Source organism: Siphateles boraxobius, unplaced genomic scaffold (genome assembly GCF_051911475.1).
Source record: "Siphateles boraxobius isolate OS27281-9 unplaced genomic scaffold, OSU_SipBor_1 30, whole genome shotgun sequence".
Lineage (NCBI taxonomy): Eukaryota > Metazoa > Chordata > Actinopteri > Cypriniformes > Leuciscidae > Siphateles > Siphateles boraxobius.
Genome location: NW_027508920.1, coordinates 8,389,214 through 8,461,302, shown reverse-complemented (window position 1 = coordinate 8,461,302; position 72,089 = coordinate 8,389,214). Strand labels below are relative to the sequence as shown.

General features: G+C 41.5%; 2 long non-coding RNA genes across 3 annotated transcripts; one reads left to right on the top strand and one right to left on the bottom strand.

Moving 5' to 3' along the window:
• Positions 1 to 46,966: 46,966 nt before the first annotated feature.
• On the top strand, positions 46,967 to 53,207 carry LOC143757229 (uncharacterized). Of its 2 annotated transcripts, XR_013210448.1 has the most exons (4): positions 46,967 to 47,035; positions 47,799 to 47,857; positions 47,940 to 47,995; positions 53,047 to 53,207. It is a non-coding gene; the product is annotated as an uncharacterized LOC143757229 (long non-coding RNA). The 2 variants fall into 2 exon arrangements; XR_013210447.1 differs by lacking the exon at positions 53,047 to 53,207 and having other exon boundaries at positions 47,940 to 48,022.
• Positions 53,208 to 53,531: 324 nt separating this feature from the next.
• Positions 53,532 to 61,152, bottom strand: LOC143757227 (uncharacterized). Its single transcript, XR_013210445.1, has 8 exons — positions 61,103 to 61,152; positions 59,219 to 60,753; positions 59,023 to 59,129; positions 57,648 to 57,860; positions 55,684 to 56,900; positions 55,431 to 55,532; positions 54,396 to 54,519; positions 53,532 to 54,075 (listed from the first exon to the last, which is right to left on the bottom strand). It is a non-coding gene; the product is annotated as an uncharacterized LOC143757227 (long non-coding RNA).
• Positions 61,153 to 72,089: the final 10,937 nt, after the last annotated feature.

Below are 72,089 nucleotides of genomic sequence, written 5' to 3'. Positions count from 1 at the left end.
AATTGCATATGTGCCATTCACAGTGCTACTATTTTAAGGGGCACCATCACTTCCATTATTATAAATGTTTAAATGGGCATCTAATATGTAACATGAAAAGTTAATTAGACTGGTTATTGCATAATAAACCCCAATATGTGTTGTTACTGAGAATCAACAGACTGTTAGAAGGTGCGACTGGCCATTCATATTTGAGCTTGACACAGAGCTGTGTAATAAGTCATAACAACCAGTAAATAAATAAAGTTCTCACCTAAGAACATTCTCGACTATCAAAAGATAGTCCTTTCGAAAAATGTCCTCATGTTTTGTCCAGTTGATGACACCAGAAAATCCCCTAAAATTGCACAGATGACATGATAAATCATGTGGTTACAATTATTCTTCAATAATAGGATTCAATATATAACTATGACACTACATGGCTTCTTCAAGAGCCATGCAAGGCTAGACACTGTAGCATGAACATCTACAAATATATAAAGAGAATCTGGCTGTGAAATTCAAATTCATTTAATGATCCCTTTATCTTTGTTAACATATCAGTAACTCCTACCTGGTTTTTAATTTAGTGTAAAAATGCACTGGGTAGATCAAAGATTTCCGCCTTATATGACGTCCTAATTCTTCATGAACAGACCTAGAAAGATTTAGTTGAAAATTATTGCTAAGAATATTATGATTTGCAGTCTTATGATGCTTCAAAAGAATTACCTCAATGCAATGTCTATGACAATGTCATTCAGCCACATTCCATCATCTAGTGTCGCAAGTGACTCTTTCGTCAATAAGGGCACACGGTAGGACCTCAAAGGAAAAAAAGGAAGAAAAAAAACAACAAATTTTTGTACAAAAGTTGCAATAAGGCAAATTTCTGGTTTATATACAGACAGACAATATTTTAATAATATTTACCCTTTATCTTTCTCCATAGATGATCTGTACAAAGAAAAAAAATTGTTAATTAAGAAATTTGAAATTGGTTTCATATTGTGATCATCTTCAAATGAGATACAACTTATTGAATGAGCTATGAGGTATGATGCGCCTGGGTCAACAAAATATATTGTATTATTATGATTATTTAAATACAGTGATTGATTACCGTCTGTCTTATATTAGATGAGTAATAAAGAATGATGTCCCTGAGTCAACATAAAAATATGATGTTCCTGGGTCAACAAAATATATTTAATTATTAGTATTATATTACTATTATTAATATTAGTGAAATATTACAGTTTGTCTAATATTAGATATTAGATTATTATTATGATTGTTTAAATACAGTGATTGATTACTGTCTGTTTTATATTAGATGAGTAATAAGGAATGATGTCCCTGAGTCAACATAAAAATATGATGTTCCTGGGTCAACAAAATATATTTAATTATTAGTATTATTACTATTATTAATATTATATAGTGAAATATTACAGTTTGTCTTATACTAGATATTAGATTATTATTATGATTATTTAAATACAGTGATTGAATACTGTCTGTCTTATATTAGATGAGTAATAAAAAATGATGTCCCTGAGTCAACAAAAAAATATTATGTTCATGGGTTAACAAAAGATATTTAATAATAATAATAATTTTTATTATTATTATATAGTGAAATATTACAGTTTTTCTAATATTAGATATTATTATTATGATTATTTAAATACAGTGATTGATTACTGTCTGTCTTATATTAGATGAGTAATAAGGAATGATGTCTCTGGGTCAACATAAAAATATGATGTTCCTGGGTCAACAAAATATATTTAATTATTAGTATTATTACTATTATTAATATTATATAGTAAAATATTACAGTTTGTCTAATATTAGATATTATTATTATTATGATTATTTAAATAAGGAATGATGTCCCTGGGTCAACACAAGGCATTTAATTATTATTATTATTACGATTATTAGTGAAAATTACAGTTTGTCTAATATTATATATTATATTATTATTATTATTATTATTATTATTATTTAAATACAGTGATTGATTACCGTCTGTCTTATATTAGATGAGTAATAAAGAATGATGTCCCTGGGTCAACACAAGATATTTAATTATTAGTATTATTACTATTATTACTATTATATAGTGAAATATTACAGTTTGTCTAATATTATATATTATATTATTATTATTATTATGATTATGTAAATACAGTGATTGATTACCGTCTGTCTTATATTAGATGAGTAATAAGGAATGATGTCCCTGGGTCAACACAAGATATTTAATTATTAGTATTACATAGATTACAGTTTGTCTTATACTAGATATTAGATTATTATTGTTATGATTATTTAAATACAGTGATTGATTACTGTCTGTCTTATATTAGATGAGTAATAAGGAATGATGTCTCTGGGTCAACAAAAAAATATGATGTTCCTGGGTCAACAAAATATATTTAATTATTATTATTATTTCTATTATTAATATTAGCCTATAGAGAGAAATATTACAGTTTATTTAGTATTAGATATTATATTATTATTATGATTATTTAAATACAGTGATTGATTACTGTCTGTCTTATATTAGATGAGTAATAAAGAATGATGTCCCTGAGTCAACATAAAAATATGATGTTCCTGGGTCAACAAAATATATTTCATTATTATTACATTTTATATAAGGCTACAGTTTGCCTTATGGGCCTACTAGATATTGCATTATTATTATTATTATGATTATTTAAATACAGTGATAGATTACAGTTTGTCTTATATTAGATATTGTATTGATATTATTTTGATTGAATAACCCGTATTATTGGTAGCCTATTTGGTCCCATCCGCTAAAGTGTTTTGGTTTTCTTTTGCAAAAGGATTTTGAGGGTCTGCTAAACGAATGCAGGGGAAAAGTGATATACATCAACGGGAGAAAAGATCCGACGATACGATCACGGGGAAAACACCATACTGGGTCGGATGACGAAACGATCTCGGTCCGATAGGAGATTTGCACCTTATATGAGCAGTTTAGTTAGTGTTAGAGTTAGTAATGAATTCATCGTGAAATTAAAAAGAATACATTACACTGAGTAGATACAGACACGCATTTGAAATTATACATTTTATAGAAATTGCACTTACCTCTGTGAAATGAAGTAGAGACGTTGATGGCTGGCAAATTCAAAAAGTAGCGCTCAATCTGGATGATGTCACGTGATGCATCTGATTGGTTGATCAATTTTACATAAGCACCTCCCTCGTTGACCCAGGAACGCGTCTAACTCGGCAGAATCAGGATGTGCTTCATCGAGGGCTCTGAAATTAACCATTTGTAAGCCTGTTCAAATTGTTTATCTCATTCCAAGTGAGCCTTTTTGAGCTCTACCTTTTCGTTTTGGAGCAGGACTATTGATGGCTGTAAGCATACCTGACTTGCCCTTGTCAGCTGCTTATGTGTTGTGAACCTCAGTAAGCTCGGTTATTTGCTGTTCTTGGTTAAAAGAGTTATTTTTTTATGTCTATTTCGATTATTTCTCTCAATGCCAGGGATCTAAGAGACATTACTAAACGGAAGGCTTTGTTTCTGTATGCCAAATCGTTCAAGACTGATTTTTTTTTTTTTCAAGTGTCCCACTCTGTTGCCAGCGATACTGCTTTTTGGAAAAATCACTTGAACAATGATGTTTGGATGGCTCACGGTTCGGAGCGTTCAGCTGGAGTTCTGACTTTGAAAAATCTTTTTGCTGGGGACGTTTTTGTACTACTTTAGTGACCCGAATGGACATTTTCTGCTTATGATAATTTGTTTACACAATACTGTGGTAATACTAATTAAAATCTATGGTTATAATAGTTCTCGAGAGAATGATCTACTGATTGATGCAATAGAAGGGAAAATTCTGCTGTGGCTTAATGCATACCCAAGTGCTTTAGTTTTCATTGGTGGGGACTTTAATATTGTACCTGATAATAATCTTGATAGACTGCCAGCTAAACAGTCTGCCTCTGCTAATCCTAAATTACAGATATTAATGGATAAATTTGATATTATTGATATTTGGAGAGAAACATTTCCGAATACTAAATCCTATACTTGGAGTAACTAAATCCTATACTTGGAGTAAATTGTTCTAGACAGTCCCGAATAGACTGCTGGCTTGTTTCACAATCTGTTAGGGATTTTAATGTTTCTGTAAGCATTCTCCCTTTACCCATGACTGATCATAAAGCAACTCTTATCCAATCCCCTCTATCTTCATTTATCTCTTCTTCAAGAACTAGAGCCTCTTATTGGAAGCTTAACTCTTCTTTAATTAAACATGATCAACTAAGGAAAAACATTTTATTATTGATTGAATTTTACTGGATCAAAGCACAAAAGGAAAATAAATATATGATATGAAAAATATGATATGAAAAAGATGGCGCCGATGTGTGTGGCAGGCCGTCTATTGCTCCGTCTGTTGTTTGTTTGCTTATATGTTTTAACTTGTGCTACCGTGCAGAAATGCTGCGCATCAATATTATTATATAATCGAGAAACTCTATTAACTTTAAATGTGAAAATCTCATCAAATGTGCAGCCATACCAATTACAGGATGGTTCTCAAGGTCCTCAATCAATACCACCACCGGATTTATCATCTATACCTGAATACCTGCGCCGCTGGCCTGGCTCTTTTTCGGTTTCGAGGCGGAGGCGGCGCCGGGGAAAACGAGCAGGCATCGCGGTTAAGTTGAGGCTGGAGTTGCTGAGGCGTGGAGAACTTCCATTCACCTGGCGTCGAGCTGTTCGGAGACGCTCTTTGTGTCCGCTTCGACAATGGATAGTTCCCTTGGTTCCGATTGAGCTGGCATCGACTTTGGGCGTTCACACTCTTGATTTTTCTCCTCGTTTCCATCGTGGAGGAGTGTGTTTGAATCATCTTCGCTCGCTACCACATGCAGTGCATGAAAAGGAATCTACATCAAATCCCACGAACGTAAGGATGGCCTTGATAAACTCCAGATCGATCGTAAATAAAACTTTTATTTTAAATGACCTGTTCTCTGTGCAGAGACTGGACTTCCTATTTCTTACTGAGACCTGGCTTTGTCCAGGAGATCTGAGCCCTTTTTCCGAACTTCTGCCAAACAAATGTCGCTATTTTAACTCCCCACGGACAACTGGCCGGGGTGGGGGACTAGTGTCTATATATAAAGAACATTTTACCTGTCGCACGGTGACGAGTAACAGTTACAGCAGTTTTGAACTTCAGACGTTTTGCTTTGAACTTGCTGATCCACTTCTGGTTGCTGTTATCTACCGACCACCAAAATATAACACAAACTTTATAACAGATTTTGCGGAATTCCTTGGTGATCTGACCCCAAAATATGATAAGTTTCTTATCGTGGGTGATTTTAATGTGCATGTATGCTGCATGAATGATTGCTTGGCTAAGGAATTCACGCATCTACTAAATGCTTTTGATTTTATTATGGGGATCGATGTTTCCACACACAAAGGTGGCCATACCCTTGACTTAGTGGTCCAGCATGGAGTTTCTATCATTGATTTGGAAATCTGTGAAAACGGGTTCTCTGATCATAAGACTGTTATGTTCACTGTACCCTGCCATGCGAAGATATCTACAACCCTATCTTGTGAGGCTCCATATCGTTACATTAATAATCATACAAAATCATCTTTCCTAACCATCTTTGACGAAGTGATGCCATCGCTCGATGAATTTGCTTGCGAGATCAGCGCGGAAGTACTTCTTTCCAGATTTAATTCCACCTGCTCTGATGTCTTGAATGCCGTGGCACCTTTAAGATCACCGCGACAAAAAATCCATTATGAACCTTGGATTGATGATTCCATTCGTTGCCTCAGACGCTGTTGCAGAAGAGCGGAACGAAATTGGAAAAAGGACAGGCTTCAGGTGTCATTTGAGATTTTAAAGGATGCTCTGCGCAGCTACCAGAAGGAAGTAAAGAAAGCCAAATGTCGATATCTATCAAACATTATTAACAAGAACTGCTCCAGACCAAAGACACTTTTTAATATTATAAATGTTGCTTTAAATCCATCGACTGTACTCACTCCGGGGGTTGCATCCCCGTCATGTGATGAGTTTTTATTTTTCTTTGAAAACAAAATAAGAGATCTTAGACAGAGTATAACTTGCACGTCCTCTACAATCTTTCTTAATTCTAATAACCATCTCTTAAATGAAACTGATGCTGTGTCATTTAGTGAGTTTAACTCAGTTACTGAGGCGGAATTGTTAGAAATAGCTAAGCAGGTCAAGCCTTCTGGCTCACCACTGGATAGTCTTCCTCCTTTTTTATTCAAACAACTCATTGCAGATATGGCTCCATATTTACTGCTTATAATAAATCACAGTCTAGAATCCGGGATTATGCCTGACTGCTTAAAGCATGCAGTGATCCGTCCAATGATTAAAAAATCTAACCTGGATTCATCTGTTCTGACAAATTTTAGGCCAATTTCTAATTTGCCATTTGTTTCAAAATTTCTTGAAAAAATTATTCTATTACAGTTACAGAGTTATTTAGCTGAGAACTCATTATTTGAAATATTTCAGTCTGGCTTTCGAAAATGTCACTCCACAGAGACTGCATTGGTCAGAGTTCTTAATGATATTTTAATTACTTGCGACTCTGGTGATTTTACAGTACTTGTTCTTCTCGATTTAACAGCAGCGTTTAATACTATTGATCATACCATCCTAATTGACCGTTTAAGGCATTATGTTGGTATAGGAGGTACAGCTTTGAAATGGTTAATATCATTTTTAACAAATAGGAGTTTTTCAGTTAAGATGGGCGAACGTTATTCGAGAACAGCACACCTACACTATGGAGTTCCGCAGGGCTCTATTTTAGCTCCATTATTATTTTCTTTATATATGCTTCCTCTTGGGTCCATTTTTAAAAAACACGGGCTGTCATTTCACTGCTACGCAGACGACACACAGGTTTATTTGCCCGTGAAACGAGATTTTTTATGCCTAACGTCTCTTACAGCATGCCTAGAGGAGGTAAAGGCATGGCTTTCTTTAAATTTTTTAATTTTTAACGAAAAGAAAACCGAAATCATTATGTTCAGCCCATCTGAGCAATCAAAACCTGTTAACTTAAATCTGGGTGAGATGTCCGTGTATTTAAAACCCTGGGTGAAAGATTTGGGTTTTGTTTTAGACGACAATCTAAAATTTGATCGTCAAATAAACTCTGTGGTTAAATCGTGTTTCTATCAGCTACGTCTGCTCGTTAAGGCAAAACCGTTTCTCTCATTCAAAGACCTTGAAAAATTAATTCATGTATTTATTTCGACGAGATTGGACTATTGTAATTCATTATATTTGGGAATTTGTCAGCAAACACTATCTCGTTTACAATTTGTCCAAAATGCTACGGCCCGTTTTCTGTGCAACAAAAAAAAGAGAGAGCATATTACACCAATTCTAAGATCATTGCACTGGTTACCGGTGTGTTACAGAGTAGAATTTAAAGTATTACTTTTAGTTTATAAATCTTTGAATGGATTAGCACCAACGTATCTAGTGGAATTATTAATAGAACAAAAGCCTGCAAGGTCTCTGCGCTCTTCAAATCTGGCCTTACTTTCTACCCCAAAATCGCGGCTAAACCGCAGAGGAGATCGAGCGTTTTGCATCGCTGCACCTAAACTTTGGAATGCTCTCCCAATTAGCTTAAGACAGGCTCCATCTCTTACTATTTTTAAATCCAAACTTAAAACATATTTATTTTCAAAAGCTTTTGATTAAAAACTGTGTATTTATATGTGCCTACATGTTTCTTAGACATAAAGTTCCGTATTGATTTGTGATTCTATGTGGAAAGCACATTGGTCAACAGCTGTTGTTTTTAATAGTGCTATACAAATAAATTGTCATTGTCATTGTCATTGTCATAAATACACCCCCATTGGGAACGTCTCAGGTTACGTATGTAACGTATGGTTCCCTGATAGGGAACGAGACGCTGCGTTTGAGACGCGGTGGGAACGCTCTGCGTGATTACGTCATGAAGCACGTGTGAAATCAGTCCAATGGAAGCCCACTACACATAGGTGACGTCATAGACCAGGAAACTATAAAGCAGCACTGAAATCAGACCGCGACAGCTTCTGAAAAACCTGAAGCAAGTCGATCAGGGCATGCAGGAAGTATAGCAGGCAAACGCAGCGTCTCGTTCCCTATCAGGGAACCAGGGTTACATACGTAACCTGAGACGTTCCCTTTCAAGAGAACTCGAGCTGCGTTTGAGACGCGGTGGGAACCCCATACCCACTATGCCATAGTGACAAATGCCCGTTCTGTGTGAAGTCCTGCGCACACTAAGAAGCAAGCAACCTCGCCCCAGGAGTGGAGAGGTAAAGGTCATAAAACCTGACAAATGTAAGCGGAGAGGACCATCCTGCCGCATTACACACGTCAAGAAGGGAAACTCCCGAAATTAAGGCCATAGAGGCCGCCAAACTCGGTGTAGAATGGGCCCGCACAGCCATAGGTGAAGGCCGTCCGGCCGCTTCATAAGCCAATGAAATAGCCTTGACTATCCATTTACTCATCACCTGTTTAGATGCAGGGCATCCTCTCTTGAGTGACCCAAAACAAACAAATAATTGCTCAGATTTACGCCACAGAGCAGCTCTGTGAACGTAGGCATCTAAAGCCCGGACTGGACATAACAGGTTAAGCTGTTCCTGATCTGGGGTATTAAAGGGAGGAGGATAAAAGGCCTGCCGCACTATTGGGCCCCCAACATTTAGTGGGACCTAAGGAATATAACCCGGTCTAGGGTAGAGGAATGCATTAACCATATCAGGTGCAAATTCCAGACATGAAGGAGCAACCGACAGAGCATGTAAATCACCCATTCTCTTGATAGACGAAAGAGCAAGGAGAAATATAGTCTTTAGAGTGAGGAATTTTTCTGAAACCTCCTCGATGGGCTCGAAGGGAGCCAAGGCCAGACCCTCAAGTACAATGGCCAAATCCCAAGCCGGTGCTCTAGACTGCAGTGCAGGCCTGAGCCTCAATGTACCACGGAGAAAACAAATAATAAGAGGATCTCTCCCAAAAGAAGCCCCGAGAGGGGTGATAAGCAGATATAGCCGCTACGAACACCTTTAAGGTGGAGGGAGATAATCCAGCAGAGAAACGGTCTTGAGGAAATCGAGAACTGTACCAACCGGGCAGTTAACAAGATTTAAAAAATGTTCTCCACGCCATGTAGAGAACAGTTTCCATTTCAATGTACATAGTTTTCTCGTGGAAGGAGCTCTGGATTGAAGGACGGTCTCAACGACCTCAGTCGAGAGACCGGATTCTATGAGCTAGGCCCGCTCAGAGGCCAAGCCCACCGTTTCCACAACTCCGTTAAACCCTTTTCTATTATGTGCAGGAGCCATAGAGAAATATTTGGCAGAAGTTTCCACGCTGCCAGAAATTCCGATAAGGGAACCAGTCTCTCGAGACTGGATTCAGGATTTGATTGAACAATCATTTCGGCACCCTGAAGCGGCGAACCGGCAGGGAACAACCGAACTGACCGTTCTACAACCCTCCTCAGAGGATTGCACGGGGACGCTGACACCTCGGCGCCCTGAAGCGGTGAACCGGCAGGGAACAACCGAACTGGCAGCGCTGCGACCCTCCTCAGAGAGTCCATCCCAGTGGGTGCCGAGGAGAAACGATTTCTCAAAACCGTCCCTCCCTTCTCTCGGCAGGACTTCTTGTCTAAGCTTTATTAGAGATGACGACAGTCCTCTTTTTATTTAGATCTTGCCTACCTCTAACTAGCTTAGTTCCTACGACCCTCCTCGGAGGATCGTAGGAAAAAGCAGGCACCTCGGCACCCTGAAACGGCGAACCGGCAGGGAGACCGAACTGACTGCTCTACGACCCTCCTCGGAGGATCGTATGGGGACGCTGACACCTCGGTGCCCTGAACGGCGAGCCGGCAGGGAACAACCGAACTGGCAGCGCTGCGACCCTCCTCAGAGAGTCGCACCCCAGAGGGCGCCGAGGAGAAACGATTTCTCAAAACCGTCCCTACCCCGGAGGGGACTACTCTTAGAAGCCTGATAGCCTCGGCATCAGGTCTTCTTTTTTTTTTTTTTTTTGCACTCTATGCCAGTTTCAGGAACATAGATTGGTGAGGAAGAAACCTCTGGAATGCCGCTGAAAGGTTTAGTTTTCTTGAAAGCGGAGCGTCCAGAAGAACAGACATTTTTACCTTTTTTAATTTTTATATCAGAAAAACGTATACATATAAACATATATATATATATATATATATATATATTTTTGAATATATTCTCGAATAGAGTCAATGCTGACATCCTCACATTCATCTATGTCCTTAAATACTTTACCCACCAGTACTGCCTCATAAAATTTATTTATTATTAAAGATGGCTGGTGGGTAACGTCAGGGTTAAAAAATGAATACGCCGACTAGGGAGAGAGAAAGCTCGCAAGCGTCTCTATAATCCAAGGCACTGTCATACCATGATACTTAATACCCATAACATTACTCTAGTTAGACGTTTGGGTATTAAACACATAAAATAGAAACCGGTTTATTCCACGATCTCGACACCTCAGTGTGGAGATAGGGAAAAACCAGTAGTCCCCGACGAGGAGGTTGAGATACAGAGTTTTCCTGTCTTTATAGATAGATTTCATCTAATGAACTCTTTTTATTGTCACTCTCATAATGTTCAGCTGTCCAGTAAATATTTAACTAGCAACAGCATTAGAAAAACCTCCTTTAAAATAGCTCCTCTTTATTCAACAGAGTTATGAGCTGCCGATTTATTGAAAAATCAAACATCTGCCTTTTTCTTAATATTTTTATTTGTTTTGTTCGCTTTTTCTTAACAAAACACTAACGATACCAATTCCTCGGAACTGGAAATCGCAGCATACTGGATCTGCAGGTAAAAGCTGAGATAGGGCGGGGCCCGTCCCGACCCACGCTGTCAGATCCGTTTGCGAACCCCAAAATGCGAGTCGCCGGCGTGTCTAGGCAACAGCGGGACCCGCGCGGGGAGCGCGAACCAAACCATTCTCCTCAAAGAACGATAGGCGAGAGCGGAGCGTCTTCATAGATAGACTCATACAATGCTCACAATCAGCCCCCTCGAGGACTGACTGGGCATGCTCCACTCCCAACCCACATAGCAGACAGACTTGGCCCAAATGTGGCCTCATCATGGCACTGTTGGTGTGTTGCCGGCACTGGCATGCATCATGTCAGCCAACTGTGGGCCATGTGTTGCAATGATGGGACTGCATGCATGACGGCAGACAACATTTGGGCCAATTGTGCATAGGAGGTGTGTGGCCCAGATCAGTGTAGCGATTATGGGGCACACTTTGTGTACTGGACAAATTTTAAGTATTTAGGCCACTACTATATATTCAAGGATTGTCCCCTCACCACCACAATTTTTCACGGGAGAAATAAAACAGTTTAAAGTGTTGTCCATGGATGGTGCAGTTATCAAAACTACGACAGAGATGTAATGATTTTAATAATTAATAACAAAAATAATATGAATTGACTTATGAGTCAGTGAAAAAAGCTATGTCCAGAAAAAATGATAAATAATTAATAAATATAGCATTTAGTTTTCAGCAGTGTTCACAAAATTACATAATCGTTTAAAAAAATCCAAAATCCATTTGACCTGAACAAAATATAAATGTTCCTAACATGACAATTGAGTTAATTTAAACTCTTTAGTTTAAGCACCACTAAATCATGTTAAAACTTACTGTATATAATATATATATATATATATATATATATATATATATATATATATATATACACTAAATAACAGTTTAAAAATATGTACAGTTAACTGTGCAGTGAACTATTGTTTATTTTGGCGCGATCGCCACGGTACAGCAGCTTTCTGGTTGGTGGATGAGGTTCACGTGATGCGTCGTTTGAAATTTCTCCCGCTGAAGGGTGTAGAAGACGTCTGTCAGACAACCCAACCGCTGCTCAGGTAAGTGAAGCTATTTTGTGCATGACCCTATTCTTTTTTACAGTCTATATTGTGTACGACCTAACATTAGATGTAATACATTATACAGAAGATATGCAACCACATGGGTTCTCTTTTGCACTCATGCAGAAACAGATCAAGCCTGCGATGTGTTTACAGCTCTCTTATTTTTTTAGTATTTTTATTTAACCTTAACCTCGATTAAAAATCGACCGTGGCGGTTACGACAGTTATTTTGCCAGGTTATGTAATGGCAATCTTTAAAAAAAATAGAACAACATCTCTTTTTTGGAGCTTTTTTAAATACCTGAATTCAAACTCGGATGTCACCTTGTTCTTTATTGAAGTGAACTTTTGCCTATATGGTAACGTTAGCTGATTCACTGCCCTGAACTTGAGAACGCGAGTACAGACTGAAGACCCGACCGTCCTGCGGGTCATTCAATAGTGCCACATTATAAGCAATAATTTCCTGTATAAAAATTAACCGAAGCAACCTTATTTTATTTTGTTACCTAAATTTATTTACAGTAGGTGGATGAATATTTGTGTATGTATTTGTTAATTTTGTCTTTTAGCTGCTGTGAGGAAAAATCGTCTGAAACATGCCACTGATCAGGAGATAGAAGTAATAATACAAATATGGCTTCAGCTTGCTCCTGATAGAGATGGAGAAAGGAGATAGAGCGCTTGAGGAGAAAAGAGGGGCTGCAGAGCTGTACTTCACTACCTGAGGAAAGTCCTAAATAGCATCACTTTCTCCCTCACACATACAAACATTCTTATGTGCAAATTTGTTCTACGTATTTTTTTTTTTAAAATTTGCTCTGTGTTTGTTGAGAGTAAAATTACATTATAATATGTTTAAATGTCAGAGCTAGATTCATTGATATATTCATTTAGTTAGAATTGAAAAATGTTGTACATAGTTGGCTGTTAGTGTTCACAAATTCTAGATTTTTTTTTTGTTTGGCTCGTGTATTACTACAATAAGTAAACTACTGTTTAAGACAGACCAGAACATTTTGAAATTAAATGCACTTTGAGGTGGTAATAAGATGTTAAGCTTTGAATGTACTAAAACAATAGAAAATAATAATAATTTATTATTATTGTCTTGTGCCTATTGTTAAATAAACTATTTTTGAGAATTGAATTTTCTTGTGCCTTATTTGTTCACATAGTCCGGGTAAGATTAGGCTGGGTTATGGCTCAGTTTTGGGGTTTCTGGTTAAAGGGTGGTGTCGATATGGTTAACTTATGGCTGAGAATTGGTACCAATAATAAAACCTGTTTTGGCCCAGTTCAGGGCCAGTTAAAGGTGACTAACTGGCTGAGATTCGGGCCAGTTATGGCCCATGTGTGACCCTTGTCTTTAATCCAGTTCTGGGCCACTTCAGGGCCATCATTCTTTGCGGTACTTGGGCCGAGGGAAAAGTGATTGTGTGGCCCGGAGCTGGGCCAGAAAAAATTTGCTATGTGGGAAACAAGCAACACAAAGCTGATGTGTGTCCCCACCCGTAATATAACGAGGGCAGGGAACAACACACCGTCTATAATCTTGCTTGCTCGCCATAATAATGATAGATATATTGGGCTTGACAGGCAACAATAAATAGACAAGGACAGATATACAGAGAGCGCTTGCTGAAGGTACAGAAGCTGTCCCGGTCTGATTTCAGGGCTGCTTTATAGTTTCCTGGTCTATGACGTCACCTATGTCGTAGTGGGCTTCCATTGGACTGATTTTACACGTGCTTCATGACGTAATCACGCAGAGCGTTCCCACCGCGTCTCAAACGCAGCTCGAGTTCCCTTGAAAGGGAACTTCTTAAACATGAAATTAGCAAGTGTGCTAGGAATTTTGGCAGCCTTCTAGCTAAACATAAAAGACTTGAAGAAGAGACTGTCATTTCCAAAATAATGACTCTCTCTGGGAAAATGCAGGATGGTTTGTCATAAACTGACCTGGCAGAATTTATTGATCTGCAAACTCAATTAGACTCCATGTATAGGAATAACGCAGAGGGTGCTTTTATTCGCTCTAGAAGAAGGTGGTTAGAGCAAGGAGAACAAAGTACATCATATTTCTTTAGAATGGAAAAGAATAATTTTATAAATTTAACTATTAACTCTTTAAATTTAAACGGTACGGTTATTACTGATCCTAAGGAAATCGGCACATTCTGTGCAAACTTCTACTCAAATCTTTACAACTCTAAATATTGCAAAGACTCAGCATTGTCTTTTTTCCAGTCTTTGAAAGATGTTAGGACATTATCTAATGTACCAAGAGCACCTGCGATCGTGATTTATCCATTGATTAAATAATTGAGCACAGATGGACTGACAGCCGAATTGTACAAAAGTTTTGCTTTAGAGTTAGCACCTTTCCTGCGTGAAACTTTTTTGGAGAGTATTGCTTCTGAAACACTTCCGCCTACTTTATCACAGGGATTACTTACTTAAATACCTAAACCTAAGAGAGACATTCTTTTGATTGATAACTGGCGTCCAATCTGTTTGTTAAACTGTGATTATAAGTTATTAGCTTTGTTACTGGCCAAAAGACTTAAACGGGTTCTGAGTACAATAATAGACGAAACTCAGTCAGGCTTCATCCCAAAGTAAAAAAAATATTGCTAACAATATACGCCTTGTTTTAGATTTATTGGACTATGATGAACTGATTAAAGATGAAAGTTTATAAAGATTTTTATAAAGCCTTTGATTCCCTTGAACATGAATTTATTCTGCAATCCCTGTATAAATTTGGTTTTGGCGAGTTCTATTGCAAAACAGTCCGAACGTTATACAAAAATGGAAATTGCTCAATTAATCTGAAATCTGGCACTTCTCCAAGGTTTAATGTGTTTAGAGTGGTTTGCCAGGGTTGCCCGGTATCACCTTATTTGTTCTTGATGGCCACTCAACTCCTTACTACCTCCCTGTTGAATAGTCAATTACAAGGGATTAATATAGCAGATAAACACATTATTATAACTCATTTAGCTGATGATACCACACTCTTTTTAAAAAACGACTTGCAGATTCCTATTGCTCTTGATCTTATTAATGTGTTTTCAAAAGCTTCTGGTCTTTCTTTGAATTTAGATAAATGTAAACTACTTCCCTTAAAGCCTTGTTCTGCTCCTTTCCTGCACAATATTCCTGTAAAGTCTCAAGTGAATTATTTGGGTATTACAATTTGTAAAGATGTCAATGCGAGAAGGAAATTAAACTTTGATCCAGTAATTACTAAAGCTAAGAAAAAGTTAAATTCCTGGCTCCAAAGAGACTTGTCTTTACGAGGAAGGGCTCTCCTCGCCAAAGCGGAGGTTATTTCTAGATTGACCTACCCTGCTCTTTCTTTGCATGTAGACAAGACAATTTGTGTAGAGGTCTATCAAGCGATAGAATGCTTTTTGATTTTTTATGGAAACACAAGAGACATTACATAAAAAAAATCTGTTGTCATAAATATCTTTGATATGGCGGTTTTAACTTTCTTGATTTTGCTTCTTTAAACAATGTTTTTAAAATCAATTGGTTGAGGCAGTTCTTGAATGATTCTGACTCCATATGGAATGCTATTCCCAATTATATTTTTTCTAAAGTTGGTGGTCTCCCCTTTCTGTTAGTATGTAATTATATCTCTAAATTGCCCATCAAATTATCTAATTTCCATAAGCAGATGCTTTTGGCCTGGCACTTAAATTACAAACACAATTTTAGTCCCCACAGGTATTTTATTTGGAATAACCATGATATCCGATATAAAAATAAAACGCTTTTCTTTTCAGATTGGTTTAATAATAATATTCTTTTGGTTTCTCAACTTGTAAATTCAAATGGTCATCTGTTTTCTTATTTTGAATTCTTAACTAAATATTGTATTCCGGTCACCCGGATGCCATCCTAAGTGGAGCTGTTGCACTTTTAAAAAACTCAGCGGATTCTTTACTCTCTTTTACCTCTTTGATACATCCTTGCGAGACAGCAATATGGAAGATCTGTTTTTAATCTAATCCCTCTCTAAGGAATAGAAAGATTAGACAACTTTTTCAGAATAATATTATCTCTGTCCCTTCTGTAATATCATATTGGAGTAATTGTTTTAATGATATTTCCTGGAAGAAAGTGTGGTCTCTATCCAACAAATATTGAATCACTAATAAGGTTACAGAGATATCTTTCAAGTTGTTACATCGATTTTACCCAGTCAATCTTTAAATAAAAAAATGTTTCCTGAGTTGGATCCCCTATGCTCTTTCTGTGGAGTGGAAGACGAGTCTGTACCTCACCTTTTTTGGGATTGTGTTTATGTAGCTACTTTTTTTGGGATTGTGTTTATGTAGCTACTTTTTTTATTTTATTTTTATTCTTTTTATTAACAGTTTTGAAGTTATATGAACCAACACAAAAAACATAAAACAGTCAGGACAACAAAGACAAAAAAAAACAACAAAAAAAAAACACATCTAGACTGCCTCAGTCCACAAATATATACAAAATAATTATTGAAAAGAAAAATAAATAAATAGATACACATAAATTACAATATTCACATTTGTTTTATAATACAGCAAATTCACCACAGGAGAGGAAGATAGATGTTAAACTACCAAAAGTCCCAAGAGAGGACGCCATGTGGCTTCAAATCTTTTTTGTGAGCAGAACTCCCCAAAATGTAACTGTTCCATTTGGATATTAAAAAGCATCTCACTTAACCATCTTCGGAAACAAGGCGCTTGTGAACTTTTCAAGCCTACTGTTAGAGCATGCTGAAAGTATGGTGAATAGTATCCATTACATCAGGATAACCAAAAATAGCCAGATGGTGGTCAGGTTGAATGTTAATTCTGTATGCGCTTGAAAACAATTAAAAAATCTTAGACCAGAAATCATATAAATTAGGGCAAAACCAAAATAAATCTGCCAATGTCCCCTCCGCCATCCCGCACCTATCACATTGATAAGATATGGAGGGAAATATTTTGCTTAATCTAGTTTTGGAGTAGAGAATTCGGTGTATAACTTTAAACTGGATTAATTTGTATCTCGAATTTACAGAACAGCTCTTTATTCTCGATAGGCCTTCTTCCCATATCTCATCAGACACTTCATCGTTCAGTTCAGTAGACCAGACGGCTTTAAGGTGGTTGGTGCAAATAGATGTTGCAAAAGCCCGAACAAAACAAGATACTAATTGTCTGGTTTCAGGATTAGAAGATAAAAGATTGTGAATAATATGTTTTTCAGGTTTATCTATAAACTGTGGAATATTTTCCTTTACATAATTTCTAATTTGCAAGTAGCGGAAAAAATGAGACAAACTTACTTTTAAGTTGTGAAAAAGAAGCACATTTTCCATCTATATAAAGGTCTCCTATATAGCATAAACATTTTCTCCTCCATCCAACAAAAGCACCATCAATCTGAGAGGGCTCAAATGAAGGATTGCATGATATTGGAGTATTAAGTGAGACATTCGGTAATTTATAGAATTTATTTATCTGCTTCAAAATCCTCAAAGAATTCCTCAATACAAAATTATAGCTTCCTATTTTGCCGATAGATTTACACTCTGTAAAAAGTAAAGTTGGGAGAACAAACCCACAATGGGCAAGTCTCAGGTAGCATGTTGTCCAGGAAGCCCCTTTGCCAAAAAGTGAGAGCTCTGGCATTTTCTGCCCAATAGTAATGCTTAAAAATGGGAAGGCCAATGCCGCCACAATCAGTAGGTTTTTGCAAGTGGGCTTTTGCTATGCGAGGGGTTTTATAGTTCCATACAAATGCCTGAAATAGCTGAAGCAAATTGCTTTAAAAAAGCTGCTGGCAAATAAATAGGGAGATGTTGAAAGAGATATAGAAACTTAGGCAGAGTAACCATCTTTATCACATTCACACGACCAATAAGCGATAAAGGAAGCCGTTTCCAACTTTCGAAGCTTAATTTGAGTTTGTTAAACATGTCTAAAAAAATTATTTGAATAAATGTTTAGGGTTCTTTGGAATTTTCAGGCCAAGATATGTAAAGTGATCCTCCACTATTTTAAATGGTATACTCTTCAAAAAGGTATCACTTAAAGGGGTCATATAATGCCATTTTTGTACAAGCTAATATGATTCTTTAGGGTCTAAATTAAAAGTTTGTAATATACTTTATTTAAAAAAGCTTATTTTACCTGGTCAAAAACAGCTCTGTTGTCAGCACGCCGTTTCAGTGCATATGCCTTTAAATGATAATGAGCTTTGCTCACTCCGCCCCTCTGTTCTGTGCGTACACCGTTTATAACACAATAACCATTATAAACGATATAACCAATATATAACACAATGTTCATTATAAACGTGGGATTATGAATTATATTGAGAACGTCGTACATAGAAAACATGCCGTAATGTTCCCTGAGTGTAAACCCTAGCCGCATTCATCGTGAAGCTAGCCATTTGCAAGGATTAATATAATATAATATAAAGGTTAAGAAAACGCTACACTCACTTCAGTTCTTCTGGGGGTGCAGCAGGGACAGGAATAGTTGGTATCGATTCATTTTTTCAGAAGCAGCTTCTTAGCAAAACCAGCTTTATACTCCTCGTTTATAAAGCAGTGTGGTGTGTTAAATGATTCGCGCAAACATTAAAGCATTGACGTTGATAGTGGGGAATTTTCCCTTCGAAAACAAACTCCGCCACTGCGTCTTCAGCGGATTGGATTTAGGAATGTCTGGCTAGCTTCCTGCTGTGTTTTGTTTGCTTCGAGGCTGTAAGCTCCGTCTAAGCCTCGTATTAGCTTTGTATTTCTTTCTGTTTTGAACCATCATTTACTACCATTTCTAGTTGTTTATACTACTAAATACAGCTTAGACAACATCCCAGATTAACCTGACATCGCTAGCTTCCGTTATTGTTAGAGCAACACTCTAGTAACTCGCTAGCCTGTTAACGCGCCACCCGTGCGCTCAGTTATTTATTTATTTATTTTTTCTCTCGCGCGCCCGCGCGTCTGAGTTCATAAAAAGCCAAGGTGAGTAAGAATCAGTCAACAAACACGGTGAGTAATGTCTTGTCCTCTTATTGTCACCTGCACTTCATGTTACATGTTTAGCATAGCCTTCCCCGTCGGCAATATAGGGTTTATATGTGATAAATGCAAGGAGACCGTCAGGCTGACGGAGAAGATTTCAGAATTAGAAACACGCATCCAAACTTTAATTGAGGATAGTAAGTGTGCTAGAGCTTTAGATTCTACTTTGGATGCGCCTAGCATAGTGAACTCTTTACATGATTCGGTTCCGGCTGAATTATTGCCTGTGCAGCCAGGCAGATGGGTGACAGTGAGGGATCGCTCTAGTCACGGATCAAAAAACCACTCTTCCGTTCCGATTACCACAACAAATCGATTTGCCCCACTCAGTGAAACACCCACTGAGAATTCTGTTGATTGTGCCCTGGTAATTGGCGATTCTATTACACGGAACGTGAAAATAGGGACACCAGCGAACATAGTCACATGTTTGCCGGGAGCCAGAGCGCCTGACATCAAAGCAAATTTAAAAGTGCTGGCTAATGCTAATCGTAAAATCTCTAAGATTGTTATTCACGTCGGCACTAATGATGTTCGACTCCGCCAGTCGGAGATCACCAAAATTAACATTAAAGAGGTGTTTGAACTCGCAAGTACGATGTCAGGCACTGTAATTTGCTCTGGCCCCCTTCCTGTTCGAAGGAGTAATGAGATAGTTAGCAGATTGTCATCACTCAATGGCTGGCTGTTTAAGTGGTGTCCGCAAAATAATATAGAATTCATAGACAATTGGAAAAGTTTTTGGGGCAAACCTGACCTGTTGAAAAGAGATGGTATTCATCCCTCCTGGGATGGTGCTGCTCTTCTCTCTAGTAATTTGGCTCATAGTCTTAGAGACAAAACATGACAATCTGAGGATCAGGTCAGGAAGCAGACAAACTGGCTAAACCGACCGTCTGCTTGCGGCCTCGCGTCACCAAGGTCAGATAAATCCCATCACATAGAGGCTCTTTCACCTAGATATCATCATATAGAGACTGTGTCTGTTCCCCGAATTTGGAAATCAAAAAAACGTCCAAACCGATCTAAGGTTAAAAATGTAATTGATATTCAACAAATAAAAAATAGATATAATACAGATGAGCAAATGATAAAGCTTGGGTTGCTGAATATTCGATCCCTTACTTCAAAAGCACTCATAGTTAATGATATGATTTCAGATTATAACCTAGATGTGCTGTGTATGACAGAAACCTGGCTAAAACCAGACGATTACATTACTTTAAATGAGTCCACCCCGCATGATTACTGTTATAAACATGAACCTCGCCTGAAAGGCAAAGGGGGAGGTGTCGCTGTAATTTATAGTAATATTTTCAAAACCACTAAAAAATCTAGTTTAAAATATATTTCTTTTGAAGTGTTGGTGCTTAATGTAAAAATATATAATGTAAACGATAAATCAAGTTTGAGAATTCTGCTGGCAACTGTCTACAGGCCACCAGGGCACCATAAAGATTTTATCAAAGAATTTGCTGACTTTCTATCAGAATTAGTATTGACTGCAGATAAAGTCCTAATTGTTGGTGATTTTAATATACATGTAGATAATGGAAAAGATGCAATGGGATTGGCATTTAGAGACATTCTTAACTCTATTGGAGTTAGACAACACATGTCAGGACCTACTCATTGTCGTAATCATACTCTAGATTTAATATTATCACATGGAATCAATGTTGATGCTGTTGAAATTCTGCAGCAGAGCGACGACATCTCAGATCATTATCTAGTCTCATGTAAATTACATTTAGCCAAGGCTGCAAAGCCAACTCCGTGTTACAAGTATGTTTGACCTATCACTTCTGCCACTAAAGATTGCTTTATCAATAATCTTCCTAATCAGTTTCATCGTCTCAGCATCCCAGATAGCTTAGAAGAACTTGATATTGCAACAGAAACTTTTAACTCTCTCCTTTCCAGCACTTTAGATACAGTTGCTCCGTTGCGCTTAAAGAAGATTAAAGAAAATAGTCCAACACCGTGGTACAACGAGCACACCCGGGCCCTTAAGAGAGCATCCAGAAAAATGGAGCGCAACTGGAAGAAAACAAAACTAGAGGTATTTCGGATTTCATGGAAGGAGAGCTCGATTGCTTACAGAGAGGCTTTAAAAGCTGCTAGATCTGCTTATTTTTCAACCCTATTAGAAGAAAATAAACATAATCCAAGGTATTTATTTGAAAAAGTGGCTACACTAACGAAAAAGAAAGCTTCAAGCCCAGAAGTTTCCAAGAAACACAGCAGTAATGACTTTATGAACTTCTTCACTTATAAGATTGATAATATTAGGGACAAAATTATAACTATGCAACCGTCTAGTACAGCATCACATCAGGGAGTGCATTATAGTCTCCCCGAGGTAAAATTTGATTCATTTGTTGCCATAGGAGAGGAAGAATTTTGCAAACTCGTTAATTCATCTAAATCGACAACATGTATGTTAGACCCTATACCGACTAAACTACTGAAAGAGATGCTTCCAGAAGTCATAGATCCTCTTCTTAACATCATTAATTCATCTTTGTCTCTAGGATACGTACCAAAAACCTTTAAGCTGGCTATGATTAAACCGCTTGTTAAAAAAACGCAACTCGATCCTACAGAATTAGTCAATTACAGGCCGATCTCAAATCTACCTTTTCTGTCAAAGATACTAGAAAAGGCAGTATCCTCACAACTGTGTTCTTTTCTTAAAAGAAATGGTATCTGCGAGGATTTCCAGTCAGGATTTAGACCGCACCATAGCACTGAGACAGCTCTCATTAAAGTCACAAATGATTTACCCTTATCATCCGATCGTGGTTTTATCTCTCTATTAGTGTTACTTGATCTTAGTGCTGCATTTGACACCATTGACCACAACATTCTCTTAAATAGACTAGAAAACTATGTTGGCATAAGTGGAATTGCACTAGCATGGTTTAAATCATATTCATCTGACCTCTATCAGTTTGTAGCAGTAAATGAAGAGATGTCTTATCGATCACAAGTTCAGTATGGCGTACCACAAGGCTCAGTACTAGGACCGTTGCTGTTCACTCTCTACATGCTACCTTTAGGAGATATCATTAGGAAACATGGAATTAGCTTTTACTGTTTTGCTGATGATACTCAGCTCTATATTTCTTCCAAACCTAACGAAACTCACCAATTCACAAAATTATCGGAATGCATAGTTGATATTAAAAATTGGATGACTAGTAATTTCCTACTACTAAATTCTGAAAAAACAGAGATTCTAATTATTGGACAAAAAACTTCCACACGTAATAACCTAGAATACCGTCTAACACTTGATGGCTGCTCTGTTAAGTCTTCGCCGTCAGTTAGGAACCTGGGTGTGCTCTTTGATACCAATCTTTCATTTGAAAGTCATGTGTCTAGTGTCTGTAAAACCGCATTTTTCCATCTTAAAAATATATCTAAATTACGTCATATGCTCTCATTGACAAATGCGGAACAACTAGTTCATGCGTTCATGACATCAAGGCTAGATTATTGTAATGCTCTACTGGGTGGTTGCCCTGCACGCTTAATAAACAAACTACAGCTAGTCCAAAACGCAGCCGCTAGAGTTCTTACCAGAACCAGGAAGTACGACCATATTAGCCCGGTTCTGTCAACACTGCATTGGCTCCCTATTAAACATCGTATAAATTTTAAAATATTGCTGATTACTTACAAAGCACTAAATGGTTTAGCTCCCCAGTACTTGAGCGAGCTCTTAACGCATTATAGTCCGTCACGTCTATTGCGATCTCAAAACTCCGGCCAGTTGATAATACCTAGAATATATAAATTGACTGCTGGCGGTAGATCCTTTTCCTATTTAGCACCAAAACTTTGGAACAATCTTCCTAACATTGTCCGGGAAGCAGACACAGTCTGTCAGTTCAAAGCTAGACTAAAAACACATCTCATTGACCTAGCATTCACATAACACTCTATAGACTTCTATAATTTAATATTAGGCTGCTTAGATTAGGTCAGCCGGAACTGGGAACACTTCCCTCAAATCCTGATGTACTCGTTACATCATAAGAAGAATGGCATCTACGCTAATTTTAGTGTCTTTGTTTATCCCGAGGTTTTCCCGCATCCTGCCGGATCCAGGCCGTTTCCAGATCTGACGAAGGACTTTCGCCTGGACCCGATGACAATGCAGTGCTGAAGTGCCAACTAGCCTCTCCCTATGGAGGATCCCTATACCACTCTACAGATAAAGCGTTGTGGAATTTTTCGGTTCGCGTACCTACCCAAAGTGATAAGATAAAATAAAAATTCTGCATCAATTTATAGACAAGTAGTTTGTTTAGGCATGGTTTGTAAGGAATTATAAACCTGCGCACATATATTCAAACGCACATGACTATAGAATCAATTCTTAATGCGCATGTGAACGCCATCAGCGTCTATCACAGGTTCACGTTTAAAGTCTGTTTAGAGAGAACGGAGTCGTCTTAGCGGCCCCTAATTTAATAACAAACTATCATTTAGACGGAAGTGAATCAATCAAAACTTTAGCTGGAAAAAAACATTTTTCAAGAGCCACTATAAAACCAAACCAATCTCTGTTACCTTAAATTATATCTTTATCTCTGTAAAGCTGCTTTGAAAAAATCATTGTTAAAAGCGCTATATAAATGAGGATGACTTGACTTGACTTGACTAGGAACATTAAAATGATTGCTGTGTTCCTTATTGCACCCAAGAACAGAACACCACTTCGCTTAGACTCCATTCTGCTCAGTGACAGTGCTCCAGCGTACTTTTAGGCACAACACCGGTCCGCGCGCACTATGATTGACAGCTCGATCGAGGGCGGGTCTGTGTTGAAACGCTGCTGTCAATCAACAATCGTGGGAGGGGCGTGCGAGCATGTGACGTCACAAAAACGAACGGCTCAATTTGAGGCAGGGGAAAACATATAAGGAGATTAAAACAAAATCACTGGATGGATTTTTATCATTATATGATGGATGTGTACAGGCACTGCCAACACACATTTCAGTACAATCAATTTGTAAAAGTGCATGTACCATTATATGACCCCTTTAAGTTATTTGTTAGGGGTATAAATTCACTTTTACTCCAATTTATTGAATATCCTGAAAGTTTACTAAAAGTTTCAATGTAATCTAAAATTTTAGGGACAGCGACCACAGGATCAGTAACACACAGTAAAAGATCATCAGCATACAAATTTACCAGACTTTCAGCATTCCCCAATGAAATACCATGAATATGCGGATGAGTTCATAATCCTACAGCTAATGGCTCAAGTGCAATTTTGAAAAGAAGAGGTGATAAAGGATCACCCTGTCGCACATCCCGGTGCAGTTTAAAAGAGCTGGATCTAATACCATTAGTCAAAATAGTTGAGGATGGACTGAAATAAACCATTTTGATCCAGTCGATAAATCGGTCACCAAATCCAAACTGTTTTAGTGCCTCAAACATATATGGCCATTCAATCTGATCGAAAGCCTTTTGAGCATCTAGTGAAATAATAGCTAACCTGTAAGGCAATATTTTAGTCAATACTTTTTGATCAAAATTTAAGAGTGCAATGGGTCTGTAATTAGCTGGATCAGTCTCAGGTTTTCCTTTTTTCAAAATGACACAAATATTTGCATCACATAGGGAATCAGGAAGTTTCTTCCTTTGGATTGAATCTTGTAGCATTCTCAGCATATAAGGATCACGTCTCTTACTAAAAACTTTAAAAAATTCACGGCCAAACCCATCAGGGCCTGCAGCTTTCCCAGATGGAAAAGCATGAATTGCCCCTAATAAATCTTCAATTAAGAGTTCAGATTCTAGATCAGATCTAGATCAGATCACTAAGTTTAGGAAGACTCAATTTGGAAAAAAAAACTGTTGTAATTAGGGTCCATATCTTTAACTTTAGAAGTATATAATTCAGAATAGAAGTCCCTAAAACATTCATTTATCTCTTTTGGATTAGTTATTAAACTGCCCGCTTTTGATTTTACCATATGAATCGCCGCCTTAGCTTGTTCTCCCCTCAATTGCCTTGCAAGCACCCTGCCGGGTTTATCCCCTAATTCAAAATTCGTCTGCTTGAGTTTGAGGAGAAGGTTACTTATTTGCGCATTCAGGATTGAATTATACTCGTACTTTAATTTAAATTTTTTATTATAGTCCGACTTTGAGAGTGACACTCTATACGCTTGTTCGAGCACTGGTAACGTTTCTTCTATTTTCCGAAGGCGTTTTTTCGAAGCCTGTTTTTTGGATGACTCAAATGATATAATATGGCCTCGCATAACAACTTTAAATGTTTCCCACAAAGTCGAATCTGAAACCTCTCCATTGTCGTTAGTTGCAAAAAACGTCTCGGTTACGTATGTAACCCTCGTTCCCTGAGTAGGGAACGGAGACGTTATGTCGGATGACGACGAATGGGGTTTCGCTTAGAAAGCCTATCAACTTCGAGTATTACAAAACGAGCCAATGGCAAAGAAATGCCATGGGTCTGCGGAATTTGCATGACGTAACTCCGCCCCACCTCGTGGGTATAAAAGGAGGACGCCAGCAACAGGCAGATATGTTTCTTCGCTGAGGAGCCAAGACTGAGCTCAGGCGATCCCCGCGGTACAGCGGAAAGTGGCAGGCAGACGTAACGTCTCCGTTCCCTACTCAGGGAACGAGGGTTACATACGTAACCGAGACGTTCCCTTTCGTTGTCACTCCGAGTTACGTCGGATGACGACGAATGGGGTTACCAGTCTAATCACGCCACCTTCTCAGCTGTCTTCCAGTGCCCTGCGTAAATCTGAGATCCCTTTCGTGAGACTGGCACGGACGAAGGACTCCTATTTAGCACAGGAATACCAAGGTACACTGGGGAGCATATCCCAAAGTTTAGGGGAAATATGCAATTACTGCCAACCCAGAGGGGGGGGACTTAGAGAATACACATATGACCCGAAGGAGACATATGGAGAACACTGGGGTGTCCAGCCGCAGGTGGAATATTTCAACCCCAGGGGTGGCAAGGTGGCTTGCCAAGGGAAAGACACACGCTCAGAGAGGCTTACAGTGGAAATACACATGTGGGGGTCGCTCAGAGGAGGGACCATGCACACGGGAGGCACCTAGCCGACGCACAGGCAATAGACACTGGCGCCAACGTCAGGAGTGCTGGAGGAACTCAGGGCTTTTTGGGGAAGCTCACCTGAGGAGAATATCGCACGTATCCAGTCCGTGGAGTGGAATGGCGAGCAAGCGAAGACACCTGAGCGGGTCCAGTACTAGCTGGTTGAAGCGAGTACATGAGAGGACACTGGCTCCACTCGGAGATTGTAGAATCTGGCGAATGTGTTAGGTGTCGCCCAGCCTGCAGCTCTGCAAATGTCTGTTAGCGAGGCGCCATGCGCTAGAGCCCAAGAGGATGCCACACTCCGGGTGGAGTGGGCGGTCACACCAAGGGGGCACGGTCGACCTTGCTGCTGGTATGCCAAGGCAATGGCGTCCACTATCCAGTGAGACAACCTTTGCTTGGAGAGAGCCTTTCCCTTCAGCTTCCCACCATAACAGACAAAGAGCTGGACTGAGGTCCTGAAACACTGCGTCCTGTCTACATAGGCGCGGAGGGCGCGTACTGGACAGAGCAGTGACAAGGCTGGGTCTGCCTCCTCCGGGGGCAGCGCTTGCAGGTTCACCACCTGGTCCCGGAAGGGAGTGGTAGGAACCTTGGGCACATATCCAGGCCGGGGTCTCAGGATCACGTGAGAGTAAGCCGGCCCAAATTCCAGGCACGCTTCGTCAACGGAGAATGCATGCAAGTCCCCCACCCTCTTGATGGAGGCCAATGCAACCAGGAGCGCTGTCTTCATAGACAGGAACTTAAGCTCCACTGATTGCAAAGGCTCAAAGGGAGCACTCCGCAGGGCAGTTAGAACCACTGAGAGGTCCCAAGAGGGAACGAGAGGAGGACGAGGAGGATTCAGTCTCCTCGGTCCTCTCAGGAACCTGATGATCAGGTCGTGCCTTCCAACAGACTTACCTTCGACTGGGTCATGGTGTGCGGCAATGGCGGCAACATAGACTTTCAGGGTGGAGGGAGACAGCCTTCGCTCCAGCCTATCTTGAAGGAAGGAAAGCACGACACTAATCGAACATCTCCGGGGGTCTTCTTGAAGAGAAGAGCACCAGTTGACGAAGAGGTTCCACTTCAACGCGTAGACGTGTCTCGTGGACGACGCTCTAGCGGAAGTGATGGTAGCCGCCACCGTAGGTGGAAGGGTACTCAAACCTGCTTCGTCCCGTCCAGGAGCCACACGTGGAGGTTCCAAAGATCGGGACGAGGGTGCCATAGGGTGCCCCGTCCCTGAGAAAGGAGGTCCTTCCTCAGGGGAATCGGCCAGGGAGGTGCTGTCGCGAGGAGTACTAGTTCGGAGAACCAGGTCCGGGCGGGCCAGTATGGCGCGACCAGAATGACCTGCTCCTCGTCCTCCCTGACCTTGCGCAGGGTCTGCGCAAGAAGGCTCACTGGGGGAAACGCATATTTGCGGCCCCGCGGCCAGCTGTGCGCCAGTGCATCCGTGCCGAGCGTGCCCTCGGTCAGGGAATAGTACAGGGCGCAATGGGTCGAGTCGTGAGAGGCAAACAGATCTATCTGTGCGTCCCCGAACTGGTCCCAAATCAGCTGAACCGACTGGGGATGGAGTCGCCAATCTCCCGGGAGGGGCTGAAGCCGTGAGAGCTCGTCGGCTGCACAGTTCAGGGCTCCGGGGATGTAAATGGCATGAAGCGACCTCAGATGCTTCTGACTCCATATGAGGAGGTGGCGGGCGAGTTGCGACATACGGCGGGAGCGTAGACCACCTTGATGGTTGATGTACGCTACAGTGGCGGTATTGTCTGAGCGGACTAGTACGTGTTGGTTCTTGAGCACGGCCCGGAAGCGGCGCAGAGCAAGACGTACGGCCAGCAACTCGAGGCAATTGATGTGCCAGAGGCGGCGGGGTCCTGTCCAGGAGCCCGCGGCAGCACGTCCATTGCACATGGCACCCCAGCCCGTGGAGGAGGCATCTGTCGTTACAACAACATGCCGCGAAGCTCGTTCCAGGGGCACTCCGGCCCGTAGAAAACTGAGGTCCGACCACGGGGTGAAGGTCTGACGGCAGGACGGAGTAACAGTTACTCGGAAGGTGCCGTGTTGCCATGCCCACCTCGGGACTCGGTCGCGAAGCCAAAGCTGAAGCGGTCTCATATGAAGCAATCCGAGCGGTGTTGCCACGGCTGCAGATGCCATATGCCCCAGGAGCCTCTGAAAGAGTTTCAGTGGAACCGCACTCTTGCCCTTGAACTGTCTCAGGCAAGTCAGCAGTGACTGCGCGCGCTCGCTCGTAAGCTGCGCGGACATGGCGACCGAGTCGATGTCCATACCGAGAAAAGAGATCCTCTGCACGGGGCAAAGTTTGCTCTTTTCCCAGTTGACCCGAAGGCCCAGACGAGCTAGGTGCCGGAGCACTAGGTCCCTGTGTTCGCATACCTGGTCTCGAGAGTGAGCTAGGATCAGCCAGTCGTCGATGTAGTTCAGGATACGAACCCCGTGTTCCCGAAGGGGAACAAGGGCTGCCTCGACGACCTTCGTGAAGACGCGAGGAGACAAGGCTAGCCCGAAAGGGAGAACCGCGTACTGGTATGCCTGCCCCTCGAAGGCAAACCGAAGGAACGGTCTGTGTCGAGGGAGAATGGAGACATGAAAGTAGGCGTCCTTCAGGTCGATTGCTGCAAACCAATCCTGGGGCCGCACACATCCGAGAATGTGTTTGGCAGTGAGCATCTTGAACGGCAGCCTGTGAAGGGAACGGTTCAGCACACGCAGGTCCAGGATTGGTCGTAACCCACCGGTTTTCTTGGGGACAATGAAGTACGGGCTGTAGAAGCCGGTCCTCATCTCGGCCGGAGGGACGGTCTCGATCGCACCCTTCGCCAGCAGGGTGGCGATCTCTGCTCTCATGATAGGGGCGTTGCCACCGACCAAAGTGGAGCGGACTCCCCTGAAGCGGGGAGGAGACCGCGCGAACTGAATCGCGTAGCCGAGCCTGATCGTCCGTGCGACCCAGCGGGACAGGAGGGGGAGCTCTAGCCAGGCTCCCAAAAACTGTACCAGCGGGGTCATACGGACCACAGACTTCCCACCGATGGTGCAGCAGGGCGGAATGACTGGCCCGGACGTGGACGGCATAGCGGCCAGGTGAGGGGGCACAGTCATTAACCGCGCCCTGACAGAGGAGACCAGGGAAGGAAGAACGTTCCACGGGGGTCTGCTCTGCCAGGGGGCTGGCGACAGAGGCGGAAGGGAGCGGCACGGTCCGGGGACGGCGCGCACTGCCAGCCGGCTCTGGGACAGAGGGGGACGAGGGGTGCACGGCTCGGAGGCGGCGCACCGTGTCGTCCGAGAACTCTGTGTGCTCAGGGATGGAAATGTTACTTCTTTCTTTAACCACATTAGGGTGCTGCCCACCCGTGGGTGAGCAGCGGGGAGTGGAGAACAAAAGATTCTCCCCCGGCCCTCCACCGGGGGAAGGAGTGGTCCTGCTACCATCTCCTGAGAAGTAATTTTCAGCATCCCTGAGCAGCCCGTCTCAGGAGCGCCGCTTGGCCCGGCGTTTAGCGGGGGGCGGGGCTGGAGAGGGCTGGGGCGCCTTCTTACGGCTTCCTCCGCGACCGGGCCTGGGTGGAGGCTGCTGCTTTGGCCGGGCGGGAGGGGCGGGAGCCGCAGGAGGGCGCCCTCGGCGGCGAACAGACTGAGGGATCTGCCCGGTCGGCTGGGTGGAGGCAGCAGCGGGCCGTCGGGGCAGAATGTGCCTAATGGCCTCAGTCTGTTTCTGGGCAGTGGAGAACTGTTGGGCGAAATCCTCCACCGCATCGCCGAATAGGCCGGCCTGGGACATGGGGGAGTCGAGCAGGCGAGAGCGCTCAGCGTCCCGCATGTCAGCCAGGTTCAGCCACAAGTGTCTCTCCTGGACCACAGCTGTGGACATCACCAGACCCAGGGAGCGTGCGGTCACCTTCGTCGCCCGGAGGGCGAGGTCGGTGGCGGCGCGCAGCTCATCGAAGAGCCCTGGGTCCGTCCTACCCTCGTGCATGTCCCTTAGCATCTGCGCCTGATAGACCTGCAGAGTGGCCATGGCATGCAAAGAGGCAGCCGCCTGTCCCGCCGCTCTGTAGGACTTCGCCACTAGGGTAGACGAGAACCTACAGGCCTTGGATGGGTGCTTAGGCTCGCCGCGAGAAGAGGCACTCTGAGGACACAACTGCATCGCAACAGAACGCTCAACCGGGGGGAGCCCAGTGTACCCACGGGCAGCTGCCCCATCGAGGGGAGGAAAGGCGGATGAAATCAACGAGCGGTCGCGGGAAGACATGGGAGTCTTCCAGGACTTCGAGATTTCATCATGCACATCCGGGAAGAAAGGTATTGGGGCAGGCTGAGGACGGGAAGCCGCAGCTGCACCCAAAAACCAATCGTCCAGCCGCGAGCGCTCAGGACAGGGTGGAGGGTTCCACTCCAAACCAATGCTCTTGGCCGCCCGGGAAAGCATGGCCGTCATCTCTGGATCAGACTGAGCCACAGCCGTATTCACACCCGAGGGTGGCAGCTGTGACGAGTCGTCACTTCCAGACGAATCAGACCCGCCTAGTGATGCTGCGATCGACATCGCATCTTCCTCTGGAGCGCCAAAGGACACCCGCGGGACCTCAAAGGACGGTCCCGCGATGATCCCCTGAACACTCGCGGGTTGCAACACTGGAGAAGGTGCTGCGGGGCACGGACACATAGTCGGCGCTTTGTTCCACACAGTCACCCTCAGATCACCCTGGCCACCAGCCGAAGTAGAGCCTCTCGAGGAGGCGCTAGATCGGGGTGTGGATGAGGGGACTCTCACTCTTGCGAGATCCTTGAGTCTCGATCTAAGTGTTGCGATGGTCATGTTCCCACAGAAAGAACATGACTCATCCACGAGCGCTGCTTTAGCGTGATCAAAGCCCAAACACACCAAGCAGCGCTCGTGCCCATCAGAGTCAGACACCAGTCGACCGCAACCAGAAGTGCACGGGCGAGGCATCTTTAAAAAGACGTGCCGCGTGCAAGCTCTTTTTGTGAGAGAAACTCAGTGCTGAAGCGCCCGCGGAGAACACACTCGCTGGCAAACCACGCTCAGATAAGCAGGAAGTTTGCACTCGCCGGGAGATCGCCGTCACACCAACACTGGAGAGTTGCTCGTCTCGTAAGAAGCTGACAATCAGAGATAGCTTAAGGAGTGAAGAATTACACTTGGCTCCGAAGCGAAAACATATCTGCCTGTTGCTGGCGTCCTCCTTTTATACCCACGAGGTGGGGCGGAGTTACGTCATGCAAATTCCGCAGACCCATGGCATTTCTTTGCCATTGGCTCGTTTTGTAATACTCGAAGTTGATAGGCTTTCTAAGCGAAACCCCATTCGTCGTCATCCGACGTAACTCGGAGTGACAACGAAAGGGAACTCATCTATTTTTCCAGCTAAATAAGATATAAAAGTTGAATCTTTGATTAACATTGGGTTGAAACGCCAACAGTAGTTTTTCTTTGGCAAAACACTATCTAGTTGAAATGTGACTGGGCTATGATCAGATATTAATATATTATGATATTTAGTGTTGCTAATACTAGAAACCAATTCAGACGTTACCAAAAAGTAATCAATTCTAGTGTACGATTTGTGGACATTAGAATAAAATGAATAATCTCTATCTGTCGGATGTTGTAAACTCCAAATATCAACCATATTTCTAGATGTAATTAAGTTTTGAAGAGTTTGTATGGAGGTAATTGTAGGTGGTGGCTTTGAGGAAAGTCTATCCATATAAGGATCTAAGTAACAGTTGAAATCACCACCTACTATTATGTTTGAAGAATAAGCACCTGGAATTACATTAAAGATTATGCGAAAAAATTCTGAGTCATCAAAATTGGGGCCATAAATATTTAGCAAAGTTATGGGAAGAGAATTGATATGTCCAGATACCATTATATATCTACCATGAGGATCAGCAACCATGGATGAAAATAAAAAATGAACATTCTTTTCGGAAAATAATGGCTACACCTCTAGCTTTGGCATTGAATGGGGCCTGGTAAACCTGAGATATCCAGTTGGTCATGAGTCTGTCTTGATGATTTACATTAAAGGGGACCTATTATGCCCCTTTTCACTATATTTAAAATAAGTCTCTGATGTCCCCAGAGTGTGTATGTGAAGTCTTAGCTCAAAATACCCCACAGATAATTTTTTATAGCATTTTAAAAATGACAATTTAAGGGTTCTGCAAAAACGCACCGTTTTAGTGTGTATGGCTTTAAATGCCAATTAGCTGCTGAACCCGCCCCACTTTTTAGACGACTGAGGAGCTTCTAGGACGGCATGACAGCAATAACAAATCCATCACTTTCCTACTACGAAAACGTCTGTGTGAAACGTCTGTGTGAATGTCTGTGGTGTTTTCACTTGTTTGATGGTGCATTGTCCTTTCCTAGCCTTTGGAAAGTTCACTTTGAATAGTGGATGTCCTGTTGATGTTGCTTGTGCACGACCAGCATTTTCGTTGTAATGAAATGCAGCCAGGTATAGTCTGCAAGTGCACAGACACAATTCAGGAAAATCGGCTATAGTGATGTAAATTTAGTTTAACAGCAGTTAATTTACCTGCACAACATTTCAAGAAATGGGAACACCACATTTTTGGGGGCAAACCGAAGAATGACACTATGAAATGACTCCAAAGATGAAGTCTGGTGATGCGGACTTAGTTTGGTGACGTCCTTCAAAATTCGCGTGTTTGTCATCATTTTCTGCAGCTTGTAGAATGGCTCAGTTCCTATGAAATATGATACAAGAATTACATTAATTACAATTAATAATTTGTAATTTTAGGTTATTTACACTTCAAGTGACTGTCCCTTTTTGAAATGTTGAGTTGCATAAAAATAATAAGTTTTGATAGTATCTTACCGGCAACAAGCCACTTGTTTCTGTCTTTGCTTCTCTTTAGAGGATGCAGGCAAGCGGGAAAGTTTGGATCCTCGTGTGTGGGTATGTATGTTTCTGACATGGTTCAGAATTGACTTCCATTTCGCCACTCTTTCTTGTCCAGTGGTTGACGACGATGCAGTCAGGTAAATGTGTTGTTTTATGCTTCTCTGCCATTTACGCAATTGTGAACAATCTTTCAACTTGCTAATGTTTTCAAGTTGCCTCGCAATCCCTTTAAATAAAAATATAGACAAACATTTTACCGCTGAGATAAATTACAGTGATGTTCATAGTTTGCAGTACTAAAAAATTGTGTAATATCTCTATATAAACTGTCACAATTTCTTACTTTTTATAATATAACCACTTCAAAATTGTTATTGAATTTTTAAGATTTATAATGAATAATACCTTTTTCGACTTTTTCGACACATCATAAAACTGGTTGATGTTACTTTCTCTGAGGAACTTTTGTATTTGTGGATGGCGGTCAGTTACAATACAGTCCAGAGTAACACCACGAGCTTCCAACAGGGCAAGGCTCCTCTGCAATCCTTTTTTTTTTTCCATGGTAGCTTCCTCCCACTTCGTTACTCTGAAATAGACAAGTAGGGAACTAAACAATCATCTTAGACATACCAGAAGTTATTAACTTTTCAAAATGTGTTTTTTTTTTTTTTTTACAAACTAATATTTCTTCTCTCCAACCTGAACCAGCTGTATGTCCACAACCGTGTTGGTCTGAAGGTCCATCAATGTGTAGGATCCAAACTTTGCTGAGTGGCCTTTTGAAAGTAATATTACACAAAGCATTATTACCACTAGTGCATTGAATTCAGTTCAATTAGATACTACCTATAACTACTATACATGTTATGCTTCATTACTTGGAAAGTACCCAAGCATTGATGTACCTTTCTTATTTACATGCATGTACCTGGTGAGTCAGCCCTCATGTTCCCTCCAACGATGACCTTTTCTCTTTCACTCAGGCGATCTAGCGTCTCATTTTGCCAATGCATCCACTTGTGCACTATAGCTGGCTCAACGTACAATCGAGAATGTTGCCGAAAGGTGTCGTACTTGAAAAGCTGCAGATTCATAGTAGAGCATATCTTTTGAAACAAATAGTGGCCCAGATTAAGCACCACATTATTAATTTTAAACAATAAATTTAAACATGTTAAATTGTCAATAAAAACTTGTTAATGGATTTTCATTTACCTTATCAAATTTGTAGAATGAAGCCCCCCCTACTGCAGCAGAAACATGGAGGTTCCCAGCTGGAGTACTGCCTAGAACCGGCTGGCTGTTCCATTTGCGTGAATATTGACACTTTTTGCAGAGTTGTTCAACTCGTAAAAAAGTTCCGATTCTTTGAGAACGCACAAAACAGCTCCGCTTGCAAACTGGGCACACCTCAAACAGCTCCATGATGCAATTTTCGTACATTATGTATTTTCTGACTTTATGAATGGAACAAGATGCTTGAGCACTAAGACAGAAAAAAAAGATTAATTAAAATACTAAAATACAGAACCAGTGGTGTTAAACTCAGTTTCAAAAGTGTCAAAAGGTACACCTGAACTTTTTTAATGAGCCTTAGAGTTGATTAGCAGCCTCAGGTGTGTTTACTAATAATTAGAGGTAAACTCTGTAGTGCTGTGGCCAACAAGGAACTCAGTGTGACACCCCTGTTCTAAAACACATGCACAGTTTTGAAACTTACGACATCTCTGCTTCTGTTTCCGTTAAAGTTGCGTCCATCTCTGCTGGATCAAATGTATAATCTTGCTCTTCTGGAGCTACTACAGATGATGTGTCCATTAGGGTTTCTTCGTCATCCTCTTCCTTCAGTTGCACACAAGGTCTCTTTGATGAACCCTTTATAGGTGTAGAGGACCTAAATATTAAACCAGCTGCTGGTGACAATATACTGTCAATGTCCGAAAAAGTATCTGTCTGGACACCTGTAAAATACAAAGTATATGTATGTTACTGTTATCTGATATGAAATATATATATATATATACATATATATATATATATATATATATATATATACATTTTAAATTATGTACAAATATATACTAATTTAATATGGCAAAGTTATATATGTTACAAACCTATATCAACATATATATAAAGAGATGTATATGTGATAGCAATATATTGTCTTATATTTAGCATATTTGATGACGTCACTAGCGATATAGTGACATATTGTCATATAATACATTTCCGTATGGTAAGACTAGTTCTAGGTCCACTGTATAAACATTGTCATGTATTATATGATAAACATACTGTACCCGAACTCCTGTAGCGAACATGAACATAACTGAGTACCAACAGACTTGGTCAGCGGTTTTGCGTCTGTCTGGCAAGCAATATCTCTTGTTTGGCTTCTCTTTTCTGCTTCTGATGTGCTGTCCTTTACAAATAAAGATTTGACTATCAGCGCGATAGAAACATAACTTAATAGCTGGACTTATCGTGTTATCACATGCTAACTATCACAAACTTTATAAGTCTAACATGTTACTATGAGCTTGACAAATACAAAGGCGATTTGTAAAACAATCACATAATACTTACTTCTTCTGGACGTGTAACGTTAGCTGGATCACGAAGTGTTGGCACTGCTACATCCTTCAGGAGCAACTTCTTTACAAAACCTGCTTTATACAGAGCCTCGTTAAAAAACTGATATGGTGTAAAATGATTAGAGCAGACATACACGAAAATTGGGTAGATTTGATGTAGCATTTCCTTCAAAAACAAAATCAATCCACCGCGTCTTCAGTGGCTCAGATTTCGGGAGTAAATGGATAGAACTAACGTTAGTTTCAATACCATTAGCTACAGAACACCGAGGACGCTTGGGAGACATTCTCGTGAGTGCAGTAATGGCGCGTGTGTACAGCTCGCAGTTAACTCGATCAGGGTGGGTGTACGTTAAAGCGGGCGTGTCTGTCAACACTCGTGGGCGGGGCCTGTGGCTTTTGTGATGTCACTAAAGCCACATTCTGAAAACAGGTCGTTTGAAGACAGTGATTAGGATTTATGAGGATTAAAAAAAAAAGTGGGTGGATTTTTATCACTGTAGGGTGGTTGTTTACAGATATTGCCAACACACATATATGTCCAAACACCATGCAAAAGTGAATTTTGCATAATAGGTCCCCTTTAAGGTGAGTTTCCTGGAGAAATATTATGTCAGCCTTAAGTGATTTCAAATGTGCAAACACTTTACTTCTTTTAATTATATGGCCAAGGCCCCTAACATTCCAAGAATCCAATGTAATAGCTTCCCCATTCATATTAGTCATCAACCACCATAACAGTTAAAGATTGGGATATTGAAATGAAGCAGACGACAACGACAAAAAAAACAAAACAAAAAAAAAACAACAACAACAACACCCATCAACATTCAGACTTAGAACAAAGTCAACCCCCCTCCTCCCACATCTGGCTTCCCCGAATTGAAGCACTTTGTCCCCTTTCCGACCCGAGAACACCACTCGCATGTAAGTAGTAAGGGGATTCAGCTCCAGTCACTTCGATCCCACTCAACTCCACATCCAAGTAATAAACATTTCGGGTTCTAGAACAATTAACGGTAGCGCTGTGTATATATATATATGCGTTTTGTAAACACTTAATAAAACATAAACATAACAAAAATAGCATATCTGCAGGCAGTACAAAAAGATAATAAAAATATGCTATTTTTTTACATCATCATCACCTTTTTTTATAAGACAAAAATAAATAAATTATATTTTAAGAGTGATACTGTCACGGTTTGGGTATTGGGTACTGGTCCCATCCGATCCTGCGCTGGTCCCGTCCGATCCTGCGCCAGAGCCCGCTGATCCTGCGCCAGAGCCCGCTGATCCTGCGCCAGAGCCCGTTGATCCTGCGCCGGTGTCTGTTCCTGCTGATGACCCTATGGCTGCCCCTAAGAAATTTATTTTGGGGGGGGCAGTAGGGCCCTGGATGGGACTATGAAGGCCGCACCGCCATGGCCGGCCGAAGGGTCCTCTCCGCCGTGGCCGCCCGAAGGGTCTTCTCCGCCGTGGCCGCCCGAAGGGTCCTCTCCGCCGTGGCCGCCCGAGGGGTCTTCACCGCCGTGGCCACCCGAGGGTTCTTCACCGCCGTGGCCGCCCGAGGGGTCTTCACCACCCTGGCCGCTGCCTGCGCATCCTGCTCCGCCCTGGTCGCTCACGAGCCAGGTCCACCCATGCTCCGTCCCTCCCCCAAGACCGCCTCCACTCACCACCCTCCTGAACTTGTGTTTTTGGTTTTGATGGGCGTCGGGAGTCGCCAATAGAGGGGGGGCTATGTCACGGTTTGGGTTTTGTTCCTTGTTCTTGTCTGTCATGTGATCCCCTGTTCTAGTCATGTGATCTTGCCTTGTGTTCCCCTGTCTGTTGTGTCATTGGTTGATTGTTTAAATGTTCACAGGTGTCCCTTGTCTCGTTGTTAGTCCAGTATGTATTTAAGCCCTGTGTCTTGTTCAGTTTTGGTGAGTTCTTGATGTTGTAGTGTTGATCAGTTATGCAGTTAGTTTGAGGTTTGTTGTTTTGTTCTAGAGTCTTGTTCCTAGCCCGAGTCTTCGACTAGTTTTGAGTTTATTTAATAAAGAGTGTATGCTGCATTTGGACCCTGCCTCATCTCTGCTTCCTCCTTGCTTCAACCTCACCACCATCGTAACAGATACCAGTGTTGGGCATATTTATCTAATCCTTCCTCAGCCTGGTCTCCACAAATTTCGGAGCCTCTGCAGGGTCAGTCAAGGTCAGTGACTGTCTGTTGTGCTGAACACGAAAGCGCGCATGAAATCGGAGACTGTGTGCAACTTTTAACTCTCTACTCTCACGCATCACATCACCAAATCTCTTCGCTGTTCCATCACTTCTGCAGTAAAGTCTGGAAAGATATATACCTTGTGTCCGTTATACTCCAGGGTGCGATCTCGGCGAAGTCGAAGGATTAATTCCTTTTCTTGAAAGATTAATTCCTTTTCTAGAAAGAAATGCACTCGTGCAATGATGATGCGGGGCCTCTCCCCATCTGACGGCCTTGGCTTGAGAGCCCGGTGAGCTCGGTCAATGATCAGCGGTACCTGAAAGTGAGTCTCGCCCAGTAGTTTTGGGATCAACGCTGCAACAAACTCAGTGGGTTTTAAATACCAAATTTTTCTTTGGTATTTAAGGATGTATTATTTGGATTTTATAATTCTGACAAGAATCTGAAGGACAAGTATTTTCTTATAAAGAATTTATTTTTCTAGCCAAGTTTTTTGTACACAAGTGTAAATTTTTGGCTGTCAAACCTCTTTTTATTATTTTTTGCAAAGATCTGAAATGTTATTTGGGTACTATCTCTTCTTCTAACAATGCCAAAGCTTTAAAGTCTGTTACATTGTGTACAAAAAATAATATGTATGCTTTTTTAAATGAAAACAAAAAGGGACTCAAGGCATTTCTCTCTCTCTCTTGAATTTCTCTCTCTCTCTCTTGAATTTCTCTCTCTCTCTTCTCCAACAATGTCAAAGCTTTAAAGTCTGTTACATTGTGCACATAAATAGTATTCATGCTTTTGTATTATGAAAACAAAAGGGACTCAAAGCATTTATCACTCTCTTTAATTTATTTTAAATTATGTTTTAAACATAATTTGGATCCATTTTTTATTTTTATTTATTATTTATTTTGTTTAAAGTTTTGTCTGTTTATTTTACTTGCTTTTACTATCTTTTTTGCTTACTGTTTATAAGTATGTTGTTGTTTTTTAATTATGTTTTGAGATATAACTATGTATTTTTGGTTATATTTGTTCAATAAAAAAAAAATAAAAAAAGAATCGGAATGTAGAAGTGCTCCGTTTAGAAGATTCCAGAGAACGTCCTGGTTGCGTATGCAACCCACCATTCCCTGAAGGAGGGAACGGAGGACGTAGTCGACGGTCGACTGAATGGGGATCGCGCTAGAGAGCCTATCATCTTCGATTACTATTGAACGAGCCAATGGAATTTGGCGTGCATGATTTGCATCACACACTCCGCCCCCGCGGCGCGGGTATAAATACGGAAGTTAATGCACGCACTAGTTGCTTTTCGCTGAGGAGCCGAGAGTTACCCTGGGTCAGCGGTGGTCCAGCGGTAATGGCAAGGGGACTACGTCCTCCGTTCCCTCCTTCAGGGAACGGTGGGTTGCATACGCAACCAGGACGTTCCCTTTCAGTCGATAACGTCAGACTTAGTCGATGGTCGACTGAATGGGGATAACCTTTGAAAACGCCACTAACGCTGCCACCTTCCAGTGCCTAAACCAAAGCCTCCTGATGTCCCCGCAAATTTAAGGTGGGGAAGGACAGGGCTTAGGCCAGGGAAGTCGCTGCTGTTCCTACAGGACCACTGGGAAAGCGTTCCCCGTACATTGGAAGGAAGGGACGCTGCGGAGGCCATATCCAACCCAGAGGGATGTAACGTGGAAAATACACATATGAACTGGGCGGAAACCGGGCAGTGTAACATATGGAATGTCACTGGGGTGGCTCCAGCCTAAGACGGGGGGAGACACACCGGACAGTTACGGCAGAGAGACTCTGCCGAGGGAAGACACGGGCTCACCGCAGCGAGCCTTATCGTTGAAGAATACACATATGGGGTCGCCGTAGGGACCGCAACATATGGACCCAGCCTAACACAGGTTCCACACTGCTTACGAGTGGTAGGCCTAACACCAGACGTTCCGCACGTCCGACGTCGGAGGGGTGTGGAGGAACTCAACAGGGTTCAATTTTAACCTGTTAACCTTCAAGGCCACTTTTGAAAAATCCCCAGAAATGGCATACCCAAACTTAAACAGATACAGTTCATGAACCCTTTGCACTAAAAGCACAAGTATGATCTCATTTGAAAGCTGACACCTAGTAGTTTATTGTAAATGTAGAAATAATTATTGTCATAATGAAAAAAAAAATGTTTAAATAGCTTCAAAGTTTTGTAAAGTTATTAGAAATTTACTTTCATGAAACATCTTCATAAAAATAAAATTGAAGTTGGCCCTGGAGCAATCTAGAAATGCACTGCAGCTAAAGCCATATGTGTGACCATTTTATATTTAAAATCTGAAAATGATAAGTCTAAAACTCTGTATTTAGTTAAATGTTTTTCAAGATCATGTCAAATTACTTTATTTTGATTAGACTCTAAAATGCAAACTGATGTTTAGTTATCTTCTGAGTCATCTAATCAGTCTATTGTCTCTATTATTTTGTGGTGCAAACCAGCCCCATTCAGAGTCAGTCTCTCCCTGCACACATTTACACCTCTCCAGACTGGTTATGGCTCTAAATATGCATTTCTTTTGTCTGCATTATAGCTACTAACGACTGGCTATTCACAGGCTATTCATAGGGTTTCAAACCCTAATTTCTTTTATCAAAGTTCTCACTAAATATTTGAAACTGGTATCAAATGCACTGAAACATTTCAGTAAGCATTCCTATTTAGAAAAAATCATAAAACAATAACTGCTGGTGGCAGGTGCACCTGGGCTAGCTAGCATGTTAGCTTAGCACACCATCAATACACGACCATTTATGAGATTGAAACCATGTTTGTGCTCCAAACTTACTTTATAACGCAAGTCGAGTGTTTTAAATAATCTTCTGTGATCTAATTTGGCTTCAGATAAAAAAAAAATCCGACAGAAAATTTATTATTTATAGTGTTCTGCACGATGATGAAATCTATATCGATTAGCATTGCATTATAAATATAATCTATTATTATGAAATACCTGGTATGGCTTGAAGAACACAGGTAACTCAAATATCATTGCAATCATGTTTATTGTCTTCAAAACATCTTTATCTGCATGTTACAGCGATCTCTGTCAGCTACTTTCTGTATCAGTGACGTCCTGGAATGTCACATGACTATGGGTCTTCTTCGTGGTCCATATATGGACTGTTATTGTGCATATAGCGCCCTCAGGCTATTGGTATGAATTGAAAACACAGCACATCTCAGTAAGAAGCGATCATAATGATTACATCGACGCATTTGGGTATAAATTCAACAAATATTATTCCTGTCTATAGAAATATGATGTGAATCTATGAGAATATATCAATATTTCTCCAAGTCTGCACATTTTTGAGCTAAAGCCCTGAGGGACGATGTTTTGCGAATCGCTGTCATGACGACAGCACGGAGTGTTTTTTATGAATCGACCAGCTGACGCTCATAATTCATATTAAAGGTATCGACTCATTTTTCCATTTCATAACTCCTGACACAAATTAAGACATAACTGTCACTATAAGTTTCTCAGAATACAATAGTGGTCAAATACTGAATCTTGAGTATTATATCTTTTTAATGATGTATAGTTTGTCAAGGTATAACATTAAATCTGATAGTAAATTTTAACTAAATAAAAAAAAACCGCTTCAGTGCGCCGACGCTCTGGAAACGGTTAACAGGTTAAGGGAACTCAACTGGAGTAGAAAGGCGCACGTATCCAGTCCATAGGAGTGGAAAGGCGCAGCAAGCCGACACTTAAACCGGGCTCACGGTGAAACTGGCTTCATGAGAAGGGAGCCCACGGGAAGCAGCGGTTCAACTAGGTGTCGTCCAGCCCCCAACTCTAGAATCTGTTTTAGCAAAGCATATCGTCAACGCCCAGGCGGAGCACTTTACACTCATCATAGAGGAGCTCAACACCTAAGTGGACATGTTGTATCTCGGATTTTTACCGAAATGAAGGCAAGCACTAGTGCGACTTTGCATGGAAAAAGCCTTCCCTCTCTGCTGAATTCCAACAGATATTTGTAGACCTGGTCTGAGGTCTATGGCTTGCATTCTGTACACGTCCAAGCGAACGGACAGAGAAGCCAGGGCTGGATCTGCCTCCTCCAGGGCAGCACTTGCAGGCTCACCACCTGCTCCTATTACGGGAGAGGTAGGAACCTTGGGCACAATCGGAGCCGGGGTCTCAGCTTGTGAGAGTTAGCCGGCCCAGACTCCAGGCACAAACGTTGACCGAAAGCGAGCAAGTCCCTACCCTCTAGTAGAGACCACGCGAGCAGGTGAACTGATATAACAGAATTTTTAACTCACTGCCTGCAGTGGCTCAGGGGCGGTCTCTGCAGTGCAGTCGCACCAGGGACAAGGCCCAAGAGGATAAAGAGGGACGCAAGGATTTACAAGACCTTGCTCCTCAGGAACCTGACGATCAGAACGTGCTTCTGCACACTTCTGCAACACGATGACCGTCGTTTGAACACCGAGGCAACATCATTTTGAGGGTGAAGGAAAACAGCATACTCCAACCCATTTTGCAGGAAAGAGAGCACTGAAGTGAACGAAAGCTTTCAGGATCTCCTCTGGAGAGAAGACTCAACGACTAGGAGTGCATGAGGAGCATGAGGAGCTTACGAGGGCATGGATGGCACCTTTCTCTGCCAGAAACCACCTGAGTGGCTCCTCCCCCCTCACTACCCTTGATGGGGGAGCGGTGAAGGGTTACGAGGCTATCCCTCCAGTGGAGCGGGCTGTTGCGATGCAATTATGCCCAACCTGGCCGATATGAGAGAAGCGGACAAGGTTCGGTTCCTGTATTCTCCCATTTCCCAAGTTGGGTTATTCGGCGACGCTGTGGAGAACTTTGCCCAACAGTTCTCTACAGCCCAGAAACAGACGGAGGCCATCCGGCACATCCTGCCTCGGAGGGACGCTGCTGCCTTCACCCGCCCGCCAAGGTCAGATCCTCCGCCTGTTCGTCGCCGAGAGTGTCCGCCCGCAGCCGCCTCAGCTCCCGCTGGACCACCGCAGCAGCCTTCACCCAGGTTCCGGCGTGGAGCCGGCTTTGGAAGGGGCGCCCAGCCTGCTCCAGGCGCTGCCAAGCCAGGTAGTAAGCATCAGCGCAAAAGAAAACGCTGAACCTGGACGGGCTCTCAGGGATGGAGGAGTTGCTCGTGGAGTGGTCGCCGATCCACTCCCTCTGGCTGGTTGGAGGGCCGGCTGGAGTTTTTTGTTATGTGTGTGTTTGTTCCGCCGCTGGCCCCTATAAAAACGGGGTCAGCGGTACCCACATATTCAGAAAAAGAGCAAATTTTCTATTCCTGGGTCCCAAGTGGACCAGTCTGGCGGGTGTGACCCTGTAATAGCCTTACATCCCCCAGCTTCCCTTGGTCGCCAGCAGGCAGCTTGGGGCGTTCGAGGACCCGGTCATCCGCCTTCTCACGTCCCCCTGCCGCTAGTGGAGACAGGTAAGTGTTGCACTGCACACTAACACCACTATCTCTACTTTGCTGCCCCACCTCAGGCTCGGCTACCCCGCTCAAGTCAGTGATAATCATCACATTAGGTGTTGAGCAGACGTGCTCCTGAAAATTCAGTGATATTCATCACACCAAGTGTTGAGCAGTGCTCCTGACTTGTGCGTGCTTATCTTATCCTGCTGGCGAAGGATTTGATATAGCCGCTCCTCCAGCCGGTACGAAGGCCAGTTGTAAACTCGTTCTTCGTGCTACTAGGTGGTGGGTCGTGACCATCTTGGCCCAAGATTGGTCTGCAGCTCCGACCTGAAAGACATGTGCTTCAGATCTCTACCTTCCGCACCGCAGGCCATCCTGTGTGTTGCGTGTAAGGGTGGAGTATCAGTACAGTGTCCTTCCCCTCGAGTGCTCCAGAGCCCGTTGGGTCTTCAGGTCAACTGGAAGAGAGTAATCTCGCCCACGGGCTGAGTATCTCTTTTTCAGTTTTGGAGATGGACTCGGTCTAACACGTCTCTCCAATGTGAATGTGTTCAGCTGGTGTTGAAGTGAGAAAGGGTCCCACTGAAAGAACTTTCAGAGGCTCCTGGGGTATATGGTAGTTGCAGCCTTTGGCTTCCTCCATTTGTGACCGCTTCAGCGCTAGCTTCATGATCGAGTCCCGAGGTGACCGTGGCAGAGCAGCTCACCCTGTGTGACTATAGTTCATCCCGGTTTGCTGCCAAACCATCTTCAACAGAGGGGCCATGTACAAAGGGCGTGTTTTAACGGGGGCCTGGGCGACCCTCGACTACACGGGCATTCGTGCCTCGAGTTGTTAGACCGTTGCGCAAGCTTCCCTTGCATGTCACAACTCACCCGTCACCTCCTCCTTGGGAGTCAGAAGCTTTTGAGGATGCTTTGTTCCTCTCTTCCCGCTTTACTCAATCGTGCCGCCATCGAGCCTCACGACAGTTAAAGCCAGGGAAAGTGGAGACTCCATCCCCTGGGTCCAGCTGGGTCATGACCATTCCGGGGCCGCTCAGTTGCCCCTCCGGTTTCGTCTTCCTGCCAGTGTTTGTATAAACCGAGCGGACTACCCTTGGACAAACACTGGGTCTCAGCTGCCCCAGGGGCCCGCAGAAATGCGTTTAACCCCAGTGAGCCTTCTAAAAGCGACTGCGACTCATGGTCGCCTTGCGCCTGCTCAAGTCAGTGAAATCATCACACTTCATGTTGAGCAGAAATGCTCCTGAAACTCAGTGAAGTTCATCGCACTAAAGTGTTGAGCAGCAATGCTCCTGTAGCTCAGTGAGTTCATCACACTCAGGTGTTGAGCAGAAATGCTCCTGTAGCTCAGTGAATTCATCACACGCAGTGCTGAGCAGAAATGCTCCTGTTGCTCAGTGAAGTTCTTCGCGCTCAAGTGTTGAGCAGAAATGCTCCTGAAGCTCAGTGAGTTTATCACACTCAGGTGTTGAGCAGGAATGCTCCTGAAGCTCAGTGAACTTATCACACTCAAGTGCTGAGCAGAAAATGCTCCTGAAGCCCAGTGATCTTCACATGTTGTGTTTAGCAATGCTCCTGTCTTTTTGCGCCCGTCGCTTGCACCTACGTGCCAAGTCAGGAGAGGAATAGGTCTTCATAGTTGCCCCTTATTGGCCCAACTAGATCTGGTTCCCATCGACAGCCTTCCTGGCTTCCCCTGAAAACTCTTTCAGGGACGGGGCACGATGGCACCCTCGTTCTTCCCCCGGAGATTCCGGGCGGTCTTACATCTGAACGCGGAGGTTCAGGTGGCTATCACAGGGACATGTGATAGTTACCATCACTTCTGCGAGCACCCCCTAGAAATGGGTAGCGTGCTTACGCCTTTAGAAGTGGAATCTCCTCATCAGGAAAGAAAGGAACCGGGGCGGCGGACTGAGAACCAGTACGGCCCGCCCCGATATACCAATCATCCAACCAAGACGGCTCGGGACACGGTGGAGGGTTCCACACAAGCCCTACCGCCTACCACAAGCCCTACCGCCAGCATAGCTGACATTTCTGGATCTGGCTCGGGCAACAGTTCAGCTCCCCCTCCGATGCTGCGATTGACATGGTATCCCCTGGAGGGGCCCCAAATGACACGGCTGGCCTGTCCATTACAGAGGGACCAGCGGGATCAATGGGGAGCTCCACCGGTTGCGGTGCGAAAGAGGAGTGAGGGATCCACGGGGCCTGGCCGGGCGGATTACCCCTCACTGTGATCCTCAGATCACCCAGCTTGGACGGCACCCCAGTCTTTCTCTGGGAAGGTAACCCAGAGGAGGAACAAGGGCGGGGCCCAGAGGTGGGGACTGCACCAACACTTTTGACGAAGGCGAGTCTAGATCTCAACACCGAGATGGCCCTATTCCCGCAGTGAGAACATGACTCATCCACGAAAGCTGCCTCGGCATGCTGTAAGCCCAAACATGCGACACAACTTTCGTGACCGTCAGAGGGGGATAGCGCCAGACCGCACCCAGAAACGCACCGAAGGAATGGCATCTTGAAAAAGACGCACTCACACCCGTGTTGCTCTTTTAGGAAATGGGACCGTCACCAGTGCCGGAGCACACAGGGAATGACCGCGGCAAACACTGAATAGTCTTTCAACCAACAGTGAAGCACTCACTTCTCGCCCTCTAACAAACCGTCAACACACAGACAAACAATAGAAATTTGATGCTGTTAAAACAGCAGTTGAGAGCTGAGAAGCTCGCGATCACCGCTGCACCACACTGTAGAACACCAACACTGGAGAGGTCTTCCCGCAAGAACACCGACACACTCGCTCGTTGAATACAACAGCACTCTTCAGAGACATCAAAGACGAACGGCTCCGAAGCGAAAGGCAACTAGTGCGTGCATCCACTTCCGTATTTATACCCGCGCCGCGGGGGGAGTGTGTGATGCAAATCACGCACGCCAAATTCCATTGACTTGTTCAATAGTAATCGAAGATGATAGGCTCTCTAGCGCGATCCCCATTCAGTCGACCGTCGACTACGTCTGACGTTATCGACTGAAAGGGAACCCAGTCTGTAAACTTTGGTTCCGACCACATTTGTTCCCAAGCAAAAGAGAGGAGAGGTTAATCATTTGAATTTAATAAGAAGGCGCGCAACACTATTTACAGGCAAGATTTTTGCGCTAATACACTTTATTTCTGCAGGAATGTAAATTAGAATATAACTTAACCATGAACACAAAAGTCACACCACACACATGGCTTTTAATTGGTTTATTTCGTTAGCAAACATGTCACTGTAATTGTTATGTTCCTTCCATCGATCCATTTTCTGCAAAAATAATGATCGACATGCTTGGTTGCTTTGCGGCCCCTTTAAATTAAGTTAAAAAAAAGACCAAGCATTCGATCTACATCAGAGCATCAGAGCATCCACGAATCTTTCCACGGCGTCGCTGGCAGGGCGGCGAGAGCGAATTTTGCCGCTCTCGCCGGCGGCGGTGTGAACGCACAGTAATGGAGTTGGAGCTGATCTCCTGCCGGACAACATCTCACTATGAACCACGTGACTAAGTTAGTAAGTAAAACCTCAAACATACTCTAATGTTAAAAAGTTTGAGTTTAAAATAACTGTTTCATATGTGAACATATTTTAAAATACAATTTATTCCTGTAAACAAAGCTGAATTTTCAGCATCATTGCTCCAGTCTTGAGTGTCACATGATCCTTCAGAAATCATTCTGATATGATGCTCAAGAAACTTCTCTGATTATTATCAATGTTGAAGACAGTTCAGCTCCATGAAAACAGCCTCATGTTTTTGTGTACACTACAATTCAAACATTAGGGGTCAGTAAGATTTTTTTTTTTTTTGGAAGACATTAATAGCAAGAATGCATTAAATTGATCAAAAGTGACAGTAAAGACTTTTATAATGTTATAAGATTTTTTAACTTTCAAACTTTTCTTTGAACGTTGTATTGTGGGTGTATTTGTATAAAGCCATCATGGTTTACACAAAAATCTGAAGCAGCACAACTGTTTTCAACACTGATAATAATCAGAAATGTTTTTTGAGCATCAAATCATATTAGAATAAGTTCTAAAGGATCATGTGACACTGAAGACTGAAGTAATGATGTTGCAAATTTAGCTTTGATCACAGGAATAAATTTAATTTTAACATATTCACATAAACAGTTATTTTAAATTGTAATAAAGTTTCACATTCACTGTATTTTCGATCAAATAAATGCATCCTTGGTGAGCATAAAATACTTTAAAAAAAAATTAAAATCCATAGATTAGCAACATTAATAAAGTACTCCTCTATTTTTAGCTGCCTAGGAAGCACGATGAGGTGACGGTGCAGCTCGGGATAAGGAAGAGGAGGAACACGTAAGTTAGACAATTTTCTTATACCTTTCTATCAAAAAGCTATTAACCTGACTACAATAGGATGGTACAATTTATTTTTCAGCTTCCAGTGAATATAGAGAGCGAAACCCTCAGAAGACCCTGCCCTCCGCTGGTGGGGTAAGAAAGAGACTCTTCCTCTTCTCTGTAAGGAATTACTTGGGTCAGGCTTTGGGGATACGTATTCAAAGATTAGTAATTTACAATTAATAATCGTTCATACGGTTTGACCTAGACAATCATACATGTTAAATTTCCCAAAAAGGGATAATATTTCCCTGCATCTGCATTCATATATGTACCTAGGCAATTAACCACAAAGGATTATAATTAATTGCATATGTAGACTATATTTTACAGACAGGTTAAAATTAGCTTAATTGTATATCAATACTTAATCAAAACGGATTATAATTAAATATTTGATATATCAATTATGTCTATCATAGATCGATCATCTGTATAATCTTAAAGGGGATTAATTTATGACCGAATCATCTTTTTGTCCAGCAAAAACCTGATAATTTGATCTCAATCAAACCTCACAAAATTATCCTACTTTATAGACTTTCAGAAGAAGCTATCCTCTGGCCAGAAGGGACAACTTTCCTGTTCTATAACAATTCTTTAAGTAGGCTATCAATAAATTTGTAAAGCACGTAGCTTTGGATCTTTATACATTTAAGGGACTTGTATATGAGCGAAAAGACAGAATCAATAAAGCAATATAATGAATTTAATAAAGGCAAAGTTACGTATACCGGTTATAACAAACAATAAATGTATTTACAAATACAATAACGGCAACGACACAATGAAAGAGAATACATCAATAAAGAGAGGGAGAGAATGATAGAGAGAGAATCGGGAAGGATCAGTGGCAAATTACATACCTAAAAACCTTTGAGAGACAACATGGGAAAACACATCTTAATGCTCTGTACACTCGAAAACGAATATACTTGCACATTGTTCTCTTTGTTGCGGGAAACGGCTGCGTGCGTGAGTGGCCTAGTTTCGTGTGTGTGTGTCGTCGGAGCGTCACGTGGTCTGCAGATGGTCTGGAGCGCACACTTTCAAACGAAGGTTTAAAGTCTCGGACGTAAAGTTACCAAAGAAACGATTCAAGCTAAGTTCACGTACTCGTCTGAGGAAATGAACAAAGTAGAAAGGAAAAATAAAACTTAAACAAACAAAAGAAAAGATCCCAAGAGGGGGATCACGTGGAGCAGTTACATGATGATGCGAAGAGAGGAGAAGTAAGAGAGAAGGCTTGTTTGAGATGAGCAAAATCTGCACAGAACCGATCACAGGTGATCAGCGCACAATGCATGCTGGTTAGAAATGTGTCCGAGTGCGGTCCACCTTGCTCTGATGTCATGCTGACGTGTGTCAAAAAGCTCTCGCGAGCGTAAGGCGCACGTGTCGAATTCTGCAGTCGTGCGCAGTTGCTCTCCACCGACTGCGCTGATCAAAAGCATGATGGGAAACGACTTGCTGACGACACAGCTTAATGTTGATTGCTTTAAACAACCGTGATGTATTGTTCTCTTTTAAAATGTTTGATTTTAAAACTCGGATATCATGTTTTATGTGTATATACATATACATATATGTTATGAGTGAATATTCCCAAACTCTCGGACAGTGCGATCTCTATGGGTTATGCAATGTCATTTTATTATATATATGAAGAGTTCAGATGCAAAAGCCTCTAAGTGCCATCTGAAAATTTATTCTCGAATGATCATTTTTATCAAGCTTGTATATTTTAGTTCATTAATCTCAATTAAATGTCAATGAAAATTACCTGTTAATTGTCATTTAAGTGAAATTACTGAACTTAAATATAAGAGCTTGATAAAAATGATCATTGTTGAAGAAAATTTCAGATGGCATTTAGAGGCTTTTTGACAGAGGTGGGAGTAAGTCACACATGTGCAAGTCACAAGCAAGTCTCAAGTCTTAACCTTCGAGTCTCAAGCAAGTCCAAGTACATTTTTTATAAAGGCAAGTCAAGTCAAGTCACTGCCTTATGTCAAGCAAGTCAAGTCAAGTCGTAGCTTGGGTCACAAGTCACTGGCAAGTCATACAAACGTTTGACGATTTCACTGAATTTATATATTAAAATAAGTTAAAACTACAGAGGTTGTGGACTATGGTTTTATTTGCTAATTTTTTTTTAATATATGCATTTCCACATATAGCTGAGTGGTTACTACAATAAAAATCTAAATGTAACTGAAATTAGGCCAACATTAAAGCATGAAAAAATAAATATGCCTCAAACATTGCAGAAGACCATTAAAAGGTATTAAACAATTCACAATTCAAGTATAGTTCCTATGGACCAAAGGCATTCTTCAAACTGGCATCCCCTTAATACAAGTTATATATTTTTAATTATGACGTTAAAACCGCCAATAGGTGGCGCCAAATAACCGTATTAATGTACGAGTCATAGAAGCATTCATTTAACTTATGTTCAAAACGGCAGATTCGTTCTGGAACTAAGCAACTAGGTCACTGAATCACAAATACGCATAACTCTTTCTGTGGCTTGTTTGGAACTATTGTCATTGGAGAAATCGAGCAAAAACAGAAAATATTTGGAATATTAGGCTATGTCTAAATGTCACATCACTATATTCACTCTTTGTTTACTGAACTGTTTTATAAAATCATTATCACATTTGCAATCTCGTCAATATTCTGTAAATATTTTTTTAATATCATATGTTATAATTATGAAAATAACTCATACTAGGGCATTTTTTTCCACCACATTTTGAATTTTGGGTGCAATATTAATTTTGCTGGCATTTTGATAACATCTAATAGATGTAACTCCTGATAACATCTAACCCTGCTTTAAGAGAAACATAAAACACGACAAAACATTAACAGTTTTCTATGTTGTTTTTTGTCATTGGAAAGAACGACATATTTGGCTTTAAAGCATGATTTAAAAAGAAATGTGGCAAATGTTATACAAAACATATGACATCATTAATTATCATTTGAATATTGACAACATTAAGCTACATTTGAAAACATAATTGTGTATAAAGAGGCATGCTGTTTTGACCAATATTCTCGATATAAAGACAGTCAAATTAACTGTAACAAACAGGTTAAACAAGCCATAGCTTACTTTTAGATGTGGTGAATGAAGTTCGACTGTTCGAGGTTGTGATGGTCGTCCGATATCCCTTGCCAGTTATTATGCGTACAGCAAATCTTCTTGTATGAATATAGTCAATTTCTAGTGTTTATATCCAAAAAGAAACAATGCTGGGAGATGTTTTTGTATTTAGCGCGCTCACCGCGATGTATGTTTTTTCTGGGCTTGTGCAGAATCTGATGACTGGCGTCAATGGTTCCGTTGCTTTCATTTTGTTCATCAATTGATCTTGCGATGATAAATGTATATCAAGTCATTCTCGAGTCATACAGTTCAAGTCAAGTCAAGTCTCAAGTCATTGGATCTCAAGTCAAAGTCAAGTCGAGTCATTTTCTTAATTTAGTCCTTAAATTTGCGACTCGAGTCTGACTCGAGTCAAGTCATGTGACTCGAGTCCCCCATCTCTGCTTTTTGAACTCTTCATATATATATATATATATATATATATATATATATAAACACATAGCCTATGTATGTATTAAAGAAAAAATGATTGATAAACACTTATTTGGAATGGAATTAAATAACAAGTACTTTGGGTGTCTTGTTCATTATATTTATTTTCATATAAAAGCAACAGAACTTAAATTACATCCAGTTTATTAGCAACACTGTGCACGAGTGTAAAACCCGCGATATCCTTCATTGATCTCGCAGGTGTCAGATCCAATGCGAGAAGCGAGAACTGTCCGGCTTGCCTGCACTTTTTTCACTCCTCCCCTCACTGCAGCCGCCTACTCTCGCCTATATTTAAGGCTAGGCAAGGCGCATCTCAAACAAGCCTAGAGAGTTGAGCTTGGCTGCGTCTCTTTAAGGGCACTTCTGTTCACGCCTTCTCTCGTGTGAATGAACCAATCACCTGTGAGAAAAGTGCACGGCAAAAGTGTTCCTTTGTCCTGTCGAGACGGTCATTTAGATATTTTATGGCCGTGGTTGAATTCAGTCAGAATCATTCCAAAATATGGTACAGCATAGAGAAATACATTTTACGGTATGTTCATATACATACTGTATATGGCTTGACCAGCCTTAGGGCGTTCTGTACATATCAGCAATGACATGTAAGGAGTATTATATGTGATGAATGGGTCGGATACAATTGCAAGTAAAAGTTGTTTATTCCAGTTGGTCAGATTAAACACAGAAACACAGGTCGGGGACAAACACTTAGATATACTGTGACACAGGGACGTCGATGGGCAACCCGGAGACTCGTGGTGATGAAATCGGTGTGCTCAGGAACCAGGAACAATAAACAATCCAGACTGGGAAACAACGACGAAGATCCACGAAGACTGGAACACGCGAGGAGAAGCAGAGAGCCACACAGGAACAGGACACGACACCGGGGAAGCCACAACGATCTGACAACATGAGACGGAGATTACTGAACATATAAAGGGACTGGTAATGACTTGCAGCTGGTGCAAACAATCAAACGGGAATTGATAACCACGCCCACACAGACACACATACACACACACACACACACAACATAACAGAATGACACAGTGGATTCATAAACCGTGACATTATATTGCAAAGTTACATTAAAAGCATAATTAAAAGCCCTTGTAGTTTGTTTAGAACTACTATACACTTACAGATACCTTCATAGGACCTGGGCAATCGGACGAACATAAATACATATCAAATATATTTCGGTAAAGTCTTTATATGATGAAGTTAATGAAAGTTTCATGTGTGTGTGTGTGTGTGTGTGTGTTGTACACAAGTTCCTTCTCGTTGGAAAGGGGGAGGCTTGGTTTTAACTCAGTTCGCTATGAAAGTGTCAGTGAACGCCATTAGGGGCAGGCTCTGTGGTACCCAACCAGAGTTATGAACCAGAGTCAGAGAGGTTAGAAGCATTCTTACATGTATAAGTGCATGAGTCGTCCTGACAAAGTCCAGATACCCTACATCTCTTACAGCTCTTCGTCATCTCCATCTGCCTCCTCAACACTGTCTGATAGAGTGTTTCCCACAGCTGGGACACAGCCAGGAATGAGACATCTCAGATTCTCTCTGAGAAAGTCATCAAGCTCATTTTGAAGCTCAAAAAATTATTGATGTATATTTGGGTGGGTGAAATAATACAGGAGAGAAGCTAGAAATCTATATTGTTGTTTTTTTGTTGTTGTTTTTTTACATACACTGTAAAAAAAAAAATGTGTGTAAAATACCAGAAGCTGTGGTTGCCAGAACTTCACCGTAAAATATATGGGGACAATGCATAACACTTTACGGAATGCTTTTTGGCAACTGTAAATTTTACAGTTGAGAATTGTTTGTTATTTATGGTAAATTACTCTGAAATAAAACAGATATAATGTAAACCTGTTTACAGTAATTTACTTTAAAAATAGCAGCTGTAAATGTAAATTTGTTTTGCGGTAAACTACTTTAACAAATAACAAGTAAACTTTAAACCTACGTACGGTCTATCTCCGTAATAAATACAATACAACTGTATGACATATTATAGTATTTTATTGTAAAGGTCAGTTTTACAGAAATTTACAGACAGCTGTGGTTGCCAGAATTCCACCGCAAAAAATACAGTACAACACATAAGTTATTACAGTTAGTTGCCATAGATTTTAAAGTCAACAGTCACCCAGGACATTTTAAATTACTAAATTAACTATTAAATACCACCCATTGTAAATCATACAACCCATTGTAAATCAAGGCACATTATCATTAATAGACTTTAAAGAACCTGTTTTTTTTCCCTTCTTCATACAGGCACTGTGTTATAATAGTTAGAGCTGATCAACTTGTTCAGTATACTCACAAAGAAAAAATGCATGTGTCCATAATAAATGAAGGATAAACAATGGTGGAATAAACATCAATCAGCAACACTTGCTCTGGCTGAACAATAGTAATGAGTCCACGCTTGACTGAAGATATGGGACTGTGTCGGTTCGAAAAACTGGAAACGTAAAGCTTGCATCGTCACGGGTACTACCTGAGGACTCACATGTAGTCACTGTGGACTGGTATAATCTCTCTGCAGGAAACAGACAAATAGAAGTTAGTTAGATACAGCCCATGAGCATTATGGCTACAAAGAGATAAGTCTTCTTTTGCTGAACTGAATTCCAATTAACGCCACTCTGATAATCAATAGAGTATCAGGGCAAAAGCTTGAAAGAAATCTCAGCACATATCACAAGCATTTGTTTCACATCTGTCAGGTTGCAGTTGCACAGTTGCATCCACTTAAGTAATCCGACAATCATCATATTTGTTACAAATCATCAAATGAGACCAGTTACCAGCCAAATACATAAAGGTGGTGAAAATTCACTGAACTATACCATTACTTACCAATTATCCTTAAGACTGGTGTCTGAATCATTGGCTCCAGACTTATTGAAGTGAGGTGGGACATAGTCTTTGAAGAATGTTTAGCAGGTGTTGTTGTGTTCATTGTGTTTTGAAACGATCGTCTCTGCAAGCAGAAAAACACAAGATATATATATATATATATATATATATATATATATATATATATATATATATTTAGCATTGAAGAAAATTAGATTTTTGTTTGTATATGCTGTTAAAAGGCATTATTCACGGCGCCATCTATGATTTTTAACATGATTGATGATCTGCAGGTTGACGGTATGTCTAGCAATATTGCCAAACTGATATTCGTCCAAGTGCAAGACAACTTTAGTAATATGATGTTAATAAGATTGTTAACATAAACATTAAACTATTAAACAGTTGAGATCAAGCATATGGACCTCTATCTTAAGAAATTTGAGACATTTGGAAATGTTTTACAAGGAAAGATTATGAAAAGATTGTGAATGAAAGACTGAAAATTGTAGTACTGCAATTTTGTCCATATCAAAGACAATAGAGTTCAAATAGATGAGCAAGTGACCAAAACTTAACACGTATGATATGACAATTATTGATGCAAGGCAGTTCCAGTTTAAAGCTTATAAATTAAACGAAAAAATCCGAGACTTGACCATCCCCCATTTCTGCAAAGTTGGCAGCACTGCATTTTACTGCCGTGCCATGTTAAGGAAAGGGTTAAATCATTTAGTAGTACTTAAAAACTATTTGGTAAGGAAGTCATTAATGTATGTTGAATAGTACAATTTACCACTAATTATACTCTAAAGGTATCTAATCCAAAAGGAGACTCGCAAGAAAAAGAGATTGATGAGGTCCATGCCACGTACAACCACTTGTAGACATAAGAGGAGATAAAAGAAAATACATTGCCCTAATTAAGAAAAATTTGTTTCAAGTATGTCTTTCAATCTTCTAAAAACAGTTTGTAAATTACATGTAATAAATACATGGCTATAATCAGTGAAAAACAAACAAGCTTTGCCTCACCTAGTAGAATACAACATGTTGCAGTAACCAAAGTACGTTTCCATGCAAGGCCTGGTGATGCAATCCTGGTCTCTTTACACGGTTTCCTGTTGATCCCTACTGCTGCAGTACAGCAAAGCAGATATGACAAATATATATATATATATTTATATATATATATATATATATATATATATATATATATATATATATCTTTAAAAGTAAAATAAAAAAAAATAAAGTAATAAACTGTTGAAATAGATAATAATCTTACCTTTTTTTTTTGGTGTCACAAAGATGCAAGTTGTTTCCTGCAAGTCAATGACAACTCATGAGTTTGAAAGCAATGCCTAAAATGTGACAAAAGTAAAAGTCATCTTTTACACGTATGATGAAAAGATAATTTTCACCACAGAAGAGTATCCAGCTAGTTTTTGTAGAAAGACAAACTTTAACAAAGAATGTGATAGTGTTCAGTTTACTTACCTTTAAATTAGTTTCTTGCCACCAGCCATTAACCTATTCTCAAGGGTAAAAAAAAAAAGGAGGCCAGAAAATGTTTTCCACCAGTTATATTAACCTCAGCATGTGGACAGCCAAACACTCTGAACCCCATATATCAAATGACAAACTTTTCAAAAGACATTTGCCAAATTTAAATGCATATTACACTATATAAAGGTATATAAACTATATAAAGTTTAAACAAATCAAAACTACGCATTATCAAAGTTTTTGTTAAAAAGTTGTGGAATAAACCAGTTTGTCAATTTAACAGAACCAAAAAACAAAGCTTATTAAAGCAGTAACGTTAAAGGAACACGCCAACGTTTTGGGACTTTAGCTTCTTCACCGTATCCCCCATAGTTAGATAAGTTTATACATACCTTTTTCATCTCCGTGCGTGCTATAACTCTGCCTGACGCACCCACCGCTAGCCTAGCTTAGCACAAAGACTGGAAGTAAATGACTCCAGCTATCATACTAATCCATATGTGTCCTGAACAGCTGCCCTTCGTTCAGCTGGGACTTCATCTGTCATACTCATCTGACACCTGTTTGCGCTTTAATATCCGTGGTAGTGAAGACCGCTTTACATTGTCGGTTTGAGCTTGTAACTGCTTGACCAGTGAGTGATATCCTGGTCCTATCACATCACCTTCTATGACATCCTGCAGTGACTGCGGATACTTTGCAACCATTTTCTTGGCAATTTCTGTCAGGCTTGTTTATTGGGAGAACCACAGGCAAGTATCATCTCAGAAACAACGATCCGGATCATTTCTCTACGTAACCTAGGCTTTGGCCTTTTCCCTCTCTCCAAACACTACATCAAGGCTTCAGGAAGCTTCTCCCATGGAACTTGGAAGCTGTCAAACCAATCTGCAGCAGTAATTAAGTGGCTGGGTGAGGGAGAGAATGAGATTGAGGAGCATGCTGAGGATGCTGAAGAATTTAATGTTGACTGGCCATGGAATTCTGTGGTCTGTGCTGTAAAATTAATTAAAATTTAAATGTACTGAATGACATTTATCTTAAATGGATAGTTCACCCAAACATGAACATTTGGTGTTCATGTACTCACCCTCAGGGCACCCAAGATTTAGGTTTTTCGTCAGTAGAACAGAATTTATTTTTTAGCTGAAACCGTGCCCTGTGAGTCATATATTAGCAGTCAAAGGGAGCCATCTATTTGAGTCAAAAAAAAGAATACCCGTTGCTCATGATGATACATTGAGGTCTTATGAAGCTAAACAATCGCTCTGTGCAAGCAATTGAACATTATTTACCTCAAATTCAGTATGTGCATACTGTCCTGAGAATAATAATTTATGTTGAACATTGTAGCCGATCACAGACATGGTTTTTGCTTCTGAAATGCGAATGGCCAATCAGATGTACTAATGGCTGTTTCCACATTCTGCCAATTTGAGGTAAAAATTTTGTAAATAATGTTTCGCTTCATAAGACCCCTCAATGTATTGTCATGAGCAACGGGTATTAACTTTGTTTTTTCTGTAAATGTTTTTTGCACCTCAAAGAGATGGCTCCATTTGACTGCCATTATATGAATCACAAAGGATCACGGATTCAGCTAAATATCTTTTTTACTGTTCAACTCGTGTAAAAAAAAGTCACCTACATCTTGTAATGCCAGAGGGTGAGTAAATGAAAACCAAATTTTCTTTTTTGGCTGAACTATTCCTTTAAGTTATACTTATAGCATAATGTACTTACTGGTTTGTTTCCAAGCAGCCAACAATTTTCTAGCTTGAATTGGTCTCAGTACTGAAAGCAGATCTGCTTCCTGGATGTACTGAAAATCCTCAGTGGTTTCCACACCCAAAGATTGTATCATCTCTAATACAATATTTACAATTGAGGTTGGGAGGTCTGGTAACACACTAATAATGGCATTGCTTATGTTGCTTTGCTCCGCATCATCCTTTTCTGAGTAAGGGACAAAAGAAGAAGAAAAAAACTATAAAATTCAGCTAACACCAATGACTGTGCAAGGCATTAATTACTGTGACAACACACTGTGTTTCAATGGAACTATTTGGTATCCATCCTTCATGTAAGAACCCAATGGATAGAAATCAGTCAAGTCACTGCTGTTCAGACACTGCATCTTTTCATTGTCTTTCCTCACCGAGTACACATGGTACTGAGGAAGGAATTCTGCCTTGTACATTGACACCAGAAGATAAACAGTGTTATCTTTTATCAAAATAAGCAGAAGTTCACCAAACTCCACAAAATCAGTCTTCCCTGTGACAAGGAACTGCCTTTCTTGTATGATGTTCCTTTATACAGCATTTCTACTGTGACCTTTGTGTTGGTCTCAGTGAAGCCAAATTGTCTGACTACATCTTGAATGACTTTAAAGTCTGAGTAAAATGGACAACCACCTTTAACTTGCAAGACAGCTCGATCCATTGAGCCTGCTGAAAGATAAGCCTGCAATATCTGATGTCTGTCAGACAGAGTAAGACAGAGGTTTTTGAAATTCTTTAAATTTCTTGCACATCTCTTAAAATAACTATGCTTACTTTCGAAGCCCATAGTCCATAGTCTTATCAAGGGGCCAAATTTCAGGATCAGTGCTGGGTAATGACATATATAATGGTGCTTTGGTTTCAGGTTAGTTTCTGGGAATAGAGTTTTTCTCAACTCTAAATATTCTTGAATAAGAACATTAAGATATGCAACCTGAGGGACAGAGATTCTCTGAGCACATATCAAGTCCACAATGTCTTTCAGCAGCAGAGTCAACTGCCACACATCATCTGTTCTATCTTTCACATTGTCACCAATTATGAGAGGCAACAGTCTTAAAAAGTCCAGTTCTGTATTGCATTTCTTGAGAGTTTAACTGCTTGAGGGTTGACATCACATGGCTTAGCAGAAGCATCAGAGGCATAGTATTTGAACTGTTTAACGCGCCGATTCAGGGTGGAGTATGTGAACCATGCTTTTTTTTTAATGAAATACTTAAGATAAAGTGCAACATCATAAGACAAAACACCCTCAAAGATGTCATGTCCTAGACAAGGTCCTAGACAAACCTGGCTGACACACATTAAAGTATTTCAAGGAATTGAATACTGACTTGAATTTTACTCCTTCCACTTGTGTATCTTCAGTCTGGATGCGATCTACATCTGAATTGTAGCTCTCAATGGTGCGGGCTGGTCCACATAGATTAGGATCGTCACCCTGAAATTCAGATCGGGTTATTAGACAGTATCTACAGAAATTTTCTGTGCGGCTGAAATTTTCAGTGAAGCCACCAATGCAATGTGAACCTAGATTATCTCCAGCAATGCAATACAAGGTTCCTTTGACTACGGTTTCATCTGATACCGCAATCCCATTCTCCTCCAATTCCTTTAAGTCTGCAAGTAAATCAGAGAACAATTTAGCATGCCCAAATGCTTTGAAATATTTCTCTCTGCACAATAAAACAAGTGGCATGTGGTTTGGTTCAGACCGTACATGAAGTGGCAAATTAGCAACAGATAAATAAACGGCTAACACTTTATGTCTCGTCTTTGCAGAGCCTAAAGGGTTTACGACTTCAAAGGCATCCTGGTATAGTACTAGCTTCAAACCTGATGGATTTTGGACAAAAAAGTCATTGGATTTGAAAATCTGGCCATCACTAATATCAGATAAAACATCTGATGGAGGCTCTGCAGGGTGCTGCTCTGACAAACATTTCTGCCACATATCAGATTGTAAAAAGCATTTTAAAGTCTCTCTGACAGACACATAATAGGCAAACCTATCTATTCTGTTCTCATCTCTTCCTAAAAACACTTTCTTAGGCTCCACGTAGTTGAACATTTTTTTGAAACACTGAGCTCTTGAGTGTACAGTCCTCATTGGCCCTGTATGACATGCAGAGAACAGATCACATTCCCTGACAGACTGACAAACTTTGGAGATGTCATCATCTGATAAGGATGTTTCATTTTTTAGCAGCGAAGTAAGTTTACTTAAAGTATATTTCTGACCCAACTCATGGATATTTTGAATCTCCTCAACAATATTCTGTGTGGTTGAAGCAGGTAGTAAGAACTGACCCTGCAGTTTTAAGTAAAATGAACAAACATTTCGAAGAAAAAGATCATTGAAATAATCTGATGTGTCCATACCACATTCATCTGTACCTGCTGCAACAAATTCAGGGCCAGAGTCATGTATTTCAGTTGGAGCAGATGATGCATGAGGCGAGTCTCTATACAAGTCACTGATAATGATTTTGGTAAAATCTCTGTGTTTCCGTGATATGTGGGAGGTAAATGAAGATTTAACCTTAAAAACAGCTGTGCATCCTCTCACTGGACAACTCACGGCACTTCCTTCCACAATATGTTCTTTCAAATGTGATATTAGAGCTTTAGCATCTTGGCACTGACGGTCACACAACGCCACTGCACATTTAACAACGGTAAAAACCGTCCCGACAGTAACGTTATCAGGCTCATTTACATTATGTTTTCGGTAAAAATGAGCCTTGAACGATGCATATGTACTGTTCTCTGTTTGCAGTTGGCTGCAATGCACTTAAATAAACAACGTGGTTCATTTCGATGAAGTTTGCAATGAAGTACATAACCCCTTAATGATTTGACTGACTTGCCACAGAAACCGCAACTAAACATAGCCAATCTTGGTAAAATAACTACAACAGGAGTAGGGCTAAAAGTTTTTTTTATCAGTCTGTATCCATTTTGTCAGGCTTACCTTAAAATTAAATATTGAGTCCCCAGAAGTCATGTTGTGCCACCATGTAACGTTATTCCCACAGATTGTATGCGTGCTATAATGGCGCTGACTGAAATATAAAACAACATCGACAGTTAACGTTGCTTGAGCAGTGGACGAGTCTTATTGCTCCCTCTTTCTAAATTAGCGAGTTGCTGTGTCCGTTATTCTGTAATGTTTTGAAAATAAGCATAGAAAAAAAATTAAATACATAACATTATACCTCGCGTTAGCACGCAGTGTTATCGCTTCTCTTTTCCAGCACCTTCTACATTAATTATTTTGTAGCATACTCTTAAGAAATTTTAAAATAATCATAAAAACAGAATAAATGCAAGTTAAAATGGGATAAAGATAAAATGGCATCAGAAGTACACTCTGTTAGAAGTGAACATCTATCTCTTTCTCCTCACACTCACAATTTGAAAGTTACCCTGTATTCTCAATTTTGTAAAGAAGAGTAAATTTTTTAGTGTTGCACTCACCACTTGCATGCAGATCAAGCCGAAGCAGCGCAGTTCACGTGACCTCAAAAGCGGGAAGGTGCTCCTCTCCGTGTGCGTGTTTGGTGCTTTGCCAGTTGATGGTCTTCTTGGTTTTTCATGCTTTTGACAAATGTCTCAATGCCGCTTACTACTACCAAACTATTTATTAATAATTAGCCACACAAAATTTTGAAATTATGTGCAAGATACATGCTTCTTTTCTTTTCTTTTTTTTTCTTTTATTTATTTTTTGCCTGTTGCCAGACGCCCCTGGTTGTTGCACATCTTTTCACAAAAGAACATTTAAAAGAAAATTACAAAAGTAAAGTAAATTACAGTCTATTTAAACATGTTTTACCTTAAAATTGACTTATTTAACAAACACATAGCATTTTTAACTGCTAATTACTGTTGAATTTAGGGTATGTGTTTGTTGAATTTTGAAAGGTTATATATTGTACATTTTATAGGACACATCAACAAAATGTGTAATCTACGCAGAATAATACCTTTGATTTTAGGGTAATTACTTGCTTGTGAATTTAAGGTATTTTCCCATTCATTTTACATAACCAAATCTATTTTCACAGTAAGAATGCGTGTTTTTTACATATTGGGAGAGTAAAAATTAAAGTCATGTACAATTTCTTAAATCAATGTAATTAATTGTATGAAATACGGTGATACATTATTTTGGTTTAAACAGTCTGTTACTGTTGCTATTTTACAGGTTTTTACTGTAGTTTTCAGTGAAATTATTTACAGTGTATATTTACTCTTTATTAACACTTTTTTTCATTATTTGTTTGCTTCATAGAAGCTCAAAGATTATAGATCTTTGGCACTTGTCACATTGTTCAGGTTTTGCTACTGGTAGTGAATCAATGAAGCACATCACCACCAGACATTTGTAGCAGGAGCCTCACAGGACACTCAGGAAACAATTTAACCTATTTCTGCAAATAAAATTAATAATAAAGAAACATCTGAATCTTTTTTATTTCTTTTTTTATGTCTTTATTGATTTTGCGCCAAATTAGAGAGTAGTGTCAATAAGAGTTTTGATAAGTTTCAGTGATAAAATCATTATTTAAATACACCCATCCCTAATGATAAGACACTTTTTTCAATAAAAAGAATAATAGTTGGTTGCATTATTCGTTGACTATGTTTTTTTGATTAATAAATTGACGTGTTTAATTTTTGTACTCATAACTTGTTAACACTTTACATGGTTAAAAAATCGTTACTGTTCAAAATGTATTGGCTTAGTAATTGTACAAAGTAACACTGAATTAATGCTGAATAATAAATTAATGCAGTGTGGTTTTGGGCCATTTTCTATTTAATAGGGGTTTAAAAACAAAACACAATTCCCTTTTATAATTTATAAGGTTTTACAAGAGAGAATGAAATGTTTGAGTTTATCAGTTCTATGCTGATTTTAAGGTTATGGTTCAAGCACATCTTCATTCCCAGGACTAAAGTTGAGAATTATTTTAAAAAACAAATGCGGAAGACGTACCTACCACGCTCCAGCAACGTACCACAATAACGTCGCCACGACGAATACAGGAATCACAAAGTTACGTTGCTGGAACGTTATTTGGCGCGTAGCTACGACCTTTGATGTTACGTCCTCGCAACATGCCAGTTTGGTCATTAAGACGTACTCATCACGTTCTTGCGACGTACCACAATAACGTTGCCACGACGATTATGGGAATCACAAAGTTACGTTGCTGGAACGTTATGTGGTACGTCGCTACGATGATTATGGGCCGGTCCTGTTACGTCTTCACAACGTAACTGTGTTAGCTGGGTATATATATATATATATATATATATATATATATATATATATATATAGCTGTGAGCAGCGATGAAAGGGCCAAAGCCAACGACTTGTATTAATACATATATTTATAATTGATTCTGTATTAAAGTACTGTCTGCTATATAGCAGAAGGGAGTTACAAGGCTCAATTTCACTCTACAACTTGCTGTATGTGTAAACTTGTGTTTTTTCTTTTTTATATAATTTAATTAGGGCCCAAGCCCTGAAAGGGCGAAGGCCCTATTGTTTTCCTAAGGATTATTTTTATTTATTTTTTTTAACGACTATTTGTGCACTTTGGGGGCTCTTAACGTGCTCGAAAACTCTTGAAACTTTGCACACGGGTCAGAACCCTCAGGGCCGGGCTGAAGATGGTACCCGGGCGTGGCAGGGGTCCTTGAACGGGGTCCGAAAACATGGTCCATAAATCAAACACGCTTGCATGTAGTAATATGAAACGTCCCGGGTTACGTATGTAACCCTAGTTCCCCGAAGGGACGGACGCTGCGTGAAATCGCAGTGGGAACGCCCTCAGCGTGACGCGTCTGAAGCATGAATGAAATCAGTCAATGGAGAGAATGAGCGAACGGCGAGTGACGTCATCGACCAGGAAGCTATAAATATCCCCTGAGTACACAATACGCCAGCTTAAAAGTTACTGAAGCAGCGACCCAAGGGGATGCCGAGAGTATGGCAGGACACGCAGCGTCCGTCCCTTCGGGGAACTAGGGTTACATACGTAGCCCGGGACGTTCCCCTTCAGGGACTACCGCTGCGTGAAATCGCAGTGGGAACGCAATACCCACATCCCCATACGACCAAATCCCCGTCGTGTGTCATTAGGAGACACAAACCGACGAGAGAACCTGAGCCCCGGGAGTGGAGCTAAGATCGAGGGAATAAAATCTAACGAAAGTGTGCGGTGAGGACCAGCCTGCCGCATCACAAACGTCCTGAAGAGAAGCTCCTGAAAGAAGAGCTGTAGAAGCAGCCATACTCCGGGTGGAATGAGCCCTTACAGCCAAACGTGAAGGCTGATGGGCCGAACCATAAGCAAGTGGGATGGCCTCGACCACCCACTTGCTCATCCTTTTTCTAGATGCAGGACACCCTTTCTTAGGTGACCCAAACAGATGAACAGTTGTTCCGATCTCCTCCACAGGGCAGCTCTGTGGACGTAAGGATCAAAACCCAAACTGGGCACAGCAAATTAATTTTCTCCTGGTCTGACGTCAGAAAAGGCGGAGGACAGAAAACCTGCAGAGCTATAGGTCTAACTGAAACAGTTGGAACCTTAGGAACATAACCTGGTCTCGGAAAGAGAAAGGCCTTAACCAACCAGGAGCAAATTCCAGGCACGAGGGAGCCACCGAAAGTGCTAGAATATCTCCAATTCTTTTTAGAGATGAGATAGCGAGAAGAAGGATAGTCTTTAGAGTAAGAATCTTTTCCGAAACTTCCTCGATGGGCTCGAAAGGAGCAAGGGAGAGACCTTCTAAGATGATGGCCAGATCCCAAGCTGGTACCCTCGTGCGAACTGCAGGCCTCAGCCTCAAGGTGACACGAAGGAAGCGAGACATAAGTGGGTGTTTCCCGAGGGAACCTCCACTTGAAGGGGTGTGGTAAGCAGCTAAGGCCGCCACATACACCTTCAGTGTGGAGTGGGATAACCCTGTGGAGAGACGGTCCTGCAGGAAATCCAGGACTGTACCAACCGGGCAGTTAACTGGGTCCTGCTGGCGCTCTCCACACCAAGAGGTGAAAAGTTTCCACCTCGCGGCATATAACTTCCTCGTGGAGGGAGCTCTGGATCGGAGGATGGTCTCAACGACCTCAGCCGAGAGACCAGAATCTATGAGCTGGGCCCCCTCAGAGGCCAAGCCCACAGCCTCCATAGCTCTAGACGGGGGTGAAGGATCGACCCACTCGCCTGAGAGAGCAGATCTCTCCTGATCGGTATCTCTAGGGGAGAGCCGTTGAGGAGAGACACTAGGTCCGCAAACCATACCCGGGCCGACCAGAACGGGGCTATTAGCAGGAGACTGAGCCCGTCCCGGCGAACCCTCTCCAGAACTCCTGGGAGCAGAGCGATCGGGGGAAAAGCGTACAAGCGTGACCTCGGCCACGGATGTACCATCGCATCCAACCCCAGCGGGGCTGGATGGCTGAGAGAGAACCACAGCGGGCAGTGTGATGTTTCTCGAGAAGCAAATAGGTCTACCTCGGCAAGACCGAAATGTTTCCATAGGAGTTCCACCACCTCGGGGTGAAGACTCCATTCCCCGGGCCTCGGCCCCTGTCTTGACAGGATGTCTGCCCCCTGATTTAAATACCCCGGGAGATAAAAGCTCTCAGAGAAAGAATTTTCCCCTGGGACCATAGAAGGATCTGACGTGCCAGTTTGTAAAGCGGGCGAGAACGCAAACCCCCCTGATGGTTGATATAAGAAACCACTGATGTGTTGTCTGTCTGGACAAGAACATGGTGGCCCCTTAGGTCTGGGAGGAAGTGTTTCAGAGCCTGAAACACCGCCAACATCTCTAGGCAGTTTAAGTGCCACAGACGATGATGGTCCTCCCACAGACCCTGAGCCGGGCGACCATCCATGATCGCCCCCCAACCCGTGAGAGAGGCATCTGTCATTAGCATAACGCAACGACAAGGAGCTCCTAACACAGGGCCTTGGGACAGAAACCAAGGATCTTTCCACATGATCAGGGCGTGATGACACCGTCGCAAACTCACGATCATGCGAAGCGGATTTCCCCTCGGGGAGAATCCCTTGGTCCTGAGCCACCACTGTAACAGTCTCATGTGCAAGAGGCCAAGAGGTATCACATTGGACGCAGCTGCCATGAGACCTAGCAGTCTCTGGAACTGTTTTACAGTGGATGACTGGCCTAGCTTGACCTGATCTACTGCAGCGAGAATCAAAGCAATACGAGCAGGTGACAATCGTGCCTGCATCGTCGTTGAATCCCACACTACACCTAGAAAAGTGGTTCTCTGTAATGGAGAAAGAACACTCTTTTTGGCGTTGAGCCTCAGCCCCAGTCACTTGATATGAGCAAGAACGACATCTCGGTGCCGAACCGCCTGTTGTTCCGATTGAGCTAGAATCAAGCAATCGTCTATATAGTACAGAAAGCGGATTATCTGTAACCTCAGCGGGGCTATAGCAGCATCCGTACACTTCGTGAATGTTCGGGGTGACAGTGCTAGGCCGAACGGAAGAACCCGATATTGGTACGCTTCGCCCCCGAAAGCGAACCTCAGGAACTTCCTGTGTTGAGGGAGGATAGATACATGGAAGTAAACGTCCTTTAGATCTATCATGACAAACCAGTCCTCGGATCTGATTTGAACATCCCCAGTGACAGACACAGCGCCCTGTAACGTACTGGCAGGGAACAGCTGGTCTGGGCACTCCACAACCCTCCTCGGAGGGGGCGAGCGTCCCTCGGGAAATCGCTCGCCGAGTCTCTCTATGCCCTGTGAAGGCAGGGTTAGTAGAGCAGACCCCTGAGGGCATCGGAAAGACAGGGCACTGTGTTCTTGTGCAGTGAACTCAGGTCTTTCACGATAGGGACCACCCTCAGAACCCTGACGTTCAGCACGTCAGGATTCTTTTTTTTTTTTTTTTTTCGATGAAGTAGTATCCTAACTCCCTGCTGGGTGGGGGACCCATTCCGCCAGGAACTCTACTAAGGGAACCAGCCTCTCGAGGCTGGCCTCCGGATGAACATCCCGAGTGACAGACACAGCGCCCTGTAACATACTGGCAGGAAACAGCTGGTCTGAGCACTCCACAACCCTCCTTGGAGGGGGCGAGCCTCCCTCGGGAAATCGCTCGCTCCTGTATAGGCAGGGTTAGTAGAACAGACCCCTGAGGGCATCGAGAAAGACAGGGCACCGTGTTTTTGTGCGGTGAACTCAAGTTTTTCCCGATGGGGACCACCCTCAGAGTCCTGACGTTCAGCCCGTCAGGACTTTTTCGACGCGGCCTTTCTGGCGACAATGACTGTCCTCAGATCAGTCCTGCCCGAGAAGGCCGCGCCGGAGAGCGCCCAGCCTCGTCCCTCCAGTTTCTCTGCAGGGGGGCACGAGACGTGACACTCCGCTTCTGCTGTGCTCTTTTGGAAGACGAACTCGACGAAAGACTTTGCTCTGGTTGAACATTCTGCGTGACAGACACAGTGCCCTGTAACGGCGCACCGGCAGGGAACGACTGGTCTGAACACACTAGAACCCTCCTTAGAGGCGGCGAGCGTCCCTCGGGAAAGCACTCGCCAGACCCTTCTACGCCCTGTTTCGGCAGGGTTAGTAGGACGGGCCCCTGAGGGCGCCGGGAGAGACAGGGCACCCTTAAGGGAGGTGAACGCAAGTCTCTCTCGGCGGGGACCCCCTCAGATTTCCTTTGAGCAGGTCGGCCTGAAAAGCCTGCATAAAAGTCATCGTATGCAAACATGCAGCCGCCTGCCGAGCCACCGAGTAAGCCTTCCCCACCAGCACAGAGGTATATATATTTATTTATTTATTTATTTTTTGGTGGAAGAGCCGGTGCTTTAAGTGTAGACGATGAAGCAGGAGAGAGATAGCACGCGAGCGTCTCCTCCGCCTACAGTATCGTCACATAACCAGCTGATTTAGCACCAACAATGTTACCATAAGCATTGGACTGATTTGTGTAAATTCAGCTTGAAACCGGTCTAACCCAGGTCTTTGAAACCTCAGCATGAAGATCTGGGAAGAACGGTAAGCACCGGCTAGAAGGTTGAGGTCGTGCAGACAGAAATCTATCATCTAGATTGCTTTTAATTCTAGAAACCTGTCTATCAGCTGGCCACTCGATACTGTTATTTTTTTTTATTTTTTTTTAGCTTTTCAACAGCCCGAGATAATACATCCATCAAACCTTCTTCATTTGCAGTATAATGTGATAATTACTAGTTTTCTCTGATGCAAAACTTTCGACATCCAGCTCCTCAGAACTGGAAAATCTCAATTCAACATCATCATGTGCCTCCACCCGGGCAGAAGTAACCGCCGCAGCGCGTGCTTCCAGAGCCGGGTGAGACGCACTAGATCTCGTCGGAGATAGCTGAGATAGGGCGGAGCCCGTCTCAACGTCGCCAGCGAGATCCATCTGCGAGCCCCAAGACAAGCGCCGCCGCTCTGCCTCAACAGAAGCGGGACCCGAGCCTCGGGGAGCTCGCAGCAAATCACTCTCCTCGAAGAGCGATCGCCGCGAGCGCAGAGTTCTCAAGGGAAAACGCTCGCAATGCTGACAATCGACTCCCTCGAGAGCCGACTGGGCATTGCTGCACTCCCAAATAAGCCACACTTAGCTCGTGTGAATCCCCACCCGTGATGTACCGAGTACAGGGGGGAACACACTTCTTATACTGCTCGCTCATATTGGTTTTTTTATATAAAATATATATAGTGAAAACTCCTGACAAAACAGACAAACACAATCGACAGATTCAGACACACACAGAGCTGCTGAAGTAACTAAAGCTGGCGTATTGTGTACTCAGGGGATATTTATAGCTTCCTGGTCGATGACGTCACTCGCCGTACGCTCATTCTCTCCATTGACTGATTTCATTCATGCTTCAGACGCGTCACGCTGAGGGCGTTCCCACTGCGATTTCACGCAGCGGTAGTCCCTGAGGGGGAACTCGGTACACATTTAGATCTCATCGGTTCATATATCCTTCATACTCTTACTTATAGGATGATAGTTTAGATTAACCCTTTACATGCTGGTTGCTTTTGCCTGCATTAAAGGAATATTTAATATTTGTCTTAAGCCTTGTATTTCATAAATAAGTTTTAACTAATAAAGTAAAGGCATAGAACCAGTTTATTTGTAGTGCATTGTCAATAGTTTTATATCAATTAGTCAATTAGTTTATTAATTAAATTAACTTGGTCCATAAACTTTGTCTGAAAACGTGGTCCATAAATCAAACACACGTGCATGTAATAATGTAAAACTCGGTACACATATAGATCTCATCGGGCCGAACAACTTTCATGCTCTAAGTTTTAAGCCAGCCCAACAGGAAGTCGGCTATTTTGGTCTAAATGTGGATTTTTTGATATTTAGTTTTTAGCTTGTTTTTAGTTTGAGTTTTCAGACTCTAAGTGGTTTATTTTATTCACATCAAACTTTTTCAACATGATGAAAATGCATTAAAGATGCTAAATTTTGAACGGATATTGAATATCTTGAATATCTTAGAATATCTTGAATATCTAAACGGTTTTGCTATGGCAAGGGATTAAATTAATGCCAAAAAAGGAAACACTAAAAGCCATATCTTCTAAAAATGTAATTATACGTTTACAATTATACAAATATCAGAACTAAACCCATTTTATTTCTTTTTTTCAATTTAAGAATTATGTTTAAGTTGAAAAACAGCCAGAATGGTTGTTTAGACCAAAAAATAAATAAATCCAAATCATACATAGTGCTATACTGCCCTCTTGTGTTCAAAATCAGGTAGGCCTATTGGATTTATATATAAATATATTAGGGATGTGACTATGGGAATATTTTCCCACCGGCTAATCAACATGTGACACCATTTGGGCCTTTTAAATCGCTAACTTGAAAGCGAAACGTCCGCACAAGACATCAATAATGGTGCGGAGTAGAGCGAGAGTTTTCAATTAATTTCTATGGAAGTAGGAATGAACTAAACAACGTTCCCTCTGTTCTTCTTGTCCCTCACTGTGGGCGTGCACAGTTACGAATGCCTGTGCAGCCGTGAGCATTTTAACTACCAGAGCCGTTCGGCAAATAGCAAGCAGATGCAGCATATGTGTTGTAACGAGGCAGGGTCAGGCCAGGGGAATCCATTTGCAGCTTTTTATTAAGAATGGTCAAGACAGGAAGGGTGAGCAATGGCAAACAGGGCAGAACAGAAAAGGCAGAGACAAACCAGGTTGACAGGCAAAGGGCTGAGGCAGGCAGCAAGAATCAGAGTCCAATAAACAATCCAGATCGGGGCAGGCAGAAAGTAGTCAGCAACGGTAAACAATCGCTCAAATACATAAGTCAAACATGGGAAATGATGGCCGGGCAGTGGCTATTGTTCTTCACGATCATAGGCCCTGTCCCAAATGGCACACTTCATATGAATTTTCAGTCTTGTGTACTTATTTCATGTGTCCGTTAAATCCATGAGACCGTAGGGTGTCTCATTTTTCATTTTAAGTTTCAGAAGGTTGCTCACTCATACTTTGTGGTTGATATGTGATATGTGCCAGTGTGGACTTTTGTAGAGTCCACACTGATGCAAGCTCTACAGCACACTTCTTTTCGACAGTCGAAGCAGGGTTACATTTTTGCAAGTCGTGCACAATAAGCCTAAAGGCACCAGGGTGGCGGTGCCACCGGCTTCTTATATATATATATATATATATATATATATATATATATATATATATATATATATATAAATATAGCTGCGAGCAGCGATGAAGGGCCAAAGCCGGCGGCACTGCCGCCCTGGTGCCTTTAGGCAACTAAAGGCACCGGGGTTGCGGTGCCACCGGCTTGCGCCCGTAATTGCTATATATACATATATATGTATATATCGTCGTTGTCCGATGAAAACCGCGTATGTCCATTTTGGCGATTTTGAGATTTTTAGATGGATAGAATATCCAGGTTCATTTCTGTGTACAGCAGGGGTGGTAAAAGTACTCAAAAATTATACTCGAGTAAAAGTATATATACCTAAATAAAAAATGACTCCAGTAAAAGTAGAAAGTCCTCCATTCAAACATCACTTGAGTAAAAGTACAAAAGTATCCGATTTAAAACGTACTTAAGTACCGAAAGTAAAAAGTAAATATTCAAACTGTAAATATCAATAATTAAACATTGCATATCACTCCCAAAACAATTTATCTGTTTTAATTGAACAACTTATTAGATACTGCAATTAAGAATTTGTTAGATTTGCAATAATAAGAGACAATGAAGCACCTTGCATCAATTCTAAACAATTTCATTAAGTTTAGTGACAGCATATTATGGTGCAATGACTGGTAGGCCATTCTTTGATACAAATTTGACAATTTCAAATCAATTATTGTGGTTTGATTCCGATCTTGATTCAATAGATTCATTTTGATAAATATTTGGTACAGTAGATACATGTTAATTTTTAAATTAAGAAAATCTCACCTAATTCTGTAAACATAGGCTACAGAGAGCCCTGTCAGCTGGTATTATTACATGTTAAAAATACATGTGATTTTTATTATAATAACAACTTTATAATATTTTAATGATATAAGTAAAAATATAATAAATATATAGTGCACATTTAACAAAATACTAATTTATACTAATATTACATATATTATAAAATTCTAACTTTTCTAGCCAACTAACATACTATGGTCATTAAATGGTTTTTTTTTTTCCTGAGGTAAATGTAACTTAACGTTATGTGACATTGTTCTCCAGCTGTTTTATTGACCTCTATCCGCAGTTGAAAAACACTGATTTATTGATATTATGTATAAGGTATATACATTTCGGTAAGTTGTACTGTATCTTTCAACATAGGCTACCTATTATTGTTCATTTGTGTTTATTTACAATTAACTAGTAGTAAAGAGATTAACGGCACCCCATAGCAGGCGCTAGCTATCTGTCACATCACATTTAAAAGCTCCAAAACGGTATTTATTGTTTGAATATCATAATAAAATTGACAGAATCTGAGAGCTGAGAATTTGTTCCATATCAAAAGTAACCTACTCTGTCTTGTCTGTCGGTGTCAGTGTCCTCTTTGCTTCGCGATTTTTCTCTGCGTGAGAAAATGGATGTGTGTCGTGAGAGCGTGTGGAAAGTGTCGATTGCGTGAGTCTCACACTGAATGAGTGAGAGTTAGCAGCTCTGCAATAGACATGTTCCATAACATTAGCTGCATCAAACAGAAGATGTGCAAGATACAAGGTAAGCGGGAATCTCGGGATCATTGCTGGGCAGAGTTGCACCTTCACCTGTTTCTGCGGTCATCTTCCACAATGGCGAACTGGCTGCTATGTGAG